General features: G+C 48.1%; 6 protein-coding genes and 2 long non-coding RNA genes across 14 annotated transcripts; 3 read left to right on the top strand and 5 right to left on the bottom strand.

Moving 5' to 3' along the window:
• The first annotated feature begins 33,240 nt into the window (after positions 1-33,240).
• Positions 33,241-34,636, top strand: LOC120658343. The gene is made up of 2 exons (XR_005668604.1): positions 33,241-34,061; positions 34,188-34,636. It is a non-coding gene; the product is annotated as an uncharacterized LOC120658343 (long non-coding RNA).
• Positions 34,637-36,547: 1,911 nt separating this feature from the next.
• LOC120658400 lies at positions 36,548-37,500 on the top strand. Of its 2 annotated transcripts, XR_005668662.1 has the most exons (3): positions 36,548-36,608; positions 36,749-37,190; positions 37,286-37,500. It is a non-coding gene; the product is annotated as an uncharacterized LOC120658400 (long non-coding RNA). The 2 variants fall into 2 exon arrangements; XR_005668654.1 differs by lacking the exon at positions 37,286-37,500 and having other exon boundaries at positions 36,749-37,214.
• Positions 37,501-37,874: 374 nt separating this feature from the next.
• LOC120658090 (formin-like protein 10) lies at positions 37,875-42,734 on the bottom strand. The gene is made up of 8 exons (XM_039936333.1): positions 42,579-42,734; positions 42,234-42,325; positions 41,824-42,012; positions 40,799-41,483; positions 40,247-40,721; positions 39,973-40,172; positions 38,919-39,154; positions 37,875-38,809 (listed from the first exon to the last, which is right to left on the bottom strand). Exons 3-8 carry the CDS (start codon positions 41,974-41,976, stop codon positions 37,985-37,987), a joined length of 2,574 nt encoding a protein of 857 aa, XP_039792267.1. The 5' UTR covers positions 41,977-42,012; positions 42,234-42,325; positions 42,579-42,734; the 3' UTR covers positions 37,875-37,984.
• Positions 42,735-43,029: 295 nt separating this feature from the next.
• LOC120658164 (CBL-interacting protein kinase 26-like) lies at positions 43,030-46,006 on the top strand. The gene is made up of 2 exons (XM_039936440.1): positions 43,030-43,216; positions 43,850-46,006. The coding sequence occupies exon 2, from the start codon at positions 44,174-44,176 to the stop codon at positions 45,560-45,562; it is 1,389 nt and encodes a 462-aa protein (XP_039792374.1). The 5' UTR covers positions 43,030-43,216; positions 43,850-44,173; the 3' UTR covers positions 45,563-46,006.
• A 2,270-nt stretch (positions 46,007-48,276) lies between these two features.
• Positions 48,277-49,372, bottom strand: LOC120658264. The gene has a single exon (XM_039936535.1). It carries the CDS (start codon positions 48,872-48,874, stop codon positions 48,596-48,598), a length of 279 nt encoding a protein of 92 aa, XP_039792469.1. The 5' UTR covers positions 48,875-49,372; the 3' UTR covers positions 48,277-48,595.
• A 4,492-nt stretch (positions 49,373-53,864) lies between these two features.
• Positions 53,865-55,555, bottom strand: LOC120648113. Its single transcript, XM_039924872.1, has 2 exons — positions 55,106-55,555; positions 53,865-55,034 (listed from the first exon to the last, which is right to left on the bottom strand). Exon 2 carries the CDS (start codon positions 55,008-55,010, stop codon positions 53,865-53,867), a length of 1,146 nt encoding a protein of 381 aa, XP_039780806.1. The 5' UTR covers positions 55,011-55,034; positions 55,106-55,555.
• Positions 55,556-56,242: 687 nt separating this feature from the next.
• On the bottom strand, positions 56,243-59,204 carry LOC120657602 (sugar transport protein MST5-like). The gene is made up of 3 exons (XM_039936001.1): positions 58,203-59,204; positions 57,106-58,061; positions 56,243-56,992 (listed from the first exon to the last, which is right to left on the bottom strand). Exons 1-3 carry the CDS (start codon positions 58,336-58,338, stop codon positions 56,519-56,521), a joined length of 1,566 nt encoding a protein of 521 aa, XP_039791935.1. The 5' UTR covers positions 58,339-59,204; the 3' UTR covers positions 56,243-56,518.
• A 579-nt stretch (positions 59,205-59,783) lies between these two features.
• Positions 59,784-64,414, bottom strand: LOC120657674 (nudC domain-containing protein 2-like). Of its 6 annotated transcripts, none has more exons than XR_005668495.1 (6): positions 63,832-64,414; positions 62,452-63,591; positions 62,191-62,347; positions 62,025-62,073; positions 60,808-60,950; positions 59,784-60,249 (listed from the first exon to the last, which is right to left on the bottom strand). XR_005668495.1 is itself a non-coding variant. In XM_039936177.1 (6 exons), exons 2-6 carry the CDS (start codon positions 62,498-62,500, stop codon positions 60,163-60,165), a joined length of 441 nt encoding a protein of 146 aa, XP_039792111.1. In that variant the 5' UTR covers positions 62,501-62,722; positions 63,832-64,391; the 3' UTR covers positions 59,784-60,162. The 6 variants fall into 6 exon arrangements, 4 of the variants coding, with proteins under 4 accessions (XP_039792111.1, XP_039792117.1, XP_039792106.1 ...); XR_005668487.1 differs by having other exon boundaries at positions 62,452-62,722; positions 63,832-64,372; XM_039936177.1 differs by having other exon boundaries at positions 59,784-60,251; positions 60,813-60,950; positions 62,232-62,347; positions 62,452-62,722; positions 63,832-64,391.
• Positions 64,415-69,305: the final 4,891 nt, after the last annotated feature.

Genomic DNA, 69,305 nt, shown 5'->3' with positions numbered 1-69,305 from the left:
TATATTTTCATGCTGAAACATCTATTATAACTTAAAACCTATTGTAACCAAAAACTGTGTTATATGTTCTTTTATAGATAGTCTCGATCAAAGCCAACCAAAATATACGGGGGGTCCAGCATGTACAAATGGTATAGATGACGGTAATTTCTTTATTTTCTTAGATTAAAATTATTATTTCTTTCGCACATGACAACATCTAGTTCATTAACTTGTGTACCTAACTCACAGCCGAGGATGATTGTGCCGAGGATGATTGTGACGAGGACGTGATATTCGAGGAGGACGACAAGGAGTTTGAAGGATACCTCTTTGCAGGCCAAGGTACTTATATTTCCATATGAAGACAAATTCCAAGATGCTTTAATAGCATCTCTAAATATGTCTAACACGTTACTGTTTAAATACTCCACTTTAGATGATGACACCGAAGAGGAAGTCACACTCAATGATGCGGATGATGACTCTGGTTCAATCCCAGATGTATCACTCTGGTTCAATCCCAGATGTATCAGATCCGTACGACGCAGTGTATGCCAATATGCCTGAGGATATCCATATGTTGGAGCCTGTTGAGAACTGCCCGAAATGCAACACGAAGAAGTTTGAGTTCGAGCCCCCCAGATTCTGCTGCCGCAGCGGGAAGATTGAGCTATCCACACCTGATACACCACCCGAGCTCATGAGACTGTGGTCAAGTTTAGATGCTGATGCTAGGCACTTTCGTGCGAACAGCAGATTTTTCAATGGGCATTTCTCATTCACTTCACTGTATTATCAGCTTGATCGTATCACCACCAATATGAGGACTGCTGGGGTATACACATTTCGTGCGCATGGCCAAATTTACCATAACGTTAGGTCGTTTGGTAAAGAAGATGGTAAGGAACCTAGACACCTGGAACTTTACTTCTATGATGACGACCCGAGCCTTGAGTACCATTTCTAGAAGTGCCGGCAGAAGTGCGCAGAGATGGACAGGGAGGTGATTCGGAAGTTGGTCGACATCATGAGTGGCAATCCGTACTCCGAACATCTCAGGAGTTTCAGGCAGAATGAAAATCTTGATGACTATCACGTGAAATTGAACCTTGATCAGCGGTTAGACCAGAGAACATATAACACACCGCTCACATCCGAAGTGGCTGCTGTATGGGTAGAAGGGAGCGAGCGTCGAGGTCAATTCGAGCATAGTGTTCTCCTGCAAGGGAAGGATAGGTCTATACATGGCAATCTGGTCACATCATGGGTGCTACGACGCACTCACATATCCTCTTTTTTTCCCAAGAGGTGAACTGGGGTGGCACAGCATGATTCCAAAGGCAGGTGCTACTATGGAAGAAGTGAATGATGCTCGTGAGATACGCAGACAACGTGGGCAGGGTAATTGTGACGTCCCAAAAAATTTACCAAATAAATCAAACGCTAAAAAAATTAACTTTCAAAAACATTCTTTTCGTCGTTGAGCTCAATCCTTCCAAAAATCTTTCCCTGACCCGACACCCGAATCCGACCGCTGTCCCGTCTCTCTTTTTTCTCCTCGTTCCGCGTGCGTCGTCCGAACGGACGTCACGGCGCGCGTGGCCGACCAGGCCGCAGTGGCCGCCACGAATATCATCGGCGTTCGCTCTCTCTCTCTCTCTCCCTTTCCCCTTTTTCTTTTTCTTTTCTCCATTTCTTCTTTTTCTATTTCTTTTCCTTTTCCTTTTCCCATTTTCCTTCTCTCTCTCTCCCTCTCCTCCCCCCTCTCCTCTGCTGCGCGCCCGCTCGCATGCTCGGCCCGCCACCGGCCGCTCACCGCCTGCTCGCGCGCACGCCTCCCCTGGCCCGCACACTCGCCCAGCCCGGCAGCCTGCCCACGTGCGGGCGCCTCCCCCTGGGCCGTGCATGCGCGCGCGCGCCGCCGCTGCCGCCCTCTGCTCGCGCCGCGCGAGCCGCTCGCCGCGCTCACGCCAAGCCGCGCCGACCCCGTTCCACGCGCGCGCGCCCCCGGCCACCCCACGCGCGCGCGTCCACGCGCACCGCGTCGCCGCACCGCACCGCCCGCGCGCACCGCTTGTCGCTGCACTGCTCCGCTGCAGCGCCAGGGCACGCCCGCGGACGCGCTCGCTGGCAGCGCTACGGCCTTGCCGCTCCGCTCGACGCCGGCCCGCTCCACGTGCCTGTGCGCCTGCCCGAGCCGTCGCATCAACTGGAACCGCCGCGAATCACGCCGCCGCCACGTCATGGCACCACACCGGCCCCACCGCCATTAAAACTGGCCGCGCCTCTCGCCGGGCGCCACCACCTGCCCCGCTCGCTCCACCACCTTACTAGCCTATAAAGAGGGCCTCCGCGCAGTTCTCGGCCACCGCAACCATCTCCACCATCGCTCGCCCCTTCCCCAAGTCTGCAGCGCCGCCGCCACGGCCATAGCCGGCCACCTCCGCCCGCCACCGTCGCCCGCCCTCCACAGACCACCTCCGCCCGAGGTGAGTAGGGGAATCGGACCCCCTCCTCCCCCTATCCCTTTTCCCCCTGATCCCGGCCGCCGCCATGCCCTGGGCCGCCGGCGAGGGCCACCGCCGGCGCCCAGCGCCACCTCCCCTGTTCTGCGTCGAGAGGAAAGGGATCGAGGGCTATTTTGCCCTTAAGACCCTCCCCTTCTTCTATTTTGTTTAAGAACCCTTCCACCCTTTGGCCTTTTGCAAATTAAGCCCTATCCTTTATTATATTTACAAATAAACCCTCCATTGTATAAATTTATTTATAAATAAAACACTACCCTCTTCCAGAATAACCCAAACATTCCCCAAAATTCTAATCAGGTCCTTTCACTAATTACAAACAGGTCCCTGACTTCTTGTTTAACCCCTAAACCTCTCTGTAACCTATCATTTCATGCGTCAAACAATCTCCGATCGACCTAAAACTTTACCACACCTTTTATAACATAATTCTGGCCATGCCATTAGAAAACCGCCCAAAAATACTACTCCTATCTCCATATCTTAATTGTTTCCGATTCGAGCTCATCGATAAAACTTTTAATTCTTCTTCCTGATTGTGTGCCCGTTTGTATGCGTCGTAGACCACGGTGTAAATGAAGGAGAGCCCGTCGACGAGCAATACTACGAGCAGGTGAATGAGGACCAGTTTTGCGACCCCGAGCCCGAAGGACAGTACTTCGACCAGGACCTCCCGGAAGGTTTTGAAGACGGCAAGTTCAATTCCACCCTTTGATGCATGTTTTGTACTAGTTTTTATAAACACAACCTATTGGCCTGTTTTATAAAATTGCATATGTTTTGCCTGCTGCTAAAACATGGTTGGATAGCCACCCTTTGATTTGTTATAACCATTCCTTGACCACCTAGATTAATGTCTGAATGTGTTTGGACATTAATCGCTGCTAGAACGCTTAGGACCTTAAACACAATACAATTTGTTTTATAAAAGGAAAATGTGTGAGTGTGTGGGAAGGGAAAAATGTGAAATTTTTGAAAGACAAGTTTAGACTGGATGGATGGCACTTCTGTGTGATTTGCCGATTGGTGTGCTTGTACCTGTGTGGTAGAGCAAGGAAGGGAGATATCCATCTTGTCACAACTAAGGACCGAGTTGGTGTGTCATCTCACCTAAATCTATTACCGTGCAAACCACTTGACCGTTGAATGGGCAACGGTTTAGCATAAACCCCACTAGTTAGTCTGATAGCCATCAGGAGAGCTGAGAGCAACGGGTGATCAAGGAGAAGGGATTAGCTCTGTGCGACTTATGCCCCGGTTACAACCTCTGTGATAGGTCAATGACCCCTTGGTGGATCCCGTGATGGCTAGTCAGGTCTAGCCAAGGTGGGTAATGGCTTTGTTGGGATCTACACCGACACTACGGTGTTAGAGCTGTGGTACCCCGCTTGTGGGTAAAGTTGCACACCTCTGCAGAGTTAAAATCTATTCGAATAGCCGTGCCCACGGTATTGGGCGAGTTACGGTGTGGTCACATAACTAGTGTTTATTTTGGGATGGGTTGGCGTGAGTTGTTTTGGGAATGTGTCCCGCAGTTGTGCCTTGTGCTACGGCGGATGAGGAGTCCGGTAGCAGCTTAAAATTTAGGTCCTGTGTGGGACAACATTATGTGTTATTCGGTACAAAGAAAACTTGCTTTGAAAATCCTTTCTTTCAAATGAACCCTTGCATAAAAATCAGCTTTCCGCAAATTAAACCTTAGCCTTATCCTTGATTTATCATGTGCATTATATTCTATTTATACCCCTCCGTGGGTATGGTTGGACTTGCTGAGTACGTTTGTACTCACCCCATTCTTAATTTTTATAGAGGAAGATTCAGACTTCGTTCCCGAAGACGTAGAGTAGAGGTTCGGTCCTGCACCCAACCTTGCCTGTGGATTAGGGTCACCCGCAGGGGGTTCCACATGGCGTAAGACTCTAACGACCCCTCTTCGTAGTTAATATCATCGTGTGGGTGTTAGTTGTTATCCTCGCGATAGTGGCGCTTCACTGCCTACTTCCGCGTAGAGGTGTACGGTGATGTACCATCTGATGTAATAAAAGTGTTATCAGCCTCCTGGGACTGATAATGTATCACTTTTAAGTCTTCTCTTATGAGGGGACGCTTCAGGTGGTATCAAAGCCGTAGGTTGGCCGTAGGACGTGACCCTTAGGATCGAAACCCTTTTCAGGCCTTTTCACATTAGGATTTTTCCCTACTTAATCCTTTTTCCACACAAACACTCACCGCTGATTCTTGCCCTGTTCCAAATGGCTGACAATGGATGGAATGGCAGAATCTGCCACGCAGAGACCGGCCTTCCTAAGTTATTGATACTCAGCCTGGAACGCGTCGGAGTGGTGGACCCACTAGAGTACGTCTACCGGGAATACGACTCCAGGGGCACTCTTCGGTGCGACATGATGATCTTCGTGGGAAAGAGCACCCGCTACCCTGACGTGGACCCTTGGTTCATCTCCACCACTGGCTTTCGCTTCCCTGACACCTACCAAAAAGCTGCCCGTAAAGCCCTGCGACGTCTGCGTATGATCTACAAGCATCATCTTCAGCAGATTCCTATGGGATTTTTCCCGCCTACTGAAGGAAGAGGACACACATGGATTGCCCGGATGAGAGGGCTTGGGAGAGAAGAAGAGGACTTAGAGGATACGGTCTCCCACCTATCCATCTACCTCACCGGCCTGGATGAACTTTACCACGAACAAGCGGCACAATTGAAGCAACAAATCCACAGGGCAGAAAAGGCAACCCAAGAACTGGAGGAACAACAGACAAGAGCCGCACGCGCCGAGTATTCCCTAGCCGCTCTCCAAGCCCAAATGCAAGAATACGAGGCTCGCAGAGGAATAGGTGGGTGGATAGAGGAAGAAGAAGAACTCGAAGAAACACATTGGGATAAAGGTACTCAGACCGAAGATGATGTGATGGATCAGTGTCTTCCACCAAAGAAGCGCCCTATCCGGATCGAGGAAGAGTCCCCATGATAGGAGTAGCACTCCAAGCTAGAACCCTGTCTTAATAATCATGTACCCTTGGAACCTGTACCCTCTCCATGTTGTAATAATAAGTACCATCTGTCCCCTTCGTACCCAAATACTTGTGCAAAAATTGTTTACCCTATCTTTGTTTTCAGATGGCTGAGGAAGGATGGGCCCAGGGCAATTGCCAAGCTGCACCTGGCTTCCCCAGCCTCTTGATTAATGCCCTGGAAAGCCTTGGCGTTACGGAACGCCCAAGGTACTACAGCAGAGAGTACGAGCACCATGGTACCCTCCGCTGCAGGGTGATCCTGGTCATCGCCAGAAGTGACCGCTACCCCGACATTCAGCCGTGGCGAGTGACCGCTATAGGGTTTAGGCACCAAGACACCTATCCCTTGGCCGTCAGAAAGGCGCTCCGTTATCTATGCCGGATTTTTGAAAGACACCTCGCCTTCACACCAATGAGGTTCTTCACGCCGGCCATCAGAACCCGAGTTTGGGAAGCTCTGTAAGCATCTAGGCCCTCAAGGTATGTTTCGGTGATTAATGACAACCATTATTGTGACTAATGAGTTTGTGCAGCTTAATAGATCATTATCGCTCATTTGGTCTTATGTCAAAAGAGGCCCCTCAATTTCGGTCATTCTAAAAGGCGATCTCGGTTTTCAATTTATATATGTCAAAGCTAAGGATCTTTCTAGTCCTAAGTGTCACAAGGTTGAGAAGGACACTTAGGTTAGTATAGGTTTTATAGTTTTGTAGTGATCGCACTATTAAGAGGGGTTAAGGCTTAGTAACTTGAGCATGGACATGGTCATTTGAAAATGGATGCACACTATGGTCACTCAGGTTTCTAGAAGTTCAAATAAGTGGTTCTCAAACTATATCTCAAGAATATTTGGATTTCATTCAAGACTCAAATCAGAAAAGACAAAATCAGAAAAAGTCTATACACCGGTTTAACCGACGCTCTCAATTTTCTATACGTCGGTTAAACGAAGTCAGCAGAATCTGGACAAATTCAATACACCGGTTAAACCGACGTGTTTGAATTTAACGTCGGTGCATTAGTCCAGAGTTGGTTTTTCCAGGGCAATTCAAGTTCTATTCACCGGATTAACCGACGCTGTTTGAATCAAGACGTCGGTGCAATTGACCAGTGAGATGGTTTTTCAGTGGATTTCAAAAGTTGTACTCACCGGTCAAACCGACGATAGGTTTGAGTTAACGTCGGTGCAGTTGTCCAGAGACTTGGTTTTTCAGTTGATCAGTGGACAACTACACTCACCGGTTAAACCGATGATACGTCGGTCAATCTGCCCAAGTTGTAACGGCTAGTTTTCAGAAGAGGCAGTTTACATTCACCGGTTAAACCGACGATGACAAATGGAGGGACGTCGGATTAACCGGCGCTACGCAGTTTTCTGGCAGCTTTTCTCCAACGGCTCTATTTGTGTGAGCTGCCTATATATACCCCTCCAATGGGTCATTTCGCCCACTCTTGACACCAGGCAACATCCATACACTCATACTATAGTCAAGAGCCACATTGAGCTTCATCATTCACATACTTGTGTTTTCAATCAATCAAGAAGCAAGATTAAGGACTTGAGTAGAGAGAAGCTAGTGTGCATCCGTTCTTGGTGATCGGTTCTTGCTCAAGTGAAGGCCTTAGCTTGTTACTCTTGGTGATTGGCATCACCTAGGCGATCTTGGTGATCGGGGTGTTTCTCGCGGAGCTTGCCAAGGATTGTGGGAGCCCGGAGAAGAAGATTGTACGTGGCTTGAGCTCCACCACGCCGGGATGGTGAACGGAGACTCTTAGTGAGCGCCCAAGTCTCGGTGACATGGGAGGTGACAAGACTCTTAGTGAGTGTCACAACGTGGACTAGGGGTGTGTGCCAACACATCGACACCACGGGAAAAAATCCGGTCGTCTCTTGTCCACTCTCTTTATTCAAGCATTTTCTTTCATGCAATTTACTCATGTGCTTGACTTAGAGATCATAACTTAGCTCTACCTTGCTAGGCTTTACTTTGTTTTTATCTCTCTTAGCTTGTGTAGGTAGCTTAGTTATCCGGTTGGTGAATTGGTGCCCTACTAGTATTGCATAGGTTAAGGTTGCTTTACCTTGTTTTAGAAATTGAAAAAGGCCCAATTCACCCCCCCTCTTGGTCCATCGATCCTTACAATTAGTATCAGAGCCTCGTTGCTCATTTGGATCATTAGGCTTCACCGCCTAGAGCTATGGCCAAGATGGGTGGTTCGCCGCCTCACTTCGAGGGCAAGAACTTTGCTTATTGGAAAGTTCGCATGGCCGCATATCTTGATGCGATTGCCCCCGAAGTGTGGTTGGCCACTAAGACCGGGTTCACCGGAACTCCCACCACCGAACAATTAAAATGGAATGCCAAGGCTAGAAATGCAATTTTCGAAGCCATTAGTGAGGAAGTCTTTGCTAGAGTTAATGGCATGGACTTAGCAAGTGATATATGGAAAGAGCTAATTGAAATTCATGAGGGCTCCACAAAAGTCCGTGAACAAAAATATCACTTGTTTAGAGCAAAATATGATTCTTTTAAAATGCTTGCTCATGAAAATTGCAATGGTATGTATTCCCGCTTGAATGTCATTGTCAAGGACATTAATGCTCTTGAAGTTTCCAAAATTGACAGTGGCTCCATCAACCGCAAGATTCTCATGCTCCTTCCGAAGCCCAAGTACAATATTATCAATGCTATGCTTCAAAAGGAGAATCTTGATACAATGGAAGTGGGAGAGCTTGTGGGCGAAATTCGCGCTCATGAAATGAGTATCCTTGGTATGACCGAAGAGCCAACAACAAGCAAGTCAATTGCTCTCAAAACCAAGGCCAACAAGCACCGCAAGCTCAAGATGATCAAGCAAGAATCTAGCTCAAGCAATGAAGAAGAAGATCATCATGAAAGCTCATCCGATAATGAAGAAGATGGGGAACTTGCTCTCATGATGAGAAAGTTCACACGCTTGAGCGACAAGATAAAAAAGAAGGGTTACAACTTTGACCCCAAAAGAAGGATGTTCCGGTATAGGGAAGATGTCAAGTACAAAACATGCTACAATTGTGGGGGAAAAGGACACATCTCTCCCGATTGCCCCAAGCCGGACAAGAGAAAGAAGGACAACAAAGGCAAACATCGCCATGATTCAAGCGATGATGAAGAAGATGAGAAGAAAAACAAGAACAAGAAGCTTGAGAAGAAGAAGAGCCATGACAAAAAGACCAAGCTCTTCCCAAAGAAAAGGGGCAACACCAAGAGAAGCTTCTTGGTGGAAAAGCAAGAGTGGGTGACCGATGTCTCATCAAGCGAAGAATCAAGTGATGAAGAAGACATAGTCACCATCGCACTCACAAATGAAGAACCATCACTACCTCCACCTCCAATGTGTCTCATGGCCAAAGGTAACTCTAAGGTATGTGAGAGTGAAGGTGATAGTGACGATGAGCTTGACCCTAATGAGTTTGCTAACCTCATTAATGAGTATACATCCGTCATCAAGAGGGAAAAGGGTAAAGTCAAGGTTCTTGAGAGCACTCGTGCCAAGTTAGAGCTTGCCCACTCCGATTTGCTTGGCAAGTACAATGACTTGCTCAAAAAGCACAATGAGTCACTTGTACTTGCTAAGCAAGTTGAAGAGAGCCACAAAAAACTTAAACAAGAGCATAGGGAGTTGGCTCACAAGTATCAAGAACTTGAATTTGCCTATGAAGCAATTGACCCAAGTCTTGAGAACTTTGCTCATGAAACTATTGAGAAGGTCAATGCTTCTACTTCATGTGATGACCTACTCATTAATGCAAATGCTACTAATATTTTGCCCGAGCTTGCACCTTCTAGGGAAAAGGAATTGATGGATCAAGTTGCAAGCCTCAAGAGTAGTGTGGAGAAGCTCTCAAGAGGAGAATACATCCACAAAGAGATTCTCTTCAACAATGCCCGTGACTATGGCAAAAGAGGTCTTGGTTCATTTCCGGAGCCAAACATAGCCACTACTCCTTCTCCGGAGATAAAGATTAGCTTCATCAAGGAAGTTGGATCATATTGCCAACATTGCCAAGTCACCGGGCACCACACTAGGGAGTGCACTTTACCATCACGTCCTCTTCCTAAATTACCCAAGAATTACTCTTCAATGTTTCAAAATAACCATTTTCTCTTGAGTAAAGTGAAGGGCAAGGTGAAGGCCAAATTCATTGGCAAACTCACTAAGGAGTCAAAAAAAAGCTCCCCAAGCAACTTTGGGTCCCAAAAGCTCTTGTCACACATGTGCAAAGCCCAAAGCTTGTTTGGGTTCCTAAAACTCAAAAGTGAATTCTCATGTGTGTAGGTGAACTACAAAGCCGGTGGAAAACATTGGGTACTAGATAGCGGTTGCTCTCAACATATGACCGGCAATGATAGCATGTTCACCTCCCTTGAAGACCCCGGCGATCATGAACATGTCACCTATGGTGATAACTCAAGGGGAAAAGTTTTAGGTTTGGGTAGAATAGCTATCTCTAAAGATTTATCCATTTCTAATGTCTTGTTTGTAGAAGCACTTAGTTTTAATCTTATTTCTATTGCTCAATTGTGTGATCTTGGACTAACGTGTACCTTTGACAAGAATGGTGTTGTAGTAACTCTTGAAGAAGACAAGTCAATGGTATTCACGGGGTTTAGGCATGGCAACATCTATTTAGTGGACTTCTCTTCAAAGCAAACAAGTACCATGACATGCCTCTTTACCAAGTCTTCTCTTGGGTGGCTTTGGCATAGAAGAATTGCTCATATTGGCATGAGCAACCTCAAGAAAGCCCACAAGAGAGGGATGATCACCGGCTTGAAGGATGTCACGTTTGACAAGAACAAGCTATGTAAAGCATGTCAAGCCGGGAAGCAAGTTGCAACACATCATCCCATCAAGACGATGTTGTCTACCTCCAAGCCGCTCGAGCTACTTCACATGGATCTCTTTGGTCCAACTACATACAAGAGCATTGGTGGTAACCTCTATTGCCTAGTAATTGTTGATGATTTTTCACGTTACACTTGGGTTATGTTTCTAGGCGATAAGGGTGAAACTCCGGAAATCTTCAAGACCTTTGCAAGAAGAGCTCAAAGGGAGTACAACTCCCCAATTGTGAAGATCCGGAGTGACAACGGCACCGAGTTCAAGAACATGAAGATTGAAGAATGGTGCGATGAAGAGGGCATCAAGCATGAGTTTTCCGCCACCTACACGCCTCAATAAAATGGAGTGGTGGAAAGAAAGAACAAGACTCTCATCACCCTAGCTAGAGCAATGTTGGATGATTATGGCACGTCCGAGAAGTTTTGGGCGGAAGCAATCAACACGGCGTGTCATGCATCCAACCGAGTATATCCTCACCGACTCCTCAAGAAAACTCCATATGAGCTCATCACCGGGAAGAAACCAAATATATCATACTTTCGAGTCTTTGGTTGCAAATGCTTCATCTACAAGAAGAAAAGGCTCGGTAAGTTTGAAAGTAGATGTGATGAAGGTTTCTTTCTTGGTTATGCATCAAACTCCAAAGCATATAGAGTATTCAATCAAACCTCCGGGTTAGTTGAAGAAACATGTGATGTGGAGTTTGATGAATCTAATGGCTCCCAAGAGGAGATTGTTGGCTATGAAAATGTAGGTGATGAGGAGATTGATGAAGCTTTGAAAAATATGTCCATTGGGGATATCAAGCCGGAAGAGGTGCATGAAGGCAATGATCAAGGGGGAGGACCTTCCTCATCTACACCAAGCACCTCCACGGTGCCCCAAATGGATGAAGATCAAGAAAAAGATGATACACAACCTCAAGAAGATGTGCCAACGCCAACACCCCAAGTTCAAGAACAAGAAGAGCAAAGTGTTCCACCACAAGCACAAGTCACCCATGATCCACCTCAACAAGCATCCACGCTAGTACCGCTAGTGAAGCATGGTCGCATCTCCAAGGATCATCCAATTGGTCAAATCATTGGTAGTCCATCAAAGGGAGTAAGAACTCGCTCTAAACATGCTTCATTTTGCGAATATCACTCGTTTGTTTCTTGTATTGAACCCACTAGCATAGAGGAAGCGCTTGAGGACTCGGATTGGGTGATGGCCATGCAAGATGAGTTGAACAACTTCACCCGCAATGAAGTTTGGGTCCTCGAAGCTCCTCCGAAAGACAAGAACATCATCGGCACCAAGTGGGTCTTTCGAAACAAGCAAGATGAACATGGGGTGGTGATACGCAACAAAGTAAGACTTGTGGCAAAAGGGTTCTCTCAAGTCGAAGGTTTGGATTTTGGTGAAACTTTTGCTCCGGTCGCAAGACTTGAAGCTATCCGTATCCTTCTTGCTTACTCTTCACATCATAACATTAAATTATATCAAATGGATGTGAAAAGTGCATTCTTAAATGGCGTTATTAACGAACTTGTTTATGTTGAGCAACCTCCCGGGTTTGAAGATCCGAGGAATCCTAACCATGTTTATAGGTTGCACAAGGCACTCTATGGGCTCAAACAAGCTCCAAGGGCTTGGTATGAGAGGCTTCGTGACTTCCTAATCATGCAAGGCTTCAAGATCGGGAGGGTGGACACCACTTTGTTCACAAAAGATGTCAACGGGGATCTTTTCATTTGTCAAATTTATGTTGACGATATTATCTTTGGCTCAACTAATGATTTACTAAGCCATGAGTTTGCTACCATGATGTCTAGAGAATTCGAGATGTCCATGATTGGCGAATTGACCTTCTTCTTTGGTTTTCAAGTCAAACAAATGAAGGAAGGGACATTCATCCATCAAGAAAAGTATACTAAAGATATCTTGAAGAAGTTCAAGATGGATGAGTGCAAGCCAATCAAGACACCCATGGCAACCAATGGGCATCTCGACTTGGATGTGGACGGTAAACCGATTGATCAATCCCTCTATCGTTCTATGATAGGGTCTTTGCTTTACCTTACCGCATCTAGGCCCGATATAATGTTTAGTGTGTGCTTGTGTGCCCGCTTTCAAGCTAACCCAAAGGAGTCACACCTTTCGGCTGTGAATAGGATCCTTCGGTATCTCAAGCACACTCCTAGCATAGGCTTGTGGTACCCCAAAGGCGCTAGTTTAGATCTCTTGGGATACTCGGATTCGGATTTTGCCGGAAGCCGTGTGGATCGCAAGAGTACCTCCGGGGGTTGCCACTTGCTTGGGCGTTCTCTAGTTTCTTGGTCAAGTAAGAAGCAAAATTCCGTGACTTTGTCCACCGCGGAAGCGGAATATATAGCGGCCGGTGCATGTTGTGCCCAAATCCTATATATGAAGCAAACCCTTTTGGACTTTGGTGTGAAACTAGATAGGATCCCACTCCTTTGTGACAATGAAAGTGCTGTAAAAATTGCCAAGAATCCGGTTCAACACTCTCGCACAAAGCACATTGATATTCGCCATCACTTCTTGCGTGATCACGAAGCCAAAGGAGACATATCTCTTCAAGGTGTGAGATCCGAGGAGCAATTGGCGGATATTTTCACAAAACCATTAGACGAGAGTACCTTTGTTAGGCTAAGGAATGAGCTTAATGTGTTAGATGCGGCAAACGTCATGTAAGTTGCCATGTCATATAGAAAAATGCATACATATAGGACACTTGTCTAACCATGGTAAGATAGTGATGAGCAAGGGTTTAGCTAGAGGTGGTGGTCCACTTGTTTTCCTCTAGGCTTGTAGAAAGGCTCATCATGAAGAAGCTTCCCGTGGGTTCAAACTTGACAAGTAGATCTTAATTTCTTGTTACGCATTTCTTGTCATATAGATGTGCACTTCATGTTTACTTTACTTTCGCATGTGGTTGTAGCTTGCATTATCATTGCATGCGTAAGGGTCACAAAGGAGGTCACTTGATGAAAATGAGACTTGTTTCATATACAAGATCTTAATTCATGAAAAGTGAAAAGGGCAAAGTTTTAGGTGCGTTATTGCCTAGTGAGCAATGTCATGATGAGTTTGAAGTTTTCTATCTTCAATATTCCTATGACATGGCTCATACATTTTATTTGGCGTTTTGTCTCTCTTGCGGCTTTTCCTTGTGTTTAAAAAGAAATTTATTTAAGCAAGTGTGCTATCCTATTTATTTTGAGGGGTAAAGTCGCCTATGCAAGTCCATTAACTTTAGTTTATTTGAATCTTATAAGTTTATTGGACTTAGCATAGAAGAGTGAGCTGAGCGTGGGGTTTTTGCCTTCACCGGTTAAACCGACGTTCAAAGGATCTATACCCATCGGTTTAACCGGCGTTACTAAGTTGTGGTTCAGCTCAGTCAAGTTTCAGGCGTTCAACCGACGTATTCAAAAGTCAGAGCATCGGATCAACCGGTGATCATAATTGCAGATCAGACCAAGCAATCAACCGGCGTTTTGATCAATCAACCGACGAGTTCACTTTTGGCATCATCGGTTCAACCGGCGTTCAAAAACAGATCTCACAGAGCCTCGGGTGAACTACACCGACGCAATCAACCGGCGCTCAAACCCTAGGCGTCGGATCGACCGGCGTTAAGGAAATTCGCGGGCCCACCTGTCATATATGTGTCTTATGCCCGCCGCCAGTTTCTTTCTTCCTCTGTTTCCCCCGATCCATCCCAACGCGAGCCGCCGCCGCCGCCGATTCACGCCGCCGCTGCCACGCTCCACGCGCCGCCTGCCTGCACACCGCCACGCCGCAGCCGCCACGCTCTGCACTCCCGCGCGCAGTCGTGCGCCACTCGCCAGAGCCGTCTCGCCTGCGCCGCCCGTTCGTTCACGCTGCAGTCGCCGCCTCCGCGCGCCGCCTGTGCACCAGCGCCGCCCACGCCGACGCCCACGAAGCCGTGCATCCACGCCACTCGCCATAGCCACAGTACACATTCACGCCTTGCGCACCAGGTGTTCGAGTTTTTGCCCGTTTGAGATGGGACGCGAAAAGAGGAAGGGGAAGGAGGTGGTTATGGAGAAGCCCGCTCGCAAGCGGACTCGTGCAGAGAAGGAGGCCGAGAGGGCCGAGATGGTGGCCAAGGCCGCCGAGGAGCAGGCATCAGGCCGTGCTCGTCCGTTCCAGATCAGGGAGGACCCCAGAGGCAGAGGCAGAGGCAGAGGCAGGGGTATGGGCAGAGTGAGAGGTGCCAGGGCCACCAGAGCCGCGACGGCAGCAGCAGCAGAGTCAGATCAGTCAGATACAGCAGCAGATTCAGATTCAGAGGCAGAGCAGTCTGAGCAGCCTCAGGGGCAGAGCACACAGGAGTCACCGACTCTACGACGGTCTGGCCGCACTCGGCAGACATCCCCAGCAGCAGAGACTTCACCAGCGACCGAGCGTCGCACTGGACCGAGGACGCGAGGAGGTCACCAGCCACAGGAGCCTCGCAGGTCCGCAGCTGCAGCAGCAGCAGCTCGTAGAGCCGAGGCCCTAGAGGCCGAGCGTGCAGTGTTCCGTATGGACACTGTTGTGCGTCTGGAGCCAGGTGTGCTGCTCCAGAACTTGACCAAGGCCAATGCGGCGAAGGTCAAGAGGCTCAGGTGGAGTGTTCAGGAGGAGGACTGGTTCCCCGTGACCCGTGACAGCCGAGTCGACCGTAGGTTCTGGACGCTTCTTCAGGCCAGTTTCTACGAGACCTACCAGAGGCGGGGTCACAGGATCTTCCCGCACAGAGTGCTTGACTGGGTGTCTCTGAGGACAGCCGCAGGGGGAGCAGATGTCAGAGAGCACTTCGCTCACTTCAGGGGCCTGCCCAGGTTACTCCAGATTGAGCAGAACAGGTATATTGAGGACTGGGTCAGAGTCTTCTATGCCACGGCCTGGATTGCTCCCGAGCGTCGAGCAGTACACTTTGTTTATGGAGGCCAGGTCTTTGGTTTGTCGAGAGCGACGATAGCAGGGATTCTCGGAGTTGACTTAGTTGACGTCTCCCTGCACGAGATGGTTTACAGAGATGCAGATCCACCGCGCAGAGCGATGATTGGCGGGATTGCACCTTCTCATGAGGCGATCTCTCAGTGTTTCCGCCAGCCGTTCCCTGCCTCCTACGCCAGAGTTCCCAGCCTGCTGACCCCAGAGGCATACGCAGTACACATGGCACTCCGGAGGACTTTGCTACCGAGGAGTGGCTACCCAGAGGGGTTTACAGGACTGCAGCAGCTCCTGCTTCTACACATCCTCACTCACGAGCCGTTTGACATAGTTGACTTTATTCTGGCTGAGATAGAGGATGTGATCACAGACGGGATGGGTGTGGTGTGACAGTTTCCCTTTGCACACTGGATCAACTATATATGTTCTATGATTGTGTTAGCAGAGTCACCCATCAGCGCTCCCTACCGTCACGACGAGGCTCCCCGGTTCCCAGTTTACCGACCGACAGCTCCACAGGACCGGAGGAGGGGCAGACAGGCAGAGAGAGCTGCCATGGCGCAGTTGTCACCAGAGGCACAGGCCCATGTGGCACAGGAGGACGAGGCACTGCTTGCCGCCGAGGCACAGCTTCCCGGAGGAGACGATGAGATACACTGGTCTGAGCTTGAGTCAGACTCCTCCGAGGACGTAGAGTACTTCCCTGCAGCAGCCCCAACTAGTCACGACCACGAGGCAGGGGGGTCTAGAGAGCCAGCTCCAGAGTCACCAGCACCTGCTACAGTCTCTGAGTCCCAGGTGTCTCAGCCGTCCGAGCTCACCGCACTTCTACAGCAGCTCGTGACTCAGCAGAGAGAGGACAGGCTTGCACAGGAGGAGGCCAGGAGAGCCCATGAGGCTCAGCTTGCTGCTATACAGAGAGAGGCCGCCCGAGAGCGGGCTGCGACCGAGGAGCGTTTTGTCGGGCTTATCGACAGAGTCTCACAGAGGATAGACGCTCAGTTTCAGCAGATGCAGCAGGGGATGATGGCGATGTTCGGGATGATCTCACAGCTTTACTCTCACACCGGACTCGCCCCGCAGCAGCCAGGACAGCCAGGCCTTCAAGGTGTTGGAGCACCTCAGCTTGCCGTTACACCAGCTCCAGCCCCTACTGCAGCTCCAGCTACCTCAGCGACACCGAAGACCACGTTCTCGATGTCCGCATTACTTGGGTCTGCCGGTCGTCCACTGTTCTCTCCACTGCCAGCGACTTCACTCTTCCAGGAGTCTCCTTCAGCAGTCCAGTCAGTCACCCTCCCCGTCGTACCACAGACACTACCTTCAGGGGGAGGAGGAGAGGGTTCCTTGCTTCAGCAGCCGTCACAGCCGGCAGCTTCAGCACTCACTACTTCAGATGTTGACACATCTTCTGCTGAGCCGGTTACTACTTCTACGGACCGTCTTCCAGGCAGTGCCAGCACGCGAGCCTCTACCACAGCTACACCCCTAGTCACTTCAGATCCAGCAGGCAGTTCTGACCAGCAGCTCCCGTCTGTCACCGAGGGTACACCGTCCGACGACGACGACGATGATGACCCGGACCGCTTCCTTGCAGTACCACGACAGCCGGACCAGTAGCTCGCCTTTTTGGTGCTTTGACGCCAAAGGGGGAGAGAGTCAGGGGGAGTCAGAGTTAGGGGGAGGGTAGAGCTAGAGAGAGCTCGTAGTTATCAGGACTTTGATTCTTTGTATCACATTTGGTGTTAATTCATGGATATGTACATTTGTCGTTTGAGTATGCCGTTCTTTGAGACATATCTATGGATTTCGTTTGAGCCGTTGAGCTCTTTGGTCCTGCTTTCAAGTTTGCTTGTGTTTATCCTGCTTTATCTTTCTCGCTCTCTCATTATTTATGTTTGTGTTGTTATCAATCACCAAAAAGGGGGAGATTGTAAGCATCTAGGCCCTCAAGGTATGTTTCGGTGATTAATGACAACCATTATTGTGACTAATGAGTTTGTGCAGCTTAATAGATCATTATCGCTCATTTGGTCTTATGTCAAAAGAGGCCCCTCAATTTCGGTCATTCTAAAAGGCGATCTCGGTTTTCAATTTATATATGTCAAAGCTAAGGATCTTTCTAGTCCTAAGTGTCACAATGTTGAGAAGGACACTTAGGTTAGTATAGGTTTTATAGTTTTGTAGTGATCGCACTATTAAGAGGGGTTAAGGCTTAGTAACTTGAGCATGGACATGGTCATTTGAAAATGGATGCACACTATGGTCACTCAGGTTTCTAGAAGTTCAAATAAGTGGTTCTCAAACTATATCTCAAGAATATTTGGATTTCATTCAAGACTCAAATCAGAAAAGACAAAATCAGAAAAAGTCTATACACCGGTTTAACCGACGCTCTCAATTTTCTATACATCGGTTAAACGAAGTCAGCAGAATCTGGACAAATTCAATACACCGGTTAAACCGACGTGTTTGAATTTAACGTCGGTGCATTAGTCCAGAGTTGGTTTTTCCAGGGCAATTCAAGTTCTATTCACCGGATTAACCGACGCTGTTTGAATCAAGACGTCGGTGCAATTGACCAGTGAGATGGTTTTTCAGTGGATTTCAAAAGTTGTACTCACCGGTCAAACCGACGATAGGTTTGAGTTAACGTCGGTGCAGTTGTCCAGAGACTTGGTTTTTCAGTTGATCAGTGGACAACTACACTCACCGGTTAAACCGATGATACGTCGGTCAATCTGCCCAAGTTGTAACGGCTAGTTTTCAGAAGAGGCAGTTTACATTCACCGGTTAAACCGACGATGACAAATGGAGGGACGTCGGATTAACCGGCGCTACGTAGTTTTCTGGCAGCTTTTCTCCAACGGCTCTATTTGTGTGAGCTGCCTATATATACCCCTCCAATGGGTCATTTCGCCCACTCTTGACACCAGGCAACATCCATACACTCATACTATAGTCAAGAGCCACATTGAGCTTCATCATTCACATACTTGTGTTTTCAATCAATCAAGAAGCAAGATTAAGGACTTGAGTAGAGAGAAGCTAGTGTGCATCCGTTCTTGGTGATCGGTTCTTGCTCAAGTGAAGGCCTTAGCTTGTTACTCTTGGTGATTGGCATCACCTAGGCGATCTTGGTGATCGGGGTGTTTCTCGCGGAGCTTGCCAAGGATTGTGGGAGCCCGGAGAAGAAGATTGTACGTGGCTTGAGCTCCACCACGCCGGGATGGTGAACGGAGACTCTTAGTGAGCGCCCAAGTCTCGGTGACATGGAAGGTGACAAGACTCTTAGTGAGTGTCACAACGTGGACTAGGGGTGTGTGCCAACACATCGACACCACGGGAAAAAATCCGGTCGTCTCTTGTCCACTCTCTTTATTCAAGCATTTTCTTTCATGCAATTTACTCATGTGCTTGACTTAGAGATCATAACTTAGCTCTACCTTCCTAGGCTTTACTTTGTTTTTATCTCTCTTAGCTTGTGTAGGTAGCTTAGTTATCCGGTTGGTGAATTGGTGCCCTACTAGTATTGCATAGGTTAAGGTTGCTTTACCTTGTTTTAGAAATTGAAAAAGGCCCAATTCACCCCCCCCCCCTCTTGGTCCATCGATCCTTACAAGCTCGCACGAGAAGTCTAGAACGGCGCCGCCATGAAGAAGGCCCCCTGTACCAAGTGGTTACCTACCTGGCCTATTTGGATCAGCTCTTTGATGAGCAAGCCAACATTCTGAGAGAGCAGACCCATCGAGCCGAGCACGCAGAGCTCGCGGTGAGACTGCAACAGATACGAGCAGCCCAAGCCGAGGCAAGAGCCGCAGCCGCGGTCAACAGCGAAGCGGTTGCTCAGTAGAGCCTCAGACAAGCCCGAGACCGGCGTATGCAAGAATGAACCAGAAGCGGAACGCCAGTCCCAGCAATTGGAGAAGACCATGTTTTACTCGGGACACGTGTCATAGGATGGGGACCACTCTTGAGAACCCCACAAGCCCTGCCCGAGGACCCTGAAAGGTCTACTACCGCCGTTGAAAGAGAAGCTGCTGCGCAACCCCAGGAAAACGGAAACCTAGAGGACGGCGAGCAAGGACTACTCGCACACTCCGCCCCAGAAGAAGGCTCGCCCCGCGAGTAGAATGTCCGATGCCATCCTAGTGTTGTACCCTCCCAGCCCCTTGGCTTAAGTTGTACCCTTAAGTGTGACCCTGTACCCGGATATGTAGTACGCGTTTTAGTCTTGTCCCCGTGTTGTACCCTCCCTTGCGGAAATAAAGTCGTTTGTGCTTGTTTGTGTGCTTCCGGGGGAAGGTAGATTCTGCCTTTTCAAAGATACGAATTAAACAACTTAAACATCACTTAATCCTAATCCCAATCTCACAAAGACTCTACCCAATCTACAGATGGCTTCCCGAAGCGGTACGAGGGCCTCCCGCAACCGGACCCCCGCAGCCACTGATGTGGGAGTACAGCCTAATGGGCAGAACCCTCCTCAGAAAGAACAGGAAGTGAGCCAGAATAGAGGGGAAAATCAAGAAGTGCCACTGCCACCACCACCACCCCTCAGGGACCTGGCACAGATAATACACAACCAGACTCTCATACTGGAAACACTGGCCAATGCTCTCGTAAACAAGCAGCCACGGTAGCAGACCATGAACGACAAGCTGACAGCTTTTCAAAGGACCAAGCCGCCCACCTTTGCCGGATCCAGCAACCCCTTGGATGCAGATGACTGGCTGCGTGTGATCCAAAGGAAACTCGAGCCGTTCGAATGCCAGGATCGAGACAAGGTTCTTTTGGCAGCCCACCAACTCACCGGGACTGCCTTAGCCTGGTGGGAGAATTATTGTGCTGCTGCCGAAGATGCCTCCACCATCACATGGAAGGAATTTGTGAAGGAGTTCTGCCGCTATCATATCCACTCGGCCACCGTGAAGCGCAAGGTGGATGAGTTCCGAGCACTGCAGGAAGGGAGCATGTCAGTGCAAGAGTACACCCATCAGTTCATGGAGCTGGCCCGATATGCACCAGAAGAAGTGAACGATGATGAAAAGAAGCAGGACATGTTCAAGAAGGGATTGAACCCAAAACTCCGGACCCTGCTTACCCCTCAGATCTACCCGGACTTCAACACCCTGATGAACAAGGCCATTCTTACAGAAAGGGCCAAAACTGAAGAAAGGAAGGATAACAAGCACAAGTTTCTGGAAAGCAAGGCCCGCCAGTAGGACCGCTTCCAGAAACCAAGGAATTCCAGCTATATGGCACCAAGATATCAGGCCCCAATACAGTATAGGACTCAGTCCCAGGTGACAGGGCCACATGCCCCTAACACACAGTTTAGGAGCCAGAACACCATGAAGGCCCCGCAGAGCAATGCCAGTCAAGTCACCACCAACAACAGCAATGCTAGGGTCTGTTTCAACTGCCGAGAAACAGGGCATTTCATTGCTAACTGCCCATATGCCAAGAACAAGCCTGCTACATCAGTCTTCTCCAATACAGTGAATGGACCAAGGCCAGTTCTGTCAGGTGCCAACCGAGTGCCCATCCGCAACAACAGCAACACCAACAACAACAGTCAGCAGATGAGACAGCCCCAACAGTCATTTGGACGAGCCCGCGTCAACCACATCAACACGCAGGAGGCTCAAGGAGCTCAGGGCATAGTGCTCGGTGAGTACCTAGTCAGCTCAGCTCTTGCAACAGTATTATTTGATTCTGGAGCATCACACTCGTTCATATCCTCGAGTTTTGTGGAAAAGCATAATATACCTACAGTACTACTAAAACACCCCTATTAACTCGGACACCTGGAGGTGACATCAAGTGTCAACTAGGTTGTCTACGGGTAAGGATCAATTTAAGTGGGGTAGAATTTCTAGCAGACCTAGTAGTACTTAAGTCTAAGGGAATAGACGTGATCCTTGGAATGGACTGGTTAAGCCGACACAATGGTCTCATAGGTTGTACTGACAAAGTGGTACACCTAACAAACCCAGAAGGAGTACGAGTAACCTGCCATACCCAGGAAAGTGGATCTAACCCAATGGTGTTTAGCATGGAAGCCAAGTCCTTGGAAGAAGTCCCGGTACTAAACGAATACCCGGATGTTTTCTCTGAAGAACTTCCTGGAATGCCACCAGATAGGGATATAGAGTTTGTCATCGACCTTGTCCCCTGGAACCGCCCCTATAGCCAAGAGACCCTACAGGATGGCAGCCTCTGAATTGGCGGAATTAAAGAAGCAGCTGGAAGAACTACAATGAATTGGCTTCATCAGACCAAGCTCGTCGCCTTGGGGAGCCCCAGTCCTATTTGTCAAAAAGAAGGATGGGAGTATGAGGTTGTGTGTAGATTACCAGACGTTAAATAAAGTTACCGTCAAGAATAAGTACCCCCTCCCCAGGATTGATGACCTTTTTGATCAGCTAAAAGGAGCCAAGTACTTCTCTAAGATTGATCTGAGGTCGGGATATTTTCAGCTCAAGGTTAGAGAAAGCGACATCCCAAAGACATCATTTGTCACCCGTTACGGACAGTTTGAGTTCACCGTAATGTCTTTTGGACTAACTAATACACCTGCTTATTTGATGAACCTCATGAACAAGGTGTTTATGGACGAGTTAGATAAGTTTGTCGTAGTCTTTATCGATGACATACTTATTTACTCCAAGAGTGTCCAGGAACATGAGCAACATCTTAGGGTAGTTTTGGAAAAGTTGAGAGCCAACAAACTCTATGCAAAATTCAGCAAGTGTGAATTTTGGCTAGAGAAAGTGGCTTTTCTCGGACATATTCTGACCGCAGAAGGAGTAGCAGTCGACCCTGAGAAAGTCGAAGCGGTTTCCAATTGGCAACAACCAACTAATGTTAGTGAAATCAGAAGCTTTCTCAGATTAGCTGGATATTATCAAAGATTCATTGAAGGATTTTCCAAGATAGCCCGGCCCATGACAGAGCTGCTCAAGAAGGATAAGAAATTCAACTGGACAGAGTCATGTGAAATAAGTTTTCAAGAATTGAAGAGAAGATTGACAACTGCCCCAGTGCTGACCCTACCGGATATTCATCGGGATTTTGTTATCTATTGTGATGTATCCCGACAAGGATTAGGGTGTGTCCTCATGCAAGATGGGAAAGTGGTTACATACGCTTCCCGCCAACTCAGGCCTCATGAGCAGAATTACCCAACACATGATCTGGAGTTTGCAGCCGTAGTGCATGCCCTTAAGATTTGGAGACATTATTTGATTGGAAATAAGTGTGAGATTTACACCGACTATAAGAGTTTGAAGTATATCTTCACCCAGCCGGATTTGAACTTAAGGCAAAGAAGATGGTTTGAATTGGTTAAGGATTATAATTTGGAAATCCATTACCACCGCGGCAAAGCGAACGTAGTGGCCGATGCCTTAAGCCGGAAAACCTATGGACCCAAGGATGATCATCTGCGAGAGGAAATGACACGATTGAATGTGCACATTGTCCCTCGAGCCTCCAGCCACGTGCTGAACATCCAATCCACACTAGAAGACAGAATCAGAAAGGCTCAAGGTTCGGATAAGGATTTAATGAAGATCCGCAAATATACTGGAGAAAACAAAGCACCGGATTTTCGAGTAGATGATAAGGGAACCTTGTGGTATAAGGATAGAATTTGTGTACCCAAAGAAGGGGGCTTCCGGCAAGTGATCATGGACGAGGCTCATAACTCAGCATATTCCATTCACCCAGGGTCCACTAAAATGTATCTGGATTTAAGACAAAAATACTGGTGGAATGGAATGAAGGCGGATATTGCACGATTTGTCGCCCACTGTGATAAGTGTCAGAGGATCAAGGCCGAACATCAGAAGCCAGCAGGATTGTTGCAACCCCTACCAATTCCGGTTTGGAAATGGGATGGGATAGGAATGGACTTTGTAGTGGGTTTTCCCATAACACAGAAAGGACACGACTCCATATGGGTAATAGTGGACCGACTCACTAAAGCGGCTCATTTCATACCCGTACGGACCAACTACGGTGGAGAAAACGTAGCCAAGTTGTATGTGGAGAACATAGTAAAGTTGCATGGAGTACCTAGCAGGATCGTTTCAGATAGAGGGACCCAATTCACCTCTAGGTTTTGAAAAAGTTTGCATAAAGCCATGGGCACCAACTTCGATTTTAGCTCCGCCTATCACCCACAAACGGATGGCCAAACGGAAAGAGTGAATCAGATTATGGAAGATATGCTGAGAGCATGTGTCCTTACCTATGGCAAGGATTGGGAGCAGAGTGTGGAATTTTCATACAACAACGGTTATCAAGCGAGTTTAGGCATGTCACCATTTGAAGCTCTTTATGGGAGAAAATGCAGAACTCCTTTGATGTGGTCAGAAGTTGGAGAACGTGCCCTAGTTGGACCCACACTCATAAAGGAAGCAGAAGAAAGAGTGACCGAGATTAGATAAAAGCTGAAGGCCGCCCAGTCTCGACAGAAGAGCTACGCAGACAAGAAGAGACGAGAAATAAGTTTCAACCCGGGAGAATTCGTCTACCTTAAGGTTTCACCTATTTGGGGAACTCGAAGATTTCAGATACAAGGAAAGTTGGCCCCTCGGTACATTGGACCGTACCGAGTTCTGAAGAAAGTCGGAGCTGTAGCGTACCGACTGGAGCTACCAGAAGGAATGTCGGATATACACACGGTGTTCCATGTGTCCCAGTTAAGGAGATGTTTGAGAGTACCAGAGAAAGAGCATGTGCCAGAAGAAGAGATAGATCTGCAGACAGACCTTCGGTACCAGGAAGTACATGTCAAGATCTTGGACACTGTTACTAGGAGAACAAGAAACTCCGAAGTACGGATTTGCAGAGTTCAGTGGAGCAGACACGGTGTAGAAGAAGCTACATGGGAGCGTGAAGATGCCTTGAAGAAAGAATTTCCCCACCTGTTTAGGAGCCAGCCGAATCTCGAGGACGAGATTCATTTTAAGTGGGGTAGGTTTGTGCCGTCCCGAAAAATTTACCAAATAAATCACACACTAAAAAATTAACTTTCAAAAACATTCCTTTCGTTGTTGAGCTCAATGCTTCCAAAAATCTTTCCCTGAACCGACACCCGAATCCGACCGATGTCCCGTCTCTCTTTTTTATCCTCGCTCCGCGTGCGTCCTCCGACCAGACGTCGCGGCGCGCGTGGCCGACAAGGCCGCAATGGCCGCCGCGAATATCGCCGGAGCACTCTCTCTCTCTCCCCCCCTTTCCGCTTTTTCTTTTTCTTTTTCTTTTCCTTTTCCTTTTCCCATTTTCCTTCTCTCTCTCTCTCCCCCTCTCCTTTCCTCCTCCCTCTCCTCTGCCGCGCGCCCGCTCGCACGCTCGGCCCGCCACCGGCCGCTCACCGCCTGCCCGCGCGCACGCCTCCCCTGGCCCACGCACTTGCCCAGCCCGGCCGCCTGCCCACGTGCACGTGCCTCCCCCTGGGCCGTGCACACGCGCGCGCGCCGCCGCCGCTGCCGCCCTCTGCTCGCGCCACGCGAGCCGCTCGCCGTGCTCCCGCCAAGCTGCGCACGCCGCGCCGACCCCGTTCCACGCCCGCGCGCGCACCCGGCCACCCCACGCGCTCCACGCGCGCACGTCCACACGCACCGCGTGGCCGCACCGCCCGTCGCGCCGCTCATCGCTGCCCTGCTCCGCTGCAGCGCCAGGGCACCCCCGCGCACGCGCTCACCGGCAGTGCTGCGGCCTCGCCGCTCGCGCCGCTCCGCTCGACGCCGGCCCGCTCCACGTGCCTGCGCGCCTGCCCGAGCCGTCGCATCAACTGGAACCGCCGCGAATCACGCCGCCGCCACGTCATGGCACCACACCGGCCCCACCGCCATTAAAACTGGCCGCGCCTCTCGCCGGGCGCCACCACCTGCCCCGCTCGCTCCACCACCTTACTAGGCCTATAAAGAGGGCCTCCGCGCAGCTCTGGGCCACCGCAACCATCTCCACCATCGCTCGCCCCTTCCCCAAGTCTGCAGCGCCGCCGCCACGGCCATAACCAGCCACCTCCGCCCGCCACTGTCGCCCGCCCTCCACAGACCACCTCCCCCCGAGGTGAGTAGGGGAATCGGACCCCCTCATCCCCCTCTCCCTTTTCCCCCTGATCCCAGCCGCCGCCGTGCCCTGGGCCGCCGGCGAGGGCCACCGCCGGCGCCCAGCGCCCCCTCCCCTGTTCTGCGTCGAGAGGAAAAGGATGGAGGGCTATTTTGCCCTTAAGCCCCTCCCCTTCTTCTATTTTGTTTAAGAACCCTTCCACCCTTTGGCCTTTTGCAAATTAAGCCCTATCCTTTATTATATTTACAAATAAACCCTCCATTGTATAAATTTATTTATAAATAAAACCCTACCCTTTTACAAAATAACCCAAACATTCCCTGGAATTCTAATCAGGTCCTTTCACTAATTAGAAACAGGTCCCTGACTTCTTGTTTAACCCCTAAACCTCTCTGTAACCTATCATTTCATGCGCCAAACTATCTCCGATCGACCTAAAACTTTACCACGCCTTTCATAACATAATTTTGGCCATGCCATTAGAAAACCGCCCAAAAATACTACTCCTATCTCCATATATTAATTGTTTCCGATTCGAGCTCAACGATAAAACTTTTAATTCTTCTTCCTGATTGTGTGCCCGTTTGTATGCGTCGTAGACCACGGTGTAAACGAAGGATTGCCCGCCGACGAGCAGTACTACGAGGACCAGTTTTGCGACCCTGATCCCGAAGGACAATACTTCGACCAGGACCTCCCGGAAGGTTTTGAAGACGGCAAGTTCAATTCCACCCTTTGATGCATGTTTTGTCCTAGTTTTTATAAACACAACCTGTTGGCCTATTTTATAAAATTGCATATGTTTTGCCTGCTGCTAAAAAATGGTTGGATAGCCACCCTTTGATTTGTTATAACCATTCCTTGACCACCTAGATTAATGTCTGAATGTGTTTGGACATTATTCGCTGCTAGAATGCTTAGGACCTTAAACACAATACAATTTGTTTTATAAAAGGAAAATGTATGAGTGTGTGGGAAGGGAAAAATATGAAATTTTCGAAAGATAAGTTTAGACTGGATGGATGGCACTTCTGTGTGATTTGCCGATTGGTGTGCTTGTAACTGTGTGGTAGAGCAAGGAAGGGAGATATCCATCTTGTCACAACTAAGGACCGAGTTGGTGTGTCATCTCACCTAACTCTATTACCATGCAAACCACTCGACCGTTGAATGGGCAACGGCTTAGCATAAACCCCACTAGTTAGTCTGATAGCCATCAGGAGAGCTGAGAGCAACGGGTGATCAAGGAGAAGGGATTAGCTCTGTGTGACTTATGCCCCGGTTACAACCTCTGTGATAGGTCAATGACCCCTTGGTGGATCCCGTGATGGCTAGTCAGGTATAGCTAAGGTGGGTAATGGCTTTGTTGGGATCTACACCGACACCACGGTGTTCGACCTGTGGTATCCCGCTTGTGGGTAAAGTTGCACACCTCTGCAGAGTTAAAACCTATTCGAATAGCCGTGCCCACAGTACTGGGCGAGTTACGGTGTGGTCACATAACTAGTGTTTATTTTGGGATGGGTTGGCGCGAGTTGTTTTGGGAATGTGTCCGGCAGTTGTGCCGTGTGCTACGACGGATGAGGAGTCCGGTAGCAGCTTAAAATTTGGGTCCTGTGTGGGACAACATTATGTGTTATTCGGTACAAAGAAGACTTGCTTTGAAAATCCTTTCTTTCAAATAAACCCTTGCATAAAAATCAGCTTTCTGCAAATTAAACCTTAGCCTTATCCTTGATTTATCCTGTGCATTATATTCTGTTTATACCCCTCCGTGGGTGTGGTTGGACTTGCTGAGTACATTTGTACCCACCCTATTTTTAATTTTTATAGAGGAAGATCCAGACTTCGTTCACGAAGACGTCGAGTAGAGGTTCCGTCCTGCACCCAACCTTGCCTGTGGATTAGGGTCACCCGCAGGGGGTTCCGCATGGCGCAAGACTCTGACAACCCCTCTTCGTAGTTAATATCGTCGTGTGGGTGTTAGTTGTTATCCTCGCGATAGTGGCGCTTCACTGCACACTTCTGCGTAGAGGTGTACGGTGATGTACCATCTGATGTAATAAAAATGTTATCAGCCTCCTGGGATTGATAATGTATCACTTTTAAGTCTTCTCTTATGAGGGAACGCTTCAGTAATGGTGATGATGATCTAGGTAATTTATTTTGACATAACTCATACAGTGTATCGCGTAGGACGTGCAATCATGGTCGCTAATATAATATTTTTGTATGTGCAGATTCTGCTAGAAATTTATGTGTGTCTGTACGTGATTACTACTGCTACAAGTTTCAGATGCGGCTAGGAATATTTAACCCAATATTGCATGGCAATCGTCTTTTTCAGTAGTTTGTTGTGGGCATATACGTCAAGATCGAGAGCTCTCGTTTAGATTACATCCATAATAACCAGGATCAGATAAGGGCTGATCTATACCAAGGTCTTGTTGACAGTCTTCATGCCGGCGAGGGTCGAGCAGATGCAGTTGGCAAGCATACTGTGCTGGGTACATCATTCATCGGAGGGCCTCGGGATATGAGGCGGCGGTATATGGATGTTATGGCATTGGTGCGAAAATATGGTAGACCTGATATATTTCTCATGATGACTTGCAATCCCAATTGGGATGAGATCAGGAGTTCACTTTACCCGGGCCAGACACCACAGGATCATCCAGATCTCATCGCCCGGGTCTTCAGGGCAAAACTTGAGGAGTTGAAGAAAAGTTTGCTCAAAGATCACATCCTTGGAGAGGTCCAGGCCTATGTATATGTCGTTGAGTTCCAGAAGAGGGGATTGCCGTGTGCCCATTGGTTGCTTATAATGCGCAACAAGTTCAAACTCACGTGCCCCGAGCAGTATGACCTTCTTATATCAGCTGAGCTACCAAATAAGAAGAAGTACATGGAGCTGTACAAGATGGTCACCAAGCATATGATGCATGGGTCGTGGTTCATGCAAAAACCACTACCCGCACCCTTTATGTGAGGCCACCTCGCAGGGCAAGAATTCTTATCCCATTTATAGGCAACGTGATGACGGGCATAAGGAAAAATCCGAGGCCATGAGCTAGACAATCAATGGGTCATCCCTTACAACCCTTACCTACTGCTGTTGTTCAACTGCCACATCAATGTTGAGGCATGTAGGAGCATTAAGTCTGTGAAATATTTGTTCAAATACATATACAAGGGGCATGACCGAGCATTCGTGGCCGTGAGAGAATCTGACAAGGAGGAGGAAAAGGGAAACAACGACGAGATCAAGCAATACAGAGACGCCAGGTGGGTTACACCTCCAGAGGCGCTATGGAGGATATACGGATTTGACTTGAGTAAGGTCCATCTGCCCGTAAAGCAGCTGCAACTTCATCTTCCTGACATGCACATGGTCTCATTCCATCAACGGCAGAAGCTCAAAGATGTGGTTAACCGTCCAGGGGTCGAACAGTCAATGCTGACGGCGTACTTCGAGGCAAATAGGTTACACGAGAAAGCTCGTGGAATCCTCTACCGTGACTTCCCAGAGCATTTTACATGGCAATCTAACAGAAAATTCTGGCAGTGGAGAAAATATAAAAATCGTGGCCAAGTTGGTAGAATTGCCTCGGCTCACCCGGCTGAAGGTGAACGCTACTATCTTCATGTTCTCTTAAACCATGTCACCGGTGCTACCTCATATCAGCATTTGAGGATGGTGGACGGTGTGTTGCAGTCAACATTTCGAGAGGTCACAGAAAAAAGGGGCTTGATCGAAGAGGACACCACACTTGATGATTGCCTTACAGAAGCCACAATGTACCAAATGCCGTCCTCACTGCGAAGGCTATTTGCAACAATTTTGGTATTCTGCGAGCCAAGTGATGTGATCGGGCTATGGCAGAAACATCTAGATGCAATGTCAGAGGACTACCGACGCAACTATCCTTCCCCCACGACCGTGGAACAAATGGTGCTGATTGACCTTTAAAATATGTTGCAATTGATGGGAAAGGACATAAAGTCATTCCCACTACCCGATATCGACGACACCTATGACACAGCAAGCGGTATCCCACGTGAGATCTTTGAGGAGGCAAGCATAGCTCCCAGTGCGGATGATGTGGCGTTGTCTGAGTCCTTGAACAGTGAGCAGAGGGCTGCATATGATGAGATCATGGCCGCGATTGACACGGATGAAGGCGTTTTGTTCTTTGTGGATGGACCTGGCAGCACTAGGAAGACTTTTCTTTACAGGGCCCTGCTCGCTAGAGTACGTAGTGAGAACAAGCTTGCTGTGGCGACAGCTACATCTGGTGTTGCCGCCTCCATCATGCCCGGTGGAAGAACCGCCCACTTGTAGGATCAAGAACACCGACTAGAGGGGGGTGAATAGGCGGTTTAAAATCTAAAGTCAACAACACTAGAGAAATTTAATTAGTACCAAAGGAAAGCCCTATGCCAAGCTATTACTATCTCTAGATGGGTTTGCAACCTAGGGTGACAAGATGCAAAACAAGCTCTAGTAAAGTAAATTGCTCAAAGTAAAACAAGAATTAAAGAGAGCAAGAGAAGTAACCAAGCTTGACACAAGAGTTTATCCCGTGGTGTCGATGACTTGCCGGTCACCCCTAATCCACGTTGAGGTGGATTCCAAGAATCAACCGCTCCTCTATCAAGAACCTCTTGATCTTGAGCCGGCTTGAATCAAGGAACCGCTCCACACTTCGATTCCACTAGAGTTGCTCTTCACCACTCCGGTGAGGTGAGCACAAGACCTCTCACAACCGAAATCGGGGCTCCTCAACAATCTCCTTGGAGGAGCTCCACGAAATCCTCTTCTCCAAGCCATCTAGGGAGCGGCAACTCCCAAGAGTAACAAGTTGATGATGCTTGCTTGAAGTTTCCATAATGCCACAAAGCTCAAACTCTTGATGCAATGCACTAGGAAGCTCTCACACTCTCAAGAATGCAATCTCTAAGCAAGTGTGTGTGAGAGAGGGATGCCATAGCTCTAAGATGTCAAGTATGCAGTCCAAATGGCCAAGAGAACCTCCCAAAGGCCGGGCAATGGGTATATATAGACATCCCTCCAAAAACTAGCCGTTACACTCTTTTCTGCGAAATCGCGGACCGTCCGCATTTCAAAAACCGGACTGTCCGCCGTTATAAACCAGTGAGTCATAATGCATTTAATGCGTGTCAGAACTAGCCGTTAAGCCCTGGCGGGCCGTCCGCAGTTATGTGTTCCACACCACCAGAGACCAACAACGTCTCTGGAACAACTTTGAAGTTAGCCTGCGGACTGTCCGCGCCTCAGGAGCGGACCGTCCGCAGTTCTCTTTTCAGCCCAAACCAGAGAAACAACCTCTCTGGTACAAATCTGGGATTAGCCAGTGGACCGTCCGCGCCCCATGGGCGGACCGTCCGCGCCCCATGGGCGGACTGTCCGCCGTTTAACTTTGAAGCCCACCAGAGAGACACCCTCCCTGGTACAAATTCTGAGTAAAAGTGGCGGACCGTCCGCCCACCTGGGCCGGACTGTCCGCCAGCCCACCAGAGCCTCTGCAAGCTCTCTGGAACGGGATCGGACCGTCCGCCCCTAGGGTGAGGACTGTCCGCCGTTACTCAGTCAGCTCTCAAACTTAGTCTTTTTCAAATCTTTTCAAAACGTTGTTAGCCCTCATGCATGCAACTAGACATTTTGAGCACAATGGCACTAGAGACCCGTCAAGCATGAATATACAACCCCTCTTGATAGTACGGCTATCTATCCAACAAATCCGGTCACTTTTCATCCACTAAACGCCTTGTGACCGGTAAAACGCAAAAGCCCTATTTTATACCTTTGCCTTTAGCCCGAGCTTTGCTCATCATCTCCAAAACTCCATATGTTCACAACCAAATCTCTTTCATCCGTGGATCAACCTATACTCATTATCTCAAATGAAATCGTTAATCCACAGACCGTTGTCATTAATTACCAAAACTCGAATTAGGGGCCTAGATGCTTTCACCACTCACGCTTCAAAATACCACTTACTATTGAGGATGGTAGATTATGTAGCTTCACGAAATAAAGTGGTACTGCAAAGCTGCTGCGGGGAACATCTCTTATAATTTGGGATGAGGCTACAATGACAAAGAAGCAAGCGGTGGAGGCTCTTGACAAAAGCTTGAGAGATATAATGGATCGGCCGGAGCTGCCGTTTGGTGGGAAGACTGTTGTTTTCGGTGGAGATTTCAGGCAGGTCCTCCCTGTTGTCCGGAAGGGGTCGAGGGCTCAAATAGTCGACGCTTCGCTGCGGAGGTTGTACCTTTGGGATTGGATGCGGCATCTAAAGTTGGTGCACAACATGCGGGCACAGAGCGACCCTTGGTTTGCAGATTATCTCTTGCGCATTGGTGGTGGAACAGAGGAGGTAAATGGTGATGGAGATGTCCGTCTCCCGGACGATATATGTGTGCCTTATACTGGAGATGGTAAGGATCTTGATAGATTGATTGAATGCATATTCCCAAAGCTAAATGAGAACATGGCAAGCAAAGACTACATCACTTCCAGGGCGATTTTGTCAACACGAAATGAGCGGGTGGATATGATTAATATGAAGATGATAGGTAGTTTTCGAGGGGACGAGATGGTTTATCATAGCTTCGACTCTGCAATTGATGATCCACATAACTATTACCCCTCAGAGTTTCTTAACACCTTAACCCCAAATGGTTTACCTCCACACGTGCTAAAGCTTAAGATCAGTTGCCCAATCATATTGCTTAGAAATATCGACCATGCGAATGGACTCTGCAATGGAACGAGACTGGTGGTACGAGGATTCGCAAAAAAACTCAATCAATGCTGAAATTGTATTGGGCCAGCATGCTGGAAAGCGGGTTTTCCTCCCTCGGATACCCTTATGCCCATCAGATGATGAGATGTTCTCGTTCCAATTCAAGAGGAAGCAATTTCCTATTAGGCTCAGCTTTGCCATGACGGTTAACAAGGCACAAGGGCAAACTATTCCCAACGTGGGGGTGTACTTGCCCGAACCCGTGTTCTCACATGGTCAGTTGTACGTTGCGCTATCTAGAGCAACCGCCAGATCAAACATTAAGATCCTCACACTCCCACCTAATACTGACGAAGGCAACAAGAAAGATGAAATCAAGGATAAGAAGAAATCCCAGAAGAAGGACAAGATAAAACGAAGTGTGAAGGAGAGGAAAAAAATGTTGGATAATGAGAAGAAAAAGACGCTGATGAGAAACGGTACATACACAAAGAAGATTGTGTATAAGGAGGTCCTAACGCTATAGATGAGAATCTGCCTCCATCATGGTTATGTAATGTGCAGCTCCTGACTGCAATGTCCTTGCATGCTACTATCAAATCTGTAAATTCTTCAATTGCTACCAAATAGTGTAAGTATCAAAAGTTGTAAAGATTGTTATTGTGTTCTAAATTGACCTGGGATATTATCATGAATGAAATCCACAAAAGATATTGCTGATTACGGCAAACTCATATGTCTGAACAAAATGCTGCATATTACTGCAAGTCTGCAACTTTCTTATGGGATTTGCATCTTTTTATAATTGAATTTTTAGCTCAGAGTGTTGGTATCCAGTTGGTTGTTTGATTTGCATCATAATTTATTCCTATATATATATATATACTCTCTTTCAAGGTTAAAAAGATCGACTCCCGTAGCGACACACGTAGTACTATCTCATCTAAAAAGAACGAAGTGAGTCTCCCGTGGTTCCGCCTCCTCCGTGGTTCTGCCCGCCGCTCGCTCCAAAACACGTGTCCCGTACTCCCGTCCTCGTCCGCGGTCCACCCCCACGCCTCTCGATGGTTACTCCTCGCACACCCGCCCTTGCGCCGCCGACCCCGGCGCCCCTCCTCCGCCGGTCCGCGCGCCCCTCCACCGCCAGCTCCTCCTCCTCCTCCAGCTCGGCGTCGCGGCACTCGCCCCGCGCACCGCCTCCGCCAGCTCGCGCGCTCGACGGCGCGACCCGACCCGGCTGCTGCACGCTCGCCCCGCCTCTACCTCCTGTGGATCCACGCGCTCGGCTCGGCCAGCGCCTCCCTCGCCGCCCGCGCGCGCAACGGCGCGCCGCCGCTGCCGGGGCAGGACAGCTCCCTTCCCTTCGACCGGCGCCCGCACGCTCGACGGCGCGACACCGCCGCTGCTGCCAGGGCAGGACGCCTCCCTGCTCTTCGCCCGGCGGCCGGCTCGAGCGCTCTCTCTCGCCGCGCTCCGCGTGCCGCTCGCCTCTGCTCGGCTGGACGCCTCCCTCCCCTTCGACCCTGCGCCGCCCGCCCTGCCAAAGCCACCTCCCCATCACCGATGCACAGGTCCGGGGAGTCAGTTGAGGAGGATGGATCCGCGGAGGTGGTGGCCTAATGCTCTGCCATCCCCACATCCCCACCTGCTCGTACTCCCGTCCCCATGGTTCCTATTCTTGTCGTCGGCTCCGTTTAGCAGGATGGATCCACGGGGGTGCTGACGGATGCGCCGTTTCTGCAATCCCAGCAGCCTCGCGGCCTATCTGCATCATCGCCGATCAGCCGCAAGCGCCATCAAGGAGGTACCTTCAACTTAATCCTCCTGGGGTCAACTTCTTCTACACCTACGATATCGATGAGCCCTCACCAGAGAAATCCTCCTCGTTGAGGTTCGTCCACCCTTTGCTGATCTCACGGAGTTGTTGCAGGGAACGTTGGAGAATTGTTAACGTGTAGAAGCTATGGCTGGGCTGTCTGTGCAGGCACCCACGAAGCCATGGCTGCCAGTAAGGATGCAGAACTAGGTGGCAATCAAGTATTCAGGTTGGTCACAGCAGGGACATGGCAAGAGGAAGAAAATACACATGATCTATATTGTGCCAAAATAATTTCTGTCATCTAAGGTTGGTTTAGGATGGGAAAATAGGGGTAATTTTTTCCAAAGGTATTTCTGCTCATGGGAATTGCCGCAATGCTGTACTTCAAAACCATAGTTGAGATGGATTTTTGGTCAAACAGTTTCATCGTATTTTGTAGTATGCTAATACTTTTGGTAGAATAGTATGCAAAGTAGTAGAGATTTTGATGTGATCTGGGGCATGAATTGACAATTATTATCCACATACCATAGTTTGTTGTAGAAACATTTTCTATTCAACTTTCGGTTAGTGCGGCTCCTATATTACAAACACCGGTGACTAGGTAATTTATGTAGACATCATGGAAGCAACAAAAGCATTAATTTTAAAAAAGAGGTAATTTGGTCCTCCGATAACTTGCAATAAGGTCCTGGCGGGTTGCTCCCAATTTAGTGTAATCTACTGCAACCTGAGGACAAGATGTAAGTACCAATCTAACTGAGCTTGTTTCTGAACGTACACATACTCTGCTTATATTGACTTATAGGCAGTGCAGAATGTTGCAGCTTGCTTAATAATCATTGTGTACTCTTTCAACTATTCAATTGATCTTTTTTACTATCCTCCTTGTCGGTACCCTGTAGCAGGGATACCCACTCTTACTGTGGCAAGGCAGGACCCGCATAGTTATCCGTAACTGCGCGGAAAGGGCGGAGTAGCCAGGCCCCACGGGTCAGGCTCTTCCCTCACCAGGCCAACGGCCCCGGACCCGTTCCCTGCCTGAGGATGGGTCCGGAGACGCCACGTGTCTCTAATGAAGGGAAGCTCCGAGCTGACAACTGAGGCCTCGGACCCCCCATAGGGGTCCGGGACCTCCTGCGTCCGTCCGGACCCCCCCTTTACCGCGTGGGGGTCCGGAACCGCCACGTGTCCCGGAGGCGCGGGCTCGTGCGCAAGTCTTCCGCTGGGAGACTCGCCCACCCACCGCATTTAATGCGGATGGTTGAGGCGTGCTCTGTCGCCGCAGCACGCGGGACAGCCTTTGTCAGGCCTCACTGTGCACCGCGTATTACCAAGGCGCACAGTGCAGCCGCCTGTGCCGCACCCGCGCAGAGCCCGTCTGCAGCATTAAATAGATACGACGGCACGGCACTTTTCCATCATGCCGCCTACACCGCAAGCTACACAGCCCGTTAAGCTACGTGGCAGGCGACGCCACTAGCTACGTCTGGCATCGTCCCGACAAGACAGCGCCTGGACATGATGAACGAGGGACTCCAGGAGCAGGCAAGGGAATCCAGGAGAGAGATCTCCTTTGCCTGCGACGCCATAATGTATGAACAGTACGTTATCTTATACTATATCGTTGGGCCCACCTGTCGGGGACCCAACAGCCATGTACGCGCCTCCCTTGAGATATAAAAGGGAGGCGCTCGCTGTGCACTACAAGCTCTCCAGACACACCAGCTCTCGCGAACTCTCTCTCTCGAGGGAAGGCAATACAATACACAGTGGATGTAGGGTATTACGCTCCGGCGGCCCGAACCACTCTAAACCCGCGGTGTTCATCGTGTTCTTGGGAGAGATCGAACTAGGACTAGCTAACCCCCGAGTATACACCCTCTGGGCTAGGGCGGGTGCCTTCCGCCACCCGGCTGTGGTTTGCAGCACCACGACACTCCTACTAGACATTGGGTCGACCTGTATCCTTGCATAAATATATTTCATTTGGAGAACAAGAGTTCCAGCTAAGTATAAATTTTTTGGTTTTGGCTTCTACTGCATGGTAGATGCTGGACAACGGTAGGCAGCACAGACATGTTTTCCGGGACAAGTTATGTGCTCAAGACAGGGAGACACCTGCATTCCTCATCAATCAGCGAAGAAGTCTGGTTCAGACTGCTCTGGATGGCAGGTCAGCATATCCAGACACCTGTGACTGAAACCTCATTTAGGGCTGGAAAAAAAGCTCGTTAAGCTGGCTCGGTGGCTCGTTTCAAAATTGCTCCGATTACGTTCGTTCTTTTTTAAAAATAAAGATTAGTTGATTTGGAACAAAAGTCAATTTTGGCAGGCTCAGCTCGGCTCGGCTCGTTATGCTCGATTTGAAGTTGCATATCAAACAACGCGGGAGACTATAATAAATACGAATATATTGATTTCGAAGAAAGCTCGAAAAAAGTTGAGGCTCGGCTCGATTCCACCCCTGGTCCTCATTCGCTCAGTGGTGAATGAAGGAGAAGTGAAGGAGCTGATTCACATTCTTCAACGGTAAGATGATCTTCTTGAAATGTAAAAGCTAATCTTTATCTTTATCAAGTCATGTTTCACATTAATTTATCATCGATCATTGTTTGAGCATTATTGTACTTACCATTCATGTGGCATTTGACTCTTGCTCTTCCATCCAGTGTTCATACAGTCAGTGGTGGAGCTTCATGTCAAATTAAAAGGAATCGAACACTTAATTTGAGAGCAAATCACTGAAGATTTCCTAAAGGGAAGGTGTCAACAAGATTTGCTCCTGAAGGATCAAAGCATACTCCTCAGTTCTCACCAATCATGGGACTTTAGTTTTAGGGGCAATAGAGTACTGACCCTTGGTTTCAGGTCATTGTGATTTATGGCCATTAACTTCCATGATGCATTTTTTTTTCTTTCTTTGCATTTGACGGCTAGAAGGATCTTCCTTGCAGGTGCACAACCCATATGCAAAATCTTATAGGATATTTCCCTTTCTCAAATTTGTGTGTTTTAGGAATATGGATTACGTATATGCAAAAGTTAACTTAAAGTATATTTGGATGTGCCAATCACTTGGACCCTGGATGAAACCAACATTTCCTCCTGCAGGTGGATTACTCACTCTATTAGTCATATTGCTTGACTCAAGCATTTGTCTGAAGTATATATGATTGGAATACTACTGTCAGATTTTGTGCATGTAGGAGCAAGAGCCAAGAGCTTTGCTCGAATGTGTTGGAAGTGAGAAATATTCATTTTGTGTCATCAGGGAGGCATGAGGGGCCACGGCGACTTTGATGATGTTGCCGGTGCGAGGGCAAAATAAAAGAGTAATATTTTCTCAATAAAAGAGAGATCAATATTTATGTAAATAACTAGACAAATTTATGGGTAAGTAGACCAAGTTTTGGTAGTCCCACCTGGCTTTGTTATGTTTTTCATTTCTTTGGTGACAAGCATGTTTAGTCAAGGTGGCTATCTATTCTTGTCTTTCAAATATTGTATGATCGCTATGGGGGGATGACCATGCGATCTAGCAAGCTGCGCGGGGGAAACTAAATGTATGGCTCCATGCCCATTCATATTCAGAGGGAACTTGTTTCTCCTGTAGCAACGCACGGGCACAATGCTAGTTGAGGTTTATTTCCCCTACTAATACAGTAGGTTTTTACATGCCTGCATCGTATTATACTGTCTGACGTATGATGCAAAACTGGATTAAAAGGTTAAAGCATGTGAGCAAACAGATACTCTTGGAGGATATTTAGGAATCATATCGTGAAGCTATGAATATCAATCAAGATATGTACGTGAAATCCGTATGTATGCTAACATGTTTCCTCGTCAAAATGGATCTTCTTTACAACGTTTCCTGAAGAATAGAACATCTACAGTATCTATTGTCAATCGTTAGAGTCTGAACTATCTGAATGACTATCTATAACAGCAGGGAACTGTTGCTCCAGTAGGATTGACTGGGATGTAGGGGTGCCATTGCCATTGATTCGTGATTTATTTGTACCCTTCTTCTGTGATGCTCCAACTTCCTTGCATGCTTTATCTAGCATCACCAAGAAATCTCTTACAATCACAAACAACCGAAAATCGTCATCTTTAGAGTCATTTCCATGGAAATATCGGATTGTTTTCTTCACTAATGATCTCAACCTCTTCTCTTCTTTCATCAGAAAAATTGTCTCATTATCTGCATATTCCACAAAGCTTTCCAGTGAGTTGCGGAATCCACTCTTTTCTTCTATCGTTGCAATCTCACTCAGGATCTCCTTTGATTTCAGCAACTCATGCCTGAGGTTCATCACACTGGTATACAAAGCTTCAGCATCTAGTGCAGCTACCCTCTTGACATTGTCCATCTCTGTACCGAGTCCTGAAACAATCTTAAGGCCACGGTGGGAGTAGTAATCGCCATCTTCTTCAAGAGATCCGTTGGCATTGTCATCTGAAGTACTAGGAGATGGACTTATTCCACTTTCCATGGCCAGCCTTGCTTCACGGATACCTTCAGAGCGGATGATCTCTTGAACAACAAAGTGAAGCAATGTGGTCTTTCCATCAGCACCCTTGACATCCGATAATTTCAGAAGGGTGTCCAGCTTGAATGCATTAGCACCACCACGGAAAGTCCCATCATTCAAACGGTTTCCGGTTTTGAGAACAGCTTCTAGTAACTTCAGAAAATGGCGGTGCTTTAGTTCCCCACAAGCAGCCTGGCAACAACAAATGTAGTATCAGTAATCTTGTAATGGAAGGTTAGAGTTTTTTCCTTTTTCTTTTGACGAACTTAAAACAGAAGTCAACAGTTTCTAGGTAAATTACCTCCAACTGGAGGAATGAATCCCCGAGACTTGAAGCATCTTCTTGTAAGGAGGACATGAAAAGCAAAGCATTGATCCTTTTGAAAGCAAAAGGTATATCAATTAGTGCTTTCATTACTTGTTCTGCAAGGCCTAGTTGTGAGAAATCCCCGTTATAGAGCCTGAGCTTCTGCTCCTCCTCATCAGTTGGCTTCATTCTCAAGATTGTCTCAAGAAGCACCCTAGGAAGTTCATTCCCTTATGAACAGAAATAGGTGAAAAACAATCAGATAATTTGAGGGCACTGCTGAACTAGATCCCAAGCCTATTAAAATTAAATGAAAATGAAAATTCTACATACAAGGTCCTAAAAAACATCTAGGAGGCTGGCGACTCCATGTACTAAGAAAAAAAAAACTGCACACTCTCACAAACAAAATACAACTTCAAAAGTCATAATATTGAAGCCTCTACAGTGGACTATCCAGAAAGAACAGAAAAGGCATATTCTATCCAGGCTAACTGGATTCATTTCCACCTTTCAGATTCATGTTGATGTCAGCAAATAAGTAGAGGTAAAAGAAGAATATATATAATCTGAAAGAATTTTCCTTGAGTCCTCAATAAATGAAAGTATGAAACGGAACAAAACTAATATACTAAAATAGTGTCCAACATGATGTAGATTAAAAAACCTGCATGGTATTTACTCAGGCAAAGTTTATTTTGTGTGTGTGAATCGCTAACTTAAAAGTTTAATGTCATCTAATTTTGTGCAAATGCCTTGCATTCTGAGATATATTGAAGGGTTTTTTCTCCTCAACACAATTAAGCAAGCTACACAGGACAATCAATAATACATTCTTCTGAATAAACTTTAAAAAGTTAGTGGCCACCCTGCAAGTCATATCATCACAGTTTTCTAAAAAAACTTCATTTACAAGTGTATTGCCAACTGTCATTTAAGTCTCTGCAAATGGCTTGTATTTAGAGATATACTGAAGGGCTTTTTTTAAATATAGTTAAGCAAGCTACATGGGCAAATTGAGAATAGCTAGTTGTGGATAAGCAGATACCTTCAATGAGAGCATCATGAATTTCTTGTACTCTGACATTCATTGCCTTAAAAACAACTGCCAGGTTGCATGATTTCTTAACATTGAGAAGAGAAATGTTCTGAGAACCAGGATCTGTGGAGGGGAGTTCCTTGTCCTTGAGGTTATTTCTGTTGCCAGCGCTATAACCGAACAATTCCTCTATCATGTCCTCGTTCACACTGCAAATGTTATTGTGAGAAACATGTACAATGCAGACAGAATGCATCAAGGATTTATTTCTAATGATACTTACTGAAAAGAACCAAATTTGATGTCATGCCATGCCATTGAGTGATCAGGATTAGCAAGAACTTTGTCCCAATAGAAAGGTCGAAGTTTGGCTCTTGGAGCATTAACTTCGGCTTCGGATGATTCGCTGGTCTGCTCGCCAGCAGATGATCCCTCAGAACGACTTGACTCAACAGGTGACAGCTGAGCAAGTCTTGCTTTTGAACCTTTGGGAGGTCCAGGTGGGGGAGGAGGAGCCTTCTTGATGGGAGGTGGCAAAGGTGGAGGTGGCGGAGGCAGTGGCATTGGCTTAGGAGCATCACTTGTGGCATTGTTCTCTAGTGTTCCTCCAATCACTTGTGAAGTTGGTGTGGTGTCAGATGATCCTTTAAAACAGCATGAAAAGCACTGACCCATGCTGACTCCACCCTTAGAAGGCCCAACCCTTTGATCATCCTTGTGAAGTGGACTGGCAGGACAACGAGCATCGGGTGATGAACCTGCAGCCAGAATATTGCATGTTATAGCACAATATCAGGAAATCCATCATAGGTGGTCAAAATGGACACTACCTCACCTGGGACATTAGCCAATTGCATGTGAAGAAGAGGATGGTCATCTCGTTGCTCACCGACAGAGACCTTGCTTTTGTTGCATCCACAGCAGTAGAAAATTAGAAATGCAGCAATGAATGATAATGCTGCCGTCGGAAGAACTGCAATCAAGACTAATTTAACATAGTCTTTATGCTTCTCCAATGGTGAAATTGGAGGCCCTCCCTGATGTTTGTGTGCAGGTTTATGGTGATGAGGTTGGTTGGGAGGTTCAGTGTTGAGAGACTCGGAAGGCGGAGATGGTGTTTCTGTAACAGATTGGGGAAACTGAACTTCATTACCGGAGGACACGGATGGAACAAAAGCTGGAGCCATGGAAGGAGCATCTCCAATTGATTGACCAGTCAAATACCGTCTCGAATAGAAGTTTGAATGAAGTAACAGCTTGTGACTCTCAAGATAGGTGCCAAGTGCAACACTGAATTCTTGTGAAATGCCCAAACCGAAGTAGTTTGCGCGGATACAATCACAGGTAGTAGATAATTTTTCATGGGAAAGAAGTGCTAGAAGCTCCAGAAACAACACAGTCTTCAAAACATTCTCTGATGAACGACTCAACAGTTCATCTGAAGCAAATGACAGTACATTGCCCAATATTTCCTCTGTACCAACCATGTCCCTTAAGCAAATTGACCATATTTTGTCAACCTGCATTCATCCATGAACCAGCCAACATAGTAAGTATACCTTTGCTGATGCCTCCATTTCTCGCGAAGAGCCATGTGTAATAGCAAAAGCTAACCAAACAGAAGTTCACAGAATATATTCTCTGAAGTACTTAGTGAGCTCCAGGACCATTATTTTTTGCTCTTTTCTTTTAAAGTAGCTGGTCAGCTACTTAAGTTAAAAGAACGAATTTTTCAGAAGAACACAAAAGGAACTCAGTGTGCAAATTTCATGCTAGATCTTGAGTGCCAGGAAAGCATGCATGTCATGAACCAATCAATACTTTCTAATGCTGCGAAGAAAAAGTATCTGGATGGCTTACCAGATCCCCATTCAGAAGTGGCAATGGAAGAGAAGTATGCTCCCTCCATTGCAGCAAGAAGCGCTCCCAGTCCTCCTCCGCCCCTACTCCTCCTGACAGCTTGATCAATGATGCAGCCGCCACAAATAGCAACGCAAACCTTAAGCTCCTCATCACTTATTGCATCCTATGAGCTCATCCTTCCTCTTCCTTTCCTCCACCAAGAAAAAGAAAAAGATGAAGCCTTTTCTGGTCTGTGTGGAGTGTAACAGAAGAAGATTCTCTGGCTGCCAAACTAGCTAGATTTGTTCTAAGAGAAGGCCTGAGGCCTGTAGGTGTGCCAGTATGAACTGTCTAGAAGAGTCAAATCCTACTGCATTGTTTAGCAACAAAGAATAGTGAGCTGAAATCAAGGTCACGGATGCTTTTACTTGAGAATAGTTTGGCCGGATGGCACAAGGAGTCGGTCAGTGATACTGTGGTAGAAGGAAATGTTGACTTCGGCACGCGCATCTGCATCTGCCTGCACCAAGGAAAACATTTTTTTATGCCGTGGTCAACATCTTTAGGAGTCTGGGACGGCACAGATTCAGATTCAAATGCATTGTCATGACTCTAGCTGTTGATTGATTGCTTCGTTTCTTGATCTTGCCAAACACCGTAAAAAAAATTGTCTTGCTGGTGAGGCTATACTTCGGTGGAGCCAAGCCATGGCCACAAAGAGCGTAGAAAACTGTAGCTTGCAAGCGGGAAAGCCAAGGAGGCGTGTCCCGTACCCGTCTCCCGCCAAGACGCGCGCAGGAAGAGAGAGCGTCGGAAGGCGAGTCGAGTGGCGTGGGCGGGCGGCCCGGCCACTCACACGCCTCGCGCCTGACGTCTCCACACGGTCGGCACCTCCGCAGGGCAAGAGCAACCGGCCGCTCGGGGCTTCGGCTCGAGGCTTCGCGCCCCCATCCTCGCCGCCGGCCATGGCCGCCCGCCGCCGACCTCACCGCGACGCATTCTGTTACACTCACCGCCCTGCATCACAAGAAGGGGAAAAAAAAGAATAGAAGAAAAATGCGAAGCAGTATGGGTCGTTGGCCCATTGGGCCTTCTAAGAAACTTTCTCGTTGGGCCCGAAGCCTTGGGCCGTCGGTGGGGCCCACTGGCTGAGCTGAGCTGATGAGTTGCCATCAGCGCATCTGGGCATGTGAGCAGATGCGATGCTAGCTAGGATGCCGCTGACACAGAAAGAAGAAGAGAAGCCGAACAAAAAGAAAAGGACGGCTCCTTCCAAGGGTCAAACGCCGAAGCGGGGTGGTGAGTTGCTGCCCCGTCTTCGATTCGACCCTCGCGCAAGATCGAGCGTCCTCGGCCTGGGGCTTGCGGTACCCTGGATCCGTTCGCTTCGCGTCCATCGGGTCTCGAGCAGGTGACGGCTGCCTTGCTGCTTTGTTGCTCCTGGTTGCGTCCTAGTTGCGTACATGAGGAGATCTGCTTCTTGGAGTGTTGCTGGTTGTTTAAGGGCGTGATTGTACTGTTTGGTGGTTAGTTTAGGACCTCCAGGGTTGCTGCTTGGTGTTGCGGGGGAAGTAGATTTCGGGATGCTTTCCGATTTGGCGTTCAGCCGTTCAGGGGCAGAAGAGTTTCGTGTCGGCTCTGCTCGATGATTCTTGCTAATGTGATTGTGCTCCGATTTGGGATTTTGATGGCTTAGTTCTGGTAGATTGTGCTAAAATCTTTGTTGGGGACTTGGAACAACCTGAAATCTTAGAATTGCTGCGACGTAGGCCTCATTTTAGAATTTAGACTATGCATGCTATGCTTTAGCCATTATAGGGTAAGGAGTAAATGATGTCTTCTACTCTCCCCAATAATGCTGGGTGGACATTCAAAATCACAATGGAGCAGGGAAATCATTTATTGGAGAACTAAAGTAGTACTCTTTTAGAATTATGAGTCCACCTTCACATTTATAGTAACTGCTGATCCCCATTTTGAGTTACTAGTTGTTGGTTCCATTTGTATCACATGTTTTCCCTAATTAGGTTATTTCTACATGCAGTTTTCAGCTGATCACAGCAGGAAACATTTGACTTGGAAGAGCACCGTTGTGTAACTGAGCACCACAAAAGTATTATCGGTCTGTTTTGAGTTATCCTATCAAGTTCCTGTTAGAGTGCTGGCTGCATACTGGTACAATATTTTCCCCAATGTTTTGGGCCACGGAAGGTTAGAGATCTTCTATCTTGTAAGGCAGTAAGACACAATCTTCTTGATCATAGTCTGTGCCCATTTACCCTTACCTACAAATAGGACGTTCTAAAAGCAGGACAGTGGGCTTTGTACACTCTGGTTGTTTCTCTCTCACGATATATAGACTGATATAATGGACGAGAGGAGGAATATTTTGATGGACCGTTATGAAATTGGGAGGCAGTTAGGACAAGGGAACTTTGCTAAGGTATATTATGCTCGAAATCTAACTAGCGGGCAGGCTGTTGCAATAAAGATAATTGATAAGGACAGGATCACGAGGGTTGGGCTAATAGTGCAGATAAAGAGGGAGATTTCAATAATGAGATTGGTAAGGCATCCAAATGTTCTGCAACTTTTTGAGGTAATGGCTAGCAAGAGCAAGATATACTTTGTTTTGGAGTATGCTAAAGGTGGCGAGCTGTTCAACAAAATATCCAAGGGAAAGTTTAGTGAGGATGTTGCAAGGAGGTATTTCCACCAACTGATCTGTGCGGTGGACTACTGCCACAGCCGAGGTGTTTACCATCGTGATCTGAAGCCAGAAAACCTACTCCTAGATGATAATGAGAACTTAAAAGTCTCGGATTTTGGCCTAAGTGCTCTAGCTGAATCCAAGAGACATGATGGCCTCCTCCATACCACCTGTGGAACTCCAGCTTATGTTGCTCCTGAAGTGCTTAGCAGGAGAGGCTATGATGGCTCCAAGGCTGACATATGGTCTTGTGGAGTAATTCTTTTTGTGCTTGTGGCTGGTTACCTTCCGTTCCATGACCCAAATCTTATAGAGATGTATAGGAAGATTTCCAAAGCAGAGTACAGATGCCCTCGTTCCTTCTCTACTGAACTGAAGGACCTGCTTTTTAGAATGCTTGATCCAGATCCAAGAACTAGAATTTCTATTTCAAGGATAAAGAGAAGCACTTGGTACAGGAAACCCTTTGAGTTAAATGCTACAAAGATGAAGCACGAATCAGCAAGGGACAAGGTGTGTAATGGTGAAGCCACAACCTCTAACTTAATAGAATGCGGTAATTTGGAGGAAAATCAAGGGCCATCAAGCCTCCCTAACCTGAATGCATTTGACATCATTTCCCTTTCAACTGGATTTGACCTGTCCAATTTATTTGAGGAAAGATATGGCCGGAGGGAAGAGAGATTCACCACTAGGCAGCCAGCAGGGACAGTTTTTGGTAAGCTAAAGGAACTGGCTGAGAGGTTAAAGCTCAAAATTGAGAAGAATGAAAATGGAGTTTTGAAACTGGCTGCACCAATTGAAGGAATAAAGGGATTTCTTGAGCTCGATGCAGAGATTTTTGAGCTTGCTCCTTCTTTCCTTTTGGTTGAATTGAAGAAGACCAATGGGGACACCATAGAGTATCAAAAGCTCGTGAAAGATGAAATAAGGCCTGCACTCAAGGATATGGTCTGGGCATGGCAAAGCGATCGGCACAGGCAGCATGAGCAAATTATGCAAGAAGAGCAGCAGCAGCAGCAGGCACCTTTGCCACCACAGCAGTAGTCACCTTTGCCACCACAGCAGTAGTCACCTTTGCCATCGCAGTAGCCGCACCCACATGACTGATTGTGGAGATCCTTGATAGCACAAAATCCAGAGAACAAGCTGCAACGATCGTTGCAGTCACGAGGTGAAATGTGCTATCGGACCATTGTTGCTGCCACATGAACCGCACAACCACTTGAAACTAAGCATCATCAGGTTACCACCACATCAGCTGCAGGACTACCTCCAACTGCCAGAGTCACGATTCATAGACATACATGTGATTGGATGTTCAGGTCTAGGATCTACTACGTTGCCAACCATTTGGCTTTTTCCCTTTTATATAGCTCCCTTTGAATCCCTGTATTTCTTGTAAATCAGTATATCCCATTTTTTTCGTTACAAATGTAGGATCACTATACTTGGCTTCAGTTTCGAAAATTTGTTTGTTCTAAAGAATTTTGTACTCAGGTGTAAGTATAAAAGTTTGTCGGTACCCCAGGATTGGGGTACCCCCTCTTGCTGTGCTTAGGCAAGAGTCTCATAGTTATCCTTAACTACGCCTCGACGGCTGAGCGGCCGGACCTCTGTAGTCCGGAGCCCTACTCTCCCGGCAAACGGACCCGAACCCACTCCCCGCTTGGGGAGGGTCCGGTGATGTCACATGTCCCGGAGAAAGGGGCGCTTGGCTAGGGGGCCCGGACCTCCCACCAGGTCCCGGACCCCCAAATACTATCGAACCCCTCAACGGGGGGAGTACAGACACCCCGCTTGTCGGGGTCCGAAGCCGCCACGCGTGCGGGCGCGCGTAGGGGCGCGGCGCTCCCCCGGGAAGACACGCCCACCTACCGCATTCAATACGGTAGACGTAAGTGCGCTCTGCCACAGCAGAGCCCGAGGCGGCTTTTGCCAGGCTGAACTATTGACCGCGCGTTACCAAGGCGCGCGGTGCAGCCTCTGGCACCGCCCATGCCACGCACGCCAGTTAGACACGACAACTCGACGACGGAGTATCATAATGCCTACGTGGTAGACCCAACAGTCTACGCCGCAACCTACACTACCTCAACGGGCGCTTCGCCGATGGGACAGGAGAAGACCCCCACGGTCAGAGAGTTTACAAGACGATGAAGTGTATCCGGCAAGAGATTCTTCATCACTGTAGCTCCATTAGTGTCAATTTAGTATAGTATACATCCTTGTTGGACCCACCTGTCGGGGTTCAACACCTGTGTACGCGCCCTCCTTGCTCTATAAAAGGGAGACACCCGTTAGAGAAAGGTCAGGTCCAAAAGAGGACTAGAAGGCAGAGGATAGACTCATCCACCGACACTAGAGCAATACTACTCTCAAGTGGACGTAGGGTATTACGCTCCGGCGGCCCAAACCACTCTAAAATCCTCGAGTGTTCTTGCGTTCTTGCCCCCCAAGCTAGATATGGCTAATCGCTTAGCGCAATCCCGAGTACACCCCCTCTGGGATTAGGCGGGTGCGTTCCGCCACCCGGCTGTGGGTACCCTAAAAATCCCACAACAAAGTTGATTAATCACAAATTGATCTTGGCATGTAACACTGTCATATTTACCATAAGAAATTGCATGTTGGACTGTGGAAATTATGATTCTGGGTTATCGTTTGGCTATTTGTGTCGACGATTGCTTGTTTCAGATGTTAATCATAATCATATAATGTATTTTATGGACGCTCTGGATTTCCTTGTGCCATTCCTATATATGTATAAACCACCCAGCTATCACTGAATGCTTTTCACGTTGTTGCTTTCTCTGGTAGCGTTGTCAAATGAGACACAAAACACAAAACCATGAAAAGAGAGACTCTGAATATTCTTGACTTCATTTGGCCATGCACCCCCGTATAGCGATTTTCCGTTGTGCTGCTTGAGCTCCTCCTCCTTGTGCTCTTGGTTCAAGCGTTTCTGGTGAGGCTGCCGACCTGCCGTGCTGCAATCTGACGCTGGTGCCGAAGCGAGGGTCTGCAGCAGCAGGTGCTGGCTTCCCCTGACGCTGTGAGAGGACGAATCGCGCAGGTGCAGTACAGTTTGAAGCAGTACACCTGCCGGGCTTGCCATTTCGAAGGAGACGGTAGCAGCAGCAGCAGCAGCAGTACAAGGTTGATTTCTTCAAAAAAATAGTACAAGGTTGGTAGCAGTACAGATTGGGGACGAACACTCCGCTGGACGGTGAGGAGACTCTCCCACTGACCTGTGGCCCTCTGAACCATGGAGCCCGCAGGTCAGTGGCACCGAGTCCCTCTGCAGTACTTGTACTGCAGAGGAGGAACCGGTTCCCCGCTGAACTCGCCCAAAGTCAAAGCCTGGAGCGTTGCAGTACACGCCGGTGCAGGTCGATGCTCCTCCCAGCACGCGTTTATATTGCCTCGCCACGCGCGGCTGGGACATGGAAGCGTGACCTGTGCGCAGAAAAGAGAAAGGGGCGCGAAGGCATCATTGAGTGCAGCGTTGATGAGCCGCCGGCGGCGAGGTCCGCCGGCCGCGGCTCACCGGCGCTGCACTCAATAACGCCTTTGCTCTCTCTGGCCGGCGACGGCGAGCGCTAGCCCCTCGTAGCCGTGCAGGCATCCCTCAATCATCAGGAACTCTGCTGGCCGAGTTGTGAGCAGGCTCACCGATCGGAGCAATGTCTCTGTCCCGCGCTCATCCCGATCTGCCTTTGCAAGCAACTTTTTTAGAATTAGTAGCACATGGTAGGAGCTTTTTTTTTTGGCACTAGCAAGATCTGGTTTGTTGTTGCCTTCTGAATTTGCGCTGTGTTCTGTTCAGAATTCGCATGAACGATGCAAGTCAAGTCCCACTGGTATGTTTTTTTTCTTTTTTAAAGCAATCCTACATGAGCTACATCTTCTGAACCCAAACGACGACGAGCACTCACTTGATCACATCTCATCTGCCAACGCACACGGATGGATAGATCGATGATGGGTAGAAGCAATGCACACACGCGACGAGGAGACCGCTAAGCCGGAGAAGCTACAGGGGAACAAGAAGCGCCGGCCGGCCGGCGTCGACGCCGGTCAGTTGGGGCCCCAGCACACGAGGTGGTAGGCCTTGCGCATCCTGGCGTCCGCCGCCGGCGGCGGCGGCGGCCGGGGCAGCCCGGCCGCCGCGGGGTCCGAGAGCGCGGCGGACAGGGCGCGGATCCGGGGCGCGGCTGCGCGGCGGTAAAGCGAGCGCAGCGCGTAGTCCCAGCGGCACAGGCCCGCCTGGTCCTTGAGCGCCTCCACCGCGCCCATGCTCGCCGCCACCACCAGCGGCGGCGCCTTCCCGCCCGCCGCCGCCGCCGCCGCCGACATCTCTGCCGCCGCGCGCTCTACGGACTACTAGTGGGCACTGAGACCTCGGCTGGTTCTTGATCTCTCCGGGATGTCCGCGGGTGACAGGCGGGTTGGCGTGCAGGGAGGGCGTTTTATACGCGGCCCGGCGGCAATCCGGCGGAGAAACGGAGGTGGGTGGAGGCGAAAACAGGGAGCGCGTCGCCGGTTTTGGACTCCGACGGGAGGCGCGCTCACCGCTCGCTACCGTTTCCAAGGAAGCAGGGCGGTGGCGTGGTGCATGCATGTTGCCAAACAGCCCAAACTGCCAAGGCGTGCCGCGGCACGGGCCGGGGAAGGGAAACTTAAAAACTGTACTCACTCCTTAGTTTTTCTTCATTTTTTTTCTTTTGAATGTGTTCGCAGTACTCAGTAGGCACTCCATAGTTTTTCTTATTGTACGCTACTGCTCCCTTTGTCCCAAGAAGAATGTAAATCTCATTTCTTAAAAATTTTAATCAAATTTATACAAAAATTTACTAATAATTTTTATGTCCGAATAGATGTAGTATAGAAATATATTACACGATTAATCTAAATATATTTATATTATAATATAATTATTAATACTATTTTGTATAACTTTGATTAAATTTGAAATTGTTTGACTTCTCGGAAAGCGAGATTTACATTTTTTTTGGAACGGAGATAGTATTTTTTGTTTTGCCACAATTATATATTTGCCGTTCTATATATGTCTCATTGACATGCGAGGAAGAGGAACATCCGTTACTGACAACGGCAAATAGTAGTAGACTGTGCAGAATTGCTACGGCAGTATAGAAATTTTCCGCTTTCTCTTCTCCCTTTATTATTGTTATATGGCGACCGGAGATGGCGACTGGTGAAGCGTGTGTCGTGCGAGTGATCCATGAGTGTTGAGCTCAGTGTACTCTCTTAGAAGGAAACTCCGAATTTCCTGTTAATTATTGGGCAGAATCCAAGAATTACCAGGCTGATTTTATATGCGCAAGTATATTTTCACATTTTAGGGGGACAGAGCAAACTTTGGTATTGACTATCTTGCATTAGAGCGCCTGAAGTGTTTGTAATTCTGAGACTTAAACTTTGTATGATTGTATCTAACCTGTCCCCAGCCCTTAAGTTTTGTGGGTCCCATCAGCCGAGCTTATTGGTCAGCTTCATGAGCAGCTTCACATGAAGCTATGCCAAACAGTTTTTTTTACTAGCTTCAGGCGGCTTCACCCCGCTTCACCAGGAAGAAGCTTTTTTGCCAAATATTTTTTAAAATAGCTTCAGCTTCGCCAAAGAAACTGCTTCACCGGAGAAGCTGCTTCACTAGCTATATTTTAAAAGAAACTGAAGCTATGCCAAATGAGGCCTTAAACTCGTGACATGTACCGTTACTATGCATGATACAGTTAGAAGTTAGAACAATAGATTGTTTGTGGGAGGCCGGAATATTTTCATTTTTTTATAAGGAATCAGTCACAAGTTTGAAGCAGCGTCGTGGCTGGTAGCTATAGGTGTAAATTAGTGAATTTTAGGTGCCCCTCCAACTCTTTTTAATTCAAATATTATTTCTTTAAAAATTATTAAAGATGCATCTAAAGATGACTACTTTGAATCCCTACTTGTGACCACTTCCTATTACTCTCTCCATCCTGTTTTGATAGATATATTTTAAAAAATTAAATATTCAAAAATGATAGCTATATTTGCTATTGGCTTGGGCTGTGGCAATAAATAGTACTAGTAACGAGGAGTTCCAAGTTAAAACAATGGAGGACAAATAAAAAGTCTGTGTTGCATTTATTAGATTGATAAGCACATTTGATATCTTTATTATTGTGCCATATAGAAATACTCCCTCCATACTCAAAAAACCTGACGTTCAGGACAAGGTTTGAGTCAAACTTTTAGAATGTAAATCATGAATAACTCTCAAGTTGTTGAGTTTGAAAATGTAAAAATTATATGAATAGATTTGTCTTGAAAAATACTTTTATGAAAGTATACATATATCACTTTTTGATAAATATTTTTAGAGGAATAAGAAGTCAAAGTTGTGTCTTGGAGACCGTGTCGCTGTCCTAAACGTCAGGTTTTTTGGGTATGGAGGGAGTATATCTATCAAAATTGGATGGAGAGAGTAGTAACTTTGGGGTGAAAAGCCTGCCGTCCAGGCACCCCTATGTTCTTTGGTTCTACCCTGGCTATAAGGCTGGTTCACGCCGCATCTTTGCACGCACCGCACGAATGAGCGCGCAGCTGATGATTTAATGGCTCTAATAGCACTTCGCACTCTATGTTTGAATTTTCGTGGAAGTGAATTTTTAGTTGGATGTACTAAAAAATTCTCCCATCGCTGGCGCAGCTACAGTTTTTTTTTTTTTTGGAATAAAAGCAGGAGCACTGCTATGTCATTTAAGTGAGGAGAAGCAAATACAGAGTCTTAGCAGGGCAATATTACATGAAAAGAGAGGTTCTCAAACTCAGAAAAGGAAGAACAAAGCATGAAAAACTTAAGGTAACTCTAGCCCTCCACAGGCCAATTTTCTAGTGTTAACTTCAGCCTTAATCTCCTGCATCACTTCCGCTGGTGTCTTCTGGACCTGATCAAATACTCTCTGGTTTCTTTCCTTCCAAATGTTCCAAGCGCAGTACATAAGCAATGCACCCTTCAATCTTCTTTTCTTTGCTGGTAAATATGCAAGCTTCTTTTCCCACCAATCAATGATCTCTAGGCTGTCATCTGGTGCTCGAACGAGCTGCTGAGTCCATGTTCCCATTTTTTGCCAAACCAGTTTTGCAAAAGAGCAGTGCAGTATCAGATGTCCTGTTGTTTCCTGCTCCTGATTGCAAAGAGAACACATTGGGTTGCAGGGTCATTGTCGAGCCATCAATTTATCTGCTGTAAGTAACTTGCACTGCACTAGTAGCCACACAAAAAATTTGTGCTTGCCTTCTGCTTCTGCTTTCCAAATAGAATTGCCACTGAAATAACTGTAGGACCCCATGAATTGTGCATTGTAAGCTGATTTTGCTGTAGTAAGATGTACTGCCTGGACCGAGTCCCAGAGCTTCACGAAATCTGCCATCTGCTCGACAGTTTCATTCTCCAAAGTCCTCTTATCCAGTTCTGGTTCACTAATTCTTCAAGCACTTTCTTATTTTTCCTCCAGGCAAGATTGTAAAGCTCAGGAAAGAGGTCCATCGGCGCAGCTACAGTTTGAACCGGCAAGCTGTGGTTGCCTGCTCCCAGTGAAATACTGGCAAGCTGTGGTTGCCTGCTCCCAGTGAAATACCGGTGGGGCCTCGTAGAGTTTTGTTTTTCGCGCGCAGTCGCGCACCGCTCGTCCACACACCACCTCCACTTCTGGAGCCGTCTCGATCCCTCGTCTCCCCGAGCCCCACGCCCATGAATGGCCGTCCCGGTCCCGGATGGCCGGATCACGACCACCCGCCGGCGACCCGCGCCCCACCGGAGCACCCCCACCACCGGATCCTCCTCCTCCGACCGCCGGCCCCGCGGCTCGTGGAAAAACCGCCGCCGAGATCGCCGTCAACCCACGCGGTCGCCTACCGATCACTCACTCATCACTGATTATTCGAGGTAATTGTTTGATCCCGACGGCCTCACCTCCGGAGCAACCGGAGGGAGCTTTCCAGACTTTGTCCGCGCCGTGACGCCGAGGCCGGCCACGGGAGTGAAAAAAAAATCGGGCGCCACGTCAGCCAGATATTTCCGGCCGCTGGATCGGCGGCCTCTCGTCGATCACACGACCCGATATTTTTGTTGTCGCTTGGACCTCGCGAGCCCGGACCCGTCACGTCTGCCAGCCGCCGGCGCCTGGCCAGCTCTATATAACGGCTTTGGTGTGCGGCTGCTAACGGCATCGGCATGGCTTGTTTGTAGCAGGAGAAAGAGAGCCGAGAGGTGCTAGTGCTACTACGGTGGCGCAGCGGCAGCGGCAGGAGCCATGAGCGGCCGGGAGAGCAGGTGGCCGGAGCTCGCGACCCTGCGGCGCGCGCTGATGGCGCGCGACGCCGGGGTGGCGGCGGGGAGGGAGCAGCGGCAGCAGCAGCAGCCGGGGCGGCGCGGCGCCAGCGGTGGGCGCGAGGACCACTGCAAGACGGCCAAGGTGATGCACCTGCTGCTCTGGGGACCCAAGTGACGCTATGCTCTCTGCTCTGCTCGGCCCGGCCGGCGGCGCTCCGGCGTGCTCCCGGCGGCCGGATCTGTACCGTGCTCTGTACCGTAGTACTAGCTACTACCACTAGTTGTTTGCTTGCTCCTCCTCTTGCACCACTCTGCTGTTTGCTCGACTGCTGGAAGCCATAGCTAAGAGCTTTCTGTAAATAGCAAGTCCCGGAGTGGTGCTTGGAGCAGCAGAGTACCATCCCTGTAATCTAAGAACGCGTGCTTGTGTGTGTGTGAAATACTGAAATTCAAGTTACCGGCGTCAATCCAGCAGAGCCCTCAGCCCTAGCATGGATGTGGATCCGATTATAGATGTCCAACGGGCCGAGCCCGGCCCGACCCGGCACGGGCCCGATCCGGCCCGGCACGATCCGGCCCGGCACGATTAGCCCGGATAACTAATCGTGCCGGGGCGGGCCGGCCCACGTGCCCAGCTCTGTGCACGAGCACGGCACGGGGGCCTGTTTGGCGTGCCGGGCCGGCCCGATATGCCAGGCGGGCTTCGTGGGCCGTGCCAGCCCGAGCCCGGCTAGGCATCTGCACCAGGCTGCCACTCCCTCAACTCAGAATGATTTTAAGATTTCAAATCTAAGATTCAAATTCACAAAAGATCACAAAACAGAAGCACATTTCATGATAACAAATTTATTGAGCTGTTTTGGGTGCTGCCTCGTTAAAAACCTTTGTAGGTAAAACCCCACACCTCGTGAGGACAAAACCCTACAAAGGAAAAGAGTACAGCCAGCTCTAAATGTTCAAATGTTCATCACAAGTTCAAGTCCACAGTCCACAGTCCACACTACATAGTTATACAGATTCAACATCTAGATATAAGTTTTCAAATGATTCTTCAAGTTCTTCATCCTCTATGAGATGCTGAAGTCTTGCATCGGCTTGCTCCCAGTCCTTGATCAGAGCCAACATCTCCACGACCTCAGGGCCCAGACGGCGTCGTCGCTCCTCGATAATCCTGCCAGTCATACTAAATGCAGATTCTGATGATATTGTTGAAACAGGAACAGTCATTACATCTCTAGCTAGAATTGAAAGAACAGGATATGATAGCTTATGCTCATGCCACCAGTTCAAGATATTGAAATCATCATCATACTGGTTAACAGTATCACTGTCCAGGTAGGCAGACAATTCAGAACCAGATAATAGAGAAGCACCAGAAGTTGCAGCTTGCAACAGAGCACTAGCAGAGGTTCTTCTATGCAAGGAGGAAGTAGAACCAGAACCAAGACTAGTAACAGAACCAAGAGTAGTACCAGACAAACTAGAACCAGAAGAAGAAGACTCAACAAGCTGAGCACGACGTTCAGTGAAGTACTTGGCAAAATCTCTAGTGGTTGTTTGCCTAGACACCTTAGCAAATTTAGGATTATGAGCAGTAGTAATGTACTCTTCAAAAGCATCAGACTCACCAATGCAAATAGACAGGTCAAGACGAGCAATTAACCTACACAACTCAGTACGAGCTACTTCTGGTTTGTACTCCCAAAGGTGCACAGAGCCATCAGGATTAAACTTAAGTTGAGTTTGAGTCATGGCATTACGAGATTTCAAAACAGGGCATATAGGAATGTGCCGCTTCAAGTGACCAGTACCATGGGTTGATTTACCAGTGAGGTTTTTCTTGCAATGCTTGCATCTAGCACCAGTTCGACGTTCCTTACCATCAATTACCTCATAGATCTCATCAAAGTCTTTCCAGACCTTGGAGGTGGACGCCCTCCTCTTCCTGGTCGAGCCAGATTCAGTGGCAGCGGCGGTGCTCGCGCTGCCAGTGCCAGATCCAGCGGCCGTCCCCTGAGGAAGTCCTTCTGGATCCAGGTCGATGGCAGCATTGCTCCCAAACAACTCAGCGGCATCCGCAGACAGGTCATCCTCATCATCTCCGCGAAAGCCCATCGACCGCAACTCATTGTTGTAGGAGTCGTCGGCGGCCATCGCCGGTCTTCGGTCCCTCACGGCCTGCACAAGGAGGAGAGACTGTGAGGGGGATTCGTGAGGAAGAATGAGAAGAAAGGCGAGTTCTGACTTACCTTTTGCCGGAGCACCGAAGACCGAAGTTGCCGTCGACGCCCTCACCGGAGTTGCAGGCCACACAGACTCGCAAAGAGGGGACAGGAGGATTCGTGAGGAAGAAGTAGAAGAAAGGAGAGGGGAGGAGGTGAGGGCCTGAGGGGAGCGGCGGATCTGACCGAGCAGAGTCGGAGGAGGTCCACTGGAGCGGCGGATCTGGCCGAGGAGAGGCGGAGGAGGTCGGAGAGCGGCAGATCTACGCCGGACAGGTGGGGTGCAGGTCGGGGTGGAGCGGATCTGGCGAGGAGCGGGGGAGGCGGAGGAGACGAGGCGGCGGCCAGGCGGGCGGGGAATGGAGGGGGCTAGGGTTACCGGCGATCCGTGCGACAGGAGGAGGTCGGAGAGCGGCGGATCTACGCCGGAGAGGTGTGGTGGAGGTCGGGGTGGAGCGGATCTGGCGAGGAGCGGGGGAGGCGGAGGGCAGAGGAGGAGACGAGGCGGAGCCGCGGAGGAGCCAGGGCAGGGAATGGAGGGGGGCTAGGGTTAACGGCGCCCGCGGCCGCCCCCTCCCCCTTATGTGGCCGGCCGGCTCGTGCTGGCGGGCTTCGTGGGCTTCGTGCTCACGGGCCGGCCCACGTGCCGAGTCGGGCCGGCCGCTAACCGTGCCGGGCCGGGCCGGCCCACGTGCCTGCGGCGCGGCCCAGGCACGGCACGACGCCCGTGCCGGGCCGGCCCGGGCCCGTTTACCTCCGTGCCGGGCCGGGCCGTGTACCGGGCCCAATTCCCGTGCTTCGGGCCGGCCCACGGCCCATGGGCATGATGGAAAACTATAGATCCGATCCACCTAGTTCCTTGCAGGTTGGCTTTAGCTAGTTTTTTTTGCGTAAAAGAATCTTGAAAAGGGAAAGAGAACAGAAAAAAAAAGGAATTTAAATACTTAGAAAAAGTAGAAAAAAGGGAAAGTGAATGGCTTAAAAGAGGACTTCAATTATATCTGTGGCTCGGCCGCTCGGGCCTTGCTGTCCACAAATGAGCGAATGGCTGGAGCAGCAGTCCGGACCCATCCACGTATGTTTGCAGGTGAATTTAAAAAGCGGTGCTTGAAGAAGAAAACTAGTGATCACAGATCATTCACAGCAGCACAGTCCACTCGAGAATTACTGGATGATAAATCGTACTTCTGTATTCTTCTTCTTCAATTAAAAAGAAAAGAAAAAAAATGCTGCTGACAACTCGATCGGCATGAAACCGAAGAAAAAAGAGAGAGAGAAGGTAAAACAAACAGTTAGTACAAGAGAGTATGCTATGAGTATGTATGATCAAATCTACAACAACATTCAGATCATATGTGTTCTGCTGCAGTCTACCTATTGATCCATCAAATTAATGTACTTGCTGCCTGATGATGATGGCCTGCCTCACCATGGCATCAGCTAGCTCATCTCTAGCGCTATCCTCTTCCTCATCTCGGCGCTGCGCGCGTCGGAGGAGGTGTCGACGACGAACTTCCTCCAGAACCAGTGCTTCTTCCAGATGTGCGCCATCTCCTCGACGGGCACGTTCTTGGTCTCCGGCAGCAGCATGGCGATGAAGAGCGTCATGAGCAGCACCCATCCGCCGAAGAAGTAGAAGAGCCCGAAGCGGAGGTGGCAGAGCAGCGTCAGGAAGATCTGGCCGATGAAGGCCGTGAAGAACATGTTGACGGCCACCGTGACGCTCATCGCCGCCGTCCGCACCGCCAGCGGGTAGATCTCGCTGGGGATCAGCCACCCCATGGGCCCCCACGACCAGGCGAACCCGGCCACGTACACGCACACGAACAGCACGATGCACATGGCGTACTGCTCGGAGATGGCCCCCGTCCCGCTCATCCCGAACTGCAGCCCGATGAAGGTGCCCACCAGGATCTGAAGAATTTGGATGTTGGATCATGGGAGATGATCCAGATGATCCACCAGGATCAGACACAGAGCATTGCATGCATTCGGAAATAACTTAAGGCAAGCTCTGCTCGGGCGACCTGGGAGATGATCATCTGCGTGCCGCCCTGGAGGAAGAGGGCGCGGCGGCCGACCTTGTCGGCGGTGAGGACGGCGACGAAGGTGGAGAAGACGTTGACGAGGCCGGTGATGACGGAGGACACGAGCGAGGCGTTCTGCTTGAACCCGACCGTCTTGAACAGCACCGGCGAGTAGAACATGATGACGTTGATGCCGGTGAGCTGCTGGAAGAAGGGGATGAGCAGCGCGAACGTCAGCTGGGGCTTGTACTTGCCGCCGAAGAAGAGCTCCCGCCACGGGCTCTCCACGGCCTTGGCGTCCTCGCTCGCCGTCGACAGGTCGTCGAACTCCTCGCGCACGTCGCCGACGCCGCGGATCTGCGCCAGCGTCTTGCGCGCCGTCGCCGTGTCCCCGCGCTGGATCAGCGACGTCGGCGTGTCCGGGATGGCCAGCGACCCCAGCGCGATGACGCCGGCGGGGACGGCGCCGAACGCCACGGCGATGCGCCACCCCCACCCTCCGGGGATCTTGGACGCCAGGTAGTTGGTCATGTTCGCCGTCAGGATGCCCACCGTGATCATCAGCTGGAACATGATGTTGAGCATCCCGCGCTGCTGCGCGGGGGCCATCTCCGAGATGTAGAGCGGGGACGCCTGGATGGACAGCCCGACGCCGGCGCCGACGAGGATCCGGCCGGCGAGTAGCATCGGGAAGTTGACGGACACGCCGCCGAGGCACGCGCCGCACACGTACGCGGACGCGGCGGTGAACAGGGTCCACTTGCGGCCGAAGGACCGGGTCAGGGGCCCGGCGAGGAAGGCGGCGGTCATGGCGGAGAGGAAGAGGGAGGAGCTGAAGAGCGTCAGGAGCTGGCTGTCGAACTTGCAGTACTGGTTCACGACCACCTGCTTCTTCATCTCCTCGTAGATGGACGGGAAGAACTTGACCAGGAACGGCTCCGTCGACGTCAACCCGGCTGCACGATCACCACGGCGGCGGCGACGAAAGCAGCAGAAAGCAGAGAAGACCCCTCGTCAGACGGTCAGAGGCTCGGAGCAGAGCAATCCCTTGATTTGGCATTTCGGCTACAATAAGTATGGTGGTGCTCAGTGCTCACAGGTGAGGCCGATGTCGTAGCCGAAGATGCAGCCGGCGACGGAGGCGATGAGGCAGGCGAAGACGACGATGCCGGTGATCTCGCCGGGGTAGGTCTTGTACCTCGTGGTGTGGTGCACGATCACGGCTCCCGCCATTGTGCCCGGCCCCGGCGGCGGAACCAAACCGGTCAGCCGGCGGGTCGGTCGACGACTGTCTCGGCGGGTCAGGAGGTGTGGGCCCCTCCTGTTGGTCCTTGCGCGCGCGGCGGGGGGAAGAAGAAGAAGAAGAATGCGTCAAGGCGGGAGCGGCGAGCACTTAAACCGGTGAAGGGCCGGCCCGGCGAGTGGTGCGGCGGTCCCGTCCTAAATCGTAGGACGCGTGCCGGTCGTCGTGTCCTCTCCCCCTTCAGGGATGCCCGTCTCCATGGTTTCAAGATCAGCCACGGCTTTCAAGCTTCTAATCTTGGACACCGCGGTTTCCAATTTTAGCATGCTGCGTCATGCACTGCGCTGCACTGCACCCAGGAACTGATGCAGGATGGGCGCCATTCTGTGCACAGCTACCCAGGGACTGCAGGCAACTGCAAAGTTCAATTTCCAAGTCTTGGCTGCATCTGACAGATATAGGAAACAATGAGGAGAAAGAAGCATCGACCAGCATTGGCATTCAAGCTGTAGGTTGATGCTGTAAACAGCTGAGTGATTTACAATTCGAAGGAGAAAAATAAATTCGAGCTGATGAGATCTGGTGCAGTTTCGGGTGGGGAACAGGAGATCTGAAAGGCTGACAGAGCAACTTCCCCGGATTTGGATGACTAAGCAAGGAGTGCCAGGGTTTTTTCGAACGAAAGAGCCACCGGATCATACCCATGCCAATTGCTCAAGCGCTCAGCTCAGCAGGATGGTGCTCAGATTCAGCATAGCCAACGTTCAGCTGACCGTTCGAGCTTTCAGTTTGGGATTCTGTATGTGGATTCTCCTGTACTGAGGATGGCGATTGGCCTTTGAACACGCTCGACGAACACCACTCGTCGATCACTTGTGGTTCTGTTCTGCGACGGGCCGGACTGCGGGGCGGGAGGCGCCGCCCCCGCTGACCGTCGTCGTCACCCGAGTGCTCCTCCTCCGGATCTCCACTCATCCCCATGGGCCGCCGTATCCCCAGCCGGGTCTGTTTCTCCTTGACCCGCTCCTCCGCCGCCGCCGCGCGCCACCCCCAGCCGAGGCGGCCTCCTCGCAGCAGCGCGCTAGTCGTCGAAGTCGCTGCAGGTGGCCGCGGCCGGAGCTGCGGCGAGCGTTTCTCGTTGCTCACACCATCTGTTGCAGAAGCAACTGGAAGTTTCGTCAAGTTCACTGTCAGTGTGATCACTGGAAGGTGATTCTCCAACAATGCCCGCTGCAAATTCGGAGACTTTTTTTTTTTTTGAAAGAGAGGAACTTGCAGACTGCAAGTTTGGGCTAAGCATTGGCAACAGAGGGAGATCCCCCCCCCCCCTCCGAAGAATCAACGTGGGGCTCATAAAGGAGCAAGGACACCAGAAATGAGTGTATCAAGAGAAGAAAGAATTAAATGAGTGTATCAAACGGCTGGCAATTAAAAATTTAAGACAGTGGAACATCCCGGAAGCCAATTTAGACTGCCACGTCATCAATTCTCCCAAATACTGATCCATCAACGATTACTCGAGCACCGAATGATGACCCTATAGCTAGAACTAGCTCGGGGGTAAACAAGCACAGGTTGCCCGGTTCAGGGATATTTACAATCAGCTGAATTCACAAACAGAGTTATGGAATGGGTCACACATCATCACTAATTCATTATTTCAAGGGTAAACACCAACCAATTTTGGCTCTCAAAAAAAAACACCAACCAATTTACGTAAGGATTAGGACATTAGCTACGGCTGCTGCATCTAACAAGATGCTGAAGATAGCAGCAGGAACATAGCAAGAATTACGCCGTTCAGGCTGGACGTTTCAGTCGGAGCGTATTCCTCCCATGAAGGTCCTTGGGTCAGGGCAGGTTCCACTGAACTGAGCCTGAGAAAAGTCGAACCCTGGGTTCTACACATGGGTAAATAACAAAATTAGAAAATGTAAATGCACATTCAAGCTGAAAACGCATATGATAAGGCTAGAACACGTCATGTTGGATTTTCACATCAGCCAATTTCTTTTGAAATACACATTGTTTCAGTTCTCACAAGGATCCTGCAAAAAGTTGGCACGATCATTACTTGAAGCCAGGATAACCTCATTTATCCAATGTTTGACAAAATCAGTCACAAAACTGCTAAATGCTGATAACTGCCAACAGCCTGGACATATATATTATCCTAAAAATGGTTCATTCAGGGTAATTTTGACAAGTACATTGTCTAGGGAAAGGGATGAAGTATCAACTTTCCACACGCACACTACTAAAGAGTAAAGATAGAACATGTTCCAACCATTTGTCAAACCCATCAAGCTGTCAGATCATATGTCGGTAGTCAGATGATCATATGCGAGTTAAAAACACTTAAAATGACTGAAAATACTAGGATCCAACAGCAAAGCATGACCGAATAAATGAAAAAAGGGATGCACATCAACACAGCTAGTACAAAAAGTTGGCTGTACCTCTTCTTGAAACCTTTGCAGCATAAGCCGTTTTTGCTCTTGATCTGCAGCATATGGATCCAAGAGACCTTGCCCTTGTATTGGAGATGACCATGTCTTCCCTTTCTCTCTTTTTTGCAGTGTGATATGCATCTCACCATCCTCTGTATTGTTATGACCATCCTCCATGTTAATAACTATTTGAGTGGAACAGGTGCTGCTGACTTAAATGCCAATACAGACATCTCCATACAACTATGTGTGATTGGCTTCAGGTTCTTGTTACAATATCCTTATGCATCAATATAAAAAAACAATATCATGCTATATTACTATCACTAACAAGTCACAAGGACTGGCTGTTCTAAACTTCACCACAGCACAGAAATATCCTGATTGCCAAATGTAGCAAAAGGTCATCCACTCATCCCCAAATTCACCTGCTCTGTAGACTGAAACGTGCAGCATTTAATTATATAATGGCAAATCGGGAGAAAGGATCTATTTTCCTATGCCCCTAATTGGCCCTGCAAGTGAACTAAACCAACAAACAGATTTAGAAGAGATGCAGTAAAGTTTGTTAGTCTTTCTACTTCTCCACTAACTCAGATTTCAAAAAAAAAAAGTAAATAATATCCCAATAGGTGCAGCAAAGCAACCTCAAAGACAAAGGAACCTCATTATTACTAACTTCATGCTCAATAGATGTTGATTTTGCATGCATGCAGTCAAAATTTAGCGTCTTTGGCCAGTAATATACACAATCAATAAGATTACCAACATGGAAATGATACTTCTTTTGTCATGAAAGATCAAAGATAAGTGTTGGAGACATATGCTGTTATCTAAAATGGCAAGTAAAAACACAAATGGTACCAATTCAGGAGCATTTTTATCCATCGACAATTTCTGCTTTCTAGTTCTGAACTAACCCTGACCAAAACTAAAACCAGTCAATAATGTCCAACAGTTACCACGAAAGCTGCTGATTAACTAACCACTACATTGAATTGGTGAGAGCGCCACGCCAATTCGACAATTAGCAGGGCAATTAGCTTGCATTGCAGATGAATTAAACAGAACAATAATTTTAGTAACTGTCCTCAAATGATGTCAGAAATGATACACAAATCAATGTCTGTCTAGATCCAGTGGCCACAACATTTCACAAATCCACACAGTGAAAACAATAAATGTTGAAGAGCAAGAATTGCAGAGGTGATGGAATTGGGATGCACCTATTGTCCAGAACGAGGAGTCTGTCTTCACGGGGTGCGCCAGGTTGTGCTGCAAAAGCACCCAAAAAAGGGCATCAATCCCCAATGACACGCAACAAAATCCAAGGGGGAAAAAGGAAAAACATCTATCAGCAGGTAATCGAGTGGAACCGAATCAAGCACTGACGTTGAGGTAATAAGGTATGGCGGGTTGCCACGGATGCCAACCTCCATGTGGCCCGCCTGGATGGTGCAGCGGAAGAGCTTGGTGGGTACGCCCTTGGGGAGCTCAATGTACATGTTCACCTCCTCCAGTGTCTGGTCCCACTCGAACACCTTCTGCCCTGCTTATGGCAGGGGCATGGGGATCAAACCCTAGGTCAGAAGGGTAGGGGGCAGCCCCAGAGGAGGCAGACCGTGGAAGGTGCAATGGGGGGAGGCAGCTCACCATTGTGCATGAAGGCGTGGCGCTTCCCAGGGGCCAGCTTCTCCGACATGGCTGGTGCTGGGGTTGGAGCAATGCTCTAGCTATCCTGATGCTTCTAGAAGGTTCTGGACTCTGGGGCGTCCGAGACCCTGCTCAAGAACAGGTGAAGTGCCCTCGAAGACTGCTCACTCTAATAACCAAATACCATCGATAAACTGCCAAGGCCCAAGAGGTTGCCCTTCCTGGTATCCCTTGTTGCCTTGTAGGTGTGCAGATGCCTCCTCCTTCTATCCTGGAAGCACAATAGAATCGGGGAGGAGACAAAGGATACGAGTAAGAGTTATAGAAAAAGAAGGAAGAGCAAGACATGGCCTATGGCTATTATTCTAGTCCAGACTGGCTATTATTGTTGTTACAGAATGTGTCTGATGAGCGATGTGATCTAATAAGACTTGCATTTTATTTTTAGCGACAATAACATTTTTGCATCATTATGGTTCTACATAGGTTGGGGTCTTCTATCCATTTTTTGTTGAGCTATTGGATCACGCTGATGGAAATTTGACAACATGAGAATGATGCTATTACAAGGGTAAGTGTCTTGCTGGATCATGGTAGCCCTAACCAAAATAATAAAACTGTTGAGGAGCAGTACATGGATTACTCCTGGAAATGGCTAGGTAAAAATAAATGTATCTAGAGCCTTCCTGGAGCAAATTGGGAAGAAGCTGGTATGTTGGCCCAGGATAATTACAGTGCTGTATGCTTTTCAGCATGGCATGTTTTATTCAACTGTTAAGTCCTACAGATGAATATACATAAATCAAAATGTACCACAATGAATACAAATTAATCAATTTAACCAAATTATGAACAGCTACATAAAAGAGAAAGCTAATTCCCTCACTTGAATGGCAACATATAAGGCTTTGCATGCAATTTGCTATCGAATGAAGTTCGGTGGTAGATTATATGTGCAAGGACCAATTCAATATTAATACATTCATCTTGATAACTAAACTACTAGAGAAGAGAATAAATATCCATAATCCATTAGACATAACCTTCAGCAATGCTAAGTGTCTATGGCAGTTTCCACAGAAAAAAAAATAGTTACGTTCAATCCTTCATGCATGTACAAGGATCAGCGATCTTAAATTTCTTGTGTAGCTAAGAAGAAGAGGAACACTAGATCAGTTATCAGTAGCACTAATTGATTCGATTAACTCGCTAGCTCTACTTTGATTCCGTCTATTTACTTGAACACAAGGAAGGGGGCAAAATCCAATTATTTGACTAAGGGAAAGGGGGGCTGAAAAGGAAAGAAACTGATTGCTGAAGCGCCGCAGATGTCCCACTGGTGCAAGTTGCTGAATACTGTATCAACAATCGAGGACTGACCTGCTTGGCTGCTTCTACGAGCGCGTGCGGCGGAGATTCGCCTTCGCAAGGCGACGCACCGGCGTGCCGCACTCCCGCTCCCACGCCGCACCGCTGGGATGCACGCTGGCACCAGCAGGCAGCAGCACTGCAGTGCGCCAAGCCGCCAGCGCCGACCGCACGGACAGTCGCCAGTCGGGCACAGCGCGCGCAGCTAGTTCAGCCTCCAGGAGCCGCCGTTGGTGGGATTGTCCGCCGCCGCCGCAGGCAAGGTCTGGCGGTGTCGACGGGATGGAGGGGATGACCACGCCGCCGCTGGGCCCTTCGGGGTTGGGGAAACCTCGGGCAGCAACGACAGCAGGAGGACCGCTGGCTCTTGGCGCACCACCTGCGTCAGGGCGGAGGCGGGCACCGCAGATCGATCGGGAGGTCGAGGAAAATGCGTTTTGGGAAGAAACGATGGATCGATCGTCCCAACGCCCAACTCGCTTGTTGGTTCGACCCGGTTTCCGGCACGCGACACCGTTTTTTTTTCTGTGTTTCGTTCTCTCCTTTCTTCACTTGCCATGCGCCCATGCCACATCAGAATTTTAATTTTATTTCGGTGGCATTCTAATGATTTTATAAACACCAGTTTACGGGTCTCTTCGGAACGGCGGGACGGTGTTTGAAGAGACTCGTGTTTGAAACGGTGACCACTGCACTAAATCCGCCAACTCTTTCCTTATATTAAGGCTCTGTTTGGATGTCGACATTGGAGGATATAGTATTAAATTGGGTTAATACCAAATCCCCTATGGTATTAAAATAGGTAACGATTCAAATTCAGTTGTTTGGATGATTATTGAATTGACTTTTCGAATTCTAGAAAGCAACCAAATACGATTCCTGTTTGGATGTCCACAAACATGGGATTGGCATTTGCCCTCTGACCCTCTCCCTTCCGCTTGCGCATGGCGTTTTGCTCCAGCACAACTCGCTGGCGGCTGCAAGGAGAGGAGGGGCCGCAGCTAGGAGGAAGAAGAGGAGGGTGTCGCGTCGGCGAGGAAGAAGAGGAGAGGGCCGCGGCCGCGAGGAAGAAGATGGGGCCACGTCGGCGAGGAAGAAGAGGGGGCTGCGTCGGCGAGGAAGACGAAGATGGGAAGTCAGCCACGAGGAAGAAGAGGTCCGCGGCCGCAAGGGAGAAGAGGAGGGGAAACCGGGCGCGGGGAAGGAGGGGGGACGTGGCTGCGAGGGAGAAAAGGCGGAGGGGGCTGCGGTGGAGGTTGGGGGTGGAGCTTCAGTGGCAAAGGTCGGGCCGGCGTGGGTTGTCACGAGGACGCGAGGTAGAAGAGCAGAGGATAAGGGCAAGGGACAGCAAGTGGAGTGAATACCAGTTGGCATTGGGGGAAGTTTCCAATGCCGATTCCAAAATCATCCAAACACCAGATATTGGATGGCTAGAATATCAATTCCGAATTCCATGCCCCAATGTCTACATCCAAACGGGCTGTAAATGTTTTACCGGATCAGTTCATATTAGCGGAGGTCTCATTTCATTGAAACAAAATTTTTAGGTCTCATTTGGTTTTTTAAATAACTGTCACATCAAATGTTCGGATGTCAACTTAATATAAAACTAATTGAATAAATTGCAATTAGAGTTCTAGACGAATCTATTAAGTATAATTAATGCACGATTAGTAAATGGTTATTGTAGCAATTAGTTATCAAATTCTGGACTAATTAAACTTAACAGATTTATCTCGTGATTAAATCGCGACTTATAAAATCAAATTTGTAATAAACCTATGTTTAGTGCTCCTATTTGATGTTTAAACATTCGATGTGGCGGAATTTATGACTTAAAAAACCAAACCTGCCCTTAAGAAACTCCATCAAAAATGAGATAGGACTAAGACTGCAAAAGTCGTAATATTTCAATGATCAGTGCACAAGCCAACTGAACACTAAAGATTTGTACAATCAAAAGAGATATTTGCAGGGAGACATTTTAGCACGAGGTGCACGTGATCGAAAGAGGCAGACCGGTTAGTGAGGCTGACTGAGCAGGTACGGAGTTGCATACGGAGTACTCCTAGTCCTAGGCCAGTAGTACTGCCGGTCAATTAGTACCGCCGCCCATGTGATGTACCAGTGCGCCTCCGTTAGTTCAGAATGTACGGCCAGTACTAAGGCCGTGTTTAGTTCGGTAGGGTGTAAACGCAAAAAAAATTTGCGTTTCGAATCTTTTCAATTTGAAGCACTAAATGAAATCTATTTATAAAATTTTTTGTACAGATGGGTTGTAAATCGCGAGACGAATCTAACGATGCTAATTAATTCATGATTAATCAATAATTAGTGAATGATTACTGTAGCATCACTGTTGCAAATCATGAATTAGGTAGGCTCATTAGATTCGTCTCGCGATTTACAGCCCATCCATGCAAAAAGTTTTATAAATAGACTTCATTTAATACTTCAAATTAGCAAGATTCCTTTTCACTTTAATGCGTTTACGACTTTTTTGCGTTTACGGGGTGGAACTAAACACACCCTAATCCTAAGGGATAATATAATAATTAGAACGAAATTTGGCACTCCAGATAGCATTATTGAAGATTTAAAAAAACATTGCACAGCAAAACTTGCAGAATTACAATCTCGCTCAGTCAAAGGCAAAAAAAGAAGAATTTTGTACATCTAGACTTGAATGCAGTTGTCAGACGAATAATCCCTCTGAATGTGCAAACAAAGTTGCAGTGTCCTAGTGTACCTGCTAAATGCTATTTAATTTCAGCTACCACCAAAGCCCAGCCATAGCCATGTAAAATGCTGGTCCTCAATAGAATTCAATACGAGAGAGAAAGGATGGCAAAAGTTTCTTGAAAGATCATATAATATGCTCAAACCTTTTATATACCACTACATAACATTGCAATTTGCAACACATGGATGAGCATGAAATGTCTACTCAGCACCCACTTTTCTGTAGGACCTGGTAGCTATAAAGAGCAAGGACCTAGGAGCACAAAAGTATGGTTAAAGGGAACAAATCAAGGGTGAGTACCCCAGAAAATGAGTGTATCAAGAGAAGTAAAACAGCAACGAGGGAGTACCTGAATTTTAGTTATTATATTAGGTAGACAGTTGTCGGCTAGTAGCTCACTTTTTAATTTACAGCTTGCGATAATTCTGTAGGCTACCTTTCTTTTTGGGAGATTGTTTGAAGGGTTGTTTAGGCAGACATGCAATGTTAATCTCTTTGTGGATGGTATAGGACTATTTGCTTCTCCCTTTAACACATTTTGTTTCATTATATGACATGACTTTCACCAACCATGACTCTATTAATATATCATTTTGTGATATGAACTTTTAATCACAAGTACTTTTGAATACGAATTTAATGACATCACTTTTGTATCACAAAAGTGATATGCTAGGTGGGTATAGTACTCCCTCTGGTCTTCAAAATACAACTTTGACTTCTTGTTTCTATAAAAATATTTATCAAAAAGAGATATATGTATGCTTTTATGAAAGTATTTTTCAAGATAAATCTATTCATATAATTTTCAAATTTTCAAACTCACTCGAGAGTTATTCATAATTTATATTTTCAAGGTTTAACTCAAATTTTATCCTAAACAACTTCCTTTACGAGTAAGGAGGGAATACATTCTTAGACAGATAAGTAAATCCAGTGATAATAAACTGGGGCCGTACCCCGGGCCGTATGAACTGTAGCACATAGGCCAAGGACCACGACCATGAGGCATACAAATAAATGCAGTCCTAACACTAAATCACAGACAACCCCACCCACCCACCCAACTAGCAGGTTTCTTACAGACCACATATCTGAGTAGCTGCACAGATACTGTTGCAATACAGTGGAATGGAAGGACAAAGGTAAAGCTGGTGCTACAAAGGACACCAAAAGTTTTAAGAGACGTTAAGAGAGCATACATACATATATTTGTAATTTAATTGATCATGGTTTTAAAGAGGATAAAGAGTAATGCAAGATGTGCTGTGAAAGATTGGAAGTAGAAGCCACCTGGCAAGCCAACCAGCAACCCTATCCAATTCGTTGCAAGGGAAAAGAAGAGCAGCCCAAACAGCCATGCCATATGCACAGGCATTTCATCAGCTGATATATGATTGGTTCTTTCTGGTTATCACACAATAAGAATATTGCTCTCTCCCTCGGCTTGACTCCATAGAAAGAACTTTCCCTTCAATTTTAATGAAACATCCATTTACCAAACATTTAAATGCGAGTCCAGGGCCATATAAACGTTCATCTGATCACCATCATTTAAAATGTGAGTGCAGGATCATAAACACATTCAGGTACTTGTAGAAATGATCAAAGGACGAGACGTAATTTACAGACTGACAGCACACCAGAATACTAGATAGTTCAGATGCCCGAATATTAGAAATGTAGCATAGCATCTGAATGCTTCTCAAGTTTTCAACTCTTCATAAAACTAATACATAATGGTTAAATCAATATGTCAGTTCTTTCAAATAAAAAACAATATGTCAGTGTTAAAGATTCAAAGTTTGGATTTAATATGTGTATTTAATTACCAAACTGGGCCTAATGACCTTTACTTATTGAAAAGATGCTTCACGAAAATTGGGTTGGGGATCTTCTAAAATTTAGAGATATTCATATCTTACAAAGAATGACATAAAGCTAAGGCCCAAATAACATCAATTTTGTGTCACAATAATCCTGGTAGAACCACAAAAGGCTCAAAGCCTAAAACTAAGACACATGAATATATTATTGAGATATTAATTATACTAAAAAATTGGGACAAGAAAAGAAAGTTATCTCTGAGGTCAAGTCAAAATAGAATTGGACGTTGCCTACTAGAAGTACCCACACAAGCCTAAATCAATAAATCCGCAAATCCTTGGGCAAGGGCAACATTCCTTCCTGTTATTGTTTTCTTTTTTAGGTTCTTCCTGTTATTGTTATTACTGCCAACCTAACTTACATGGGACAAAAGGATATGATGTTATTATTTCTGCTGTTCTTATTCTAAGTATTGAAGGTAGGCTTCCACAGTTACTTACAGACACCATACAAGTCCCTTCAAAAGAAGACTTATTAAGCCACAAGAAAAGCTAGAATACATTACTCAAAAGAACTATGGGTAGTGTTGCAAACAATAGTCACCTACATGCCTAAGATATCCAACATATCCTACAGATTGAATAAGAAATATCTTAACAAAGTTTGGAGTGTGGAGATATAACTATACCAGGCTTCAATGATAAAACCATGCACCAACCCTGCAAGGTCAATCCTAGACCCACCACTAATTTACAGAAAGTAGGATACACCTTCTTTTCCTCACCAGCATAAGCAATCTTTTCCGAAGCAGCATACCACACTCTTTAAGATCTTGTAAGCATCCTCTTATTCCTGTATTTTGCAAGTTGGCAATATAAGTTGAGGATATAGATAGGTAAAGTATATTTTTCAATAA

The sequence above is a fragment of the Panicum virgatum genome, chromosome 1K, assembly GCF_016808335.1.
Source record: "Panicum virgatum strain AP13 chromosome 1K, P.virgatum_v5, whole genome shotgun sequence".
NCBI lineage: Eukaryota > Viridiplantae > Streptophyta > Magnoliopsida > Poales > Poaceae > Panicum > Panicum virgatum.
Note: the sequence above shows the minus strand (reverse complement) of the source record. Positions and strands in the feature narration are given on the sequence as shown.

What these genes read in the sequence shown, in the direction of transcription:
- LOC120658164 (XM_039936440.1), top strand. Translation starts at nt 44,174, where the DNA reads ATGGACGAGAGGAGGAATATTTTGATGGACCGTTATGAAATTGGGAGG.
- LOC120648113 (XM_039924872.1), bottom strand. Translation starts at nt 55,010, where the DNA reads ATGGCCGCCGACGACTCCTACAACAATGAGTTGCGGTCGATGGGCTTT.
- LOC120657674 (XM_039936183.1), bottom strand. Translation starts at nt 62,500, where the DNA reads ATGTCGGAGAAGCTGGCCCCTGGGAAGCGCCACGCCTTCATGCACAAT. An exon ending in ACCTTATTACCTCAACGTCA is followed by an intron (nt 62,074 to 62,186) that starts GTGCTTGATTCG and finishes GTGCTTTTGCAG; the next exon opens with CACAACCTGGCGCACCCCGT. An exon ending in CTCCTCGTTCTGGACAATAG is followed by an intron (nt 60,951 to 62,024) that starts GTGCATCCCAAT and finishes ATAACAATACAG; the next exon opens with AGGATGGTGAGATGCATATC.
- LOC120657602 (XM_039936001.1), bottom strand. Translation starts at nt 58,338, where the DNA reads ATGGCGGGAGCCGTGATCGTGCACCACACCACGAGGTACAAGACCTAC. An exon ending in CTACGACATCGGCCTCACCT is followed by an intron (nt 58,062 to 58,202) that starts GTGAGCACTGAG and finishes GTGATCGTGCAG; the next exon opens with CCGGGTTGACGTCGACGGAG. An exon ending in CGCAGATGATCATCTCCCAG is followed by an intron (nt 56,993 to 57,105) that starts GTCGCCCGAGCA and finishes CAAATTCTTCAG; the next exon opens with ATCCTGGTGGGCACCTTCAT.
- LOC120658264 (XM_039936535.1), bottom strand. Translation starts at nt 48,874, where the DNA reads ATGTCGGCGGCGGCGGCGGCGGCGGGCGGGAAGGCGCCGCCGCTGGTG.
- LOC120658090 (XM_039936333.1), bottom strand. Translation starts at nt 41,976, where the DNA reads ATGAGGAGCTTAAGGTTTGCGTTGCTATTTGTGGCGGCTGCATCATTG. An exon ending in GCAATTGGCTAATGTCCCAG is followed by an intron (nt 40,722 to 40,798) that starts GTGAGGTAGTGT and finishes TTCTGGCTGCAG; the next exon opens with GTTCATCACCCGATGCTCGT. An exon ending in ATTCATTCCTCCAGTTGGAG is followed by an intron (nt 38,810 to 38,918) that starts GTAATTTACCTA and finishes TGTTGTTGCCAG; the next exon opens with GCTGCTTGTGGGGAACTAAA.